Source organism: Rattus norvegicus, chromosome 9 (assembly GCF_021556685.1).
Source record: "Rattus norvegicus strain SHRSP/BbbUtx chromosome 9, alternate assembly SHRSP_T2T, whole genome shotgun sequence".
Classification (NCBI taxonomy): Eukaryota; Metazoa; Chordata; class Mammalia; order Rodentia; family Muridae; genus Rattus; species Rattus norvegicus.
Genome location: NC_141542.1, coordinates 99,536,098 through 99,601,400, shown reverse-complemented (window position 1 = coordinate 99,601,400; position 65,303 = coordinate 99,536,098). Strand labels below are relative to the sequence as shown.

At 42.1% G+C, this 65,303-nt stretch overlaps 1 protein-coding gene across 2 annotated transcripts; it reads right to left on the bottom strand.

Moving 5' to 3' along the window:
* Window positions 1–5,592: 5,592 nt before the first annotated feature.
* On the bottom strand, window positions 5,593–45,028 carry Daw1 (dynein assembly factor with WD repeats 1). Of its 2 annotated transcripts, none has more exons than XM_087566813.1 (13): window positions 44,926–45,028; window positions 31,430–31,502; window positions 30,340–30,484; window positions 28,745–28,803; window positions 27,708–27,830; window positions 23,239–23,338; window positions 20,496–20,603; window positions 18,017–18,123; window positions 15,601–15,703; window positions 14,732–14,846; window positions 10,423–10,499; window positions 6,813–6,975; window positions 5,593–6,015 (listed from the first exon to the last, which is right to left on the bottom strand). In XM_087566813.1, exons 1-13 carry the CDS (start codon window positions 44,936–44,938, stop codon window positions 5,981–5,983), a joined length of 1,221 nt encoding a protein of 406 aa, XP_087422939.1. In that variant the 5' UTR covers window positions 44,939–45,028; the 3' UTR covers window positions 5,593–5,980. The 2 variants fall into 2 exon arrangements, with proteins under 2 accessions (XP_087422939.1, NP_001020196.1); NM_001025025.1 differs by lacking the exon at window positions 44,926–45,028 and adding an exon at window positions 42,590–42,664.
* Between the last annotated feature and the right edge of the window lie 20,275 nt (window positions 45,029–65,303).

Sequence of the window (65,303 nt, the reverse complement as noted above, 5' to 3'; positions counted from 1 at the left end):
GGAAAAAGAGGAAGGAGAGCAATCCCAAGTTGGCAAGCTTCTGAGATGGTATCAAAGGTAAAGGACAGAGAGGACAAAACTACAGCCTCCCCCCCCCCCCATAACCATGGAGTGCTTTAACCATAGACTCAACCAAATTTGTATCAAAAGTGTGTTTATATGAGGAATATGGACCATACCCTAATAATTTAAACGGACAAGCTCCACACTTCTTAGTACTTCTGATTCAATACAGAACTTTAAAAGATAGTTGTTAGTTCCATAAACAAAGCATGCACAAGATCAAGAGAGTAATATTCCAGTCTGGATTGGGAAGGGGCGCACCAGCCCTCACTCTAGTTGATACTCAGCTCATTTAACTAGCTTAGCCATTGATGACTGCTAAAGAAAGGAGAATCTGGTGTGAGTCTGGCACTGTATTGCATTGGATGGCCCCATATCCCTAAGTACGTGGCTAACAAAAATTAGACAGTGTTTGGTTTATTGTCTTTATTTTTTTTTAAGAAAATAGATATGAAATTGGGAGGGGCAGAGCTGGGAGGAATTAATTAGAAAAGTAGATGTATATGATCAAAATATATTAATAAAAAGACAGTTTCCCTAAGAATGTTAGATTTTATCTGTTAAGAATAATGATCAAAGTATTTCTGCCTAAGATACTATAAAACAACAAAACAGTTCAAATCTTTGCTCTGAGTTCTGAAGAAATATTGTGTTCTTTTCTCAGAAAAATGTTTATATAATCACAAAAGTATTAATCCTACAAATTGTATCTAATATTTATCACATGCTTCTTTTCTACTTAAATTCAAATTTATTTATAAGTTCATAGAATGTTTTTATAATTAAGTAGGATTGAATACTATTTCAAAAACTACCTCATATATTACAATTTTCTAGAAAAATGTCTACTGTATTTTCTTGTCAATATATCATCATAAATATGAAAAGAATGCTTCCTCAGCATCTAATGAGATGATCACGTGATTTTTTTCTTTGAGTTTGTTTATATAGTGGATTACATTGATGGAATTCCATATATTAAACCATCCCTACATCTCTGGTCCTGGATTTTTTTTGGTTTGAAGACCTTTAATAACTGTTTCTATTGGTTTCAGGGTTATGGGACTATTTAAATGGCTTATCTGGTCCTGATTTAACGTTGGTACCTGGTATCTGTCTAGAAAATTGTCCATTTCATCTAGATTTTCTAGTTTTCTTGAGTATAGGCTTTTGTAGTACTACCTGATGGTATTTTTAATTTCCTCAGGTTCTGTTGTTATGTCTCACTTTTCATTTCTGGTTTTGTTTATTTGGATACTGGTTTTATACCCTCTGGTTAATCTAAGGGTTTAATCTATCTTATTGATTTTCTCAAAGAACCAGCTCCTGGTTTCTGTTGCTTAGATTCTTGTGCTTGCCTCTTGACATCTGGTTAATTCTGATGTTGGTCTTGCTGTTTCTGACTGGAGTGTGTCCCTCCTGTGCACCTGTGAGCCTATGATCTTAGGAGTGAGAGCACCCCTGGAAGTCCAGCTCTCTCCAGGCAGGCTCTGGGTCTGGAGGACTGTAGGGACAGCCTTAGCTCTGGGCTCAGGTGGAGAATGTAAGGATCCTGTTCCAGACTGCTCCATGGTTCCCGTGCCCTGTGTGCTCCTGATGGGTCCCTCTTTGGATAGTTGGAGGAGCAAAAGTGGAGTTTCACCTGTGGGCTTAGGAGTGAAAGCCCTCCTGGGAGATCAGCTCTCTCCAGGCAAGCTTTGAGTCCAGAGGGCTGTGGGACAACCTTAACTCTGGATGCAGATGAGACCTAGAAGAGCATCATCTGATCTCTTAAACTTATCAGGGCAGGGACTGGTTTGTGCCTGGATTGCAGATTGTGTATCTAGGTAACCTGAAAATATAATTCATAATATTTATGATAATACCATGTTTCCTTTTATTCAAATAAAATTAAATGATTTATGCCATCATTTTCCATATCATCTCGATTATTTAAGCACTTATTTTTAATCTGGTTGTGGTATCTAAAACTCTTAATATTCTTTTAAGAAAGACTTCCTTCCAGTCCTGGAATCACAGGTCTATAATTCCAACTTCTCAAGTGGCTGAGGTAGGAGGGCAACAAATTCAAGACCAGACTGAGCTACAGAGGAAATGCAAGTGCAGTCTGGAAAACTTGGCAACACATAGTCTCAGATAGATAGATAGATAGATAGATAGATAGATAGATAGATAGATAGATAGATAGATAGATAGATAGATAGTCAAGCAGACAGACAGACAGACAGATAGAAAAATAAATATGGATGAGAGTAGAGCTCACTGTTAGAATGATTGCCTAGCATGCAAACCCAAGGTTTGATCCCAAATACTGGGGGCAAGAAAAAGTAAGATGTCATTGGGTACATCTAGGCAAGAGGAATAAATCATTACCTGGCCAAAGCATCCTACACCTTAGTTGGTTTATATAAATATAAATGTCACTTTAATTTCCTCAGATGAAGGAACGAGACAAAAACATACACAAGGTTTGTGAATACATGACTTGGACTGAGTGCAAAGCATTTCTTTCTAACTATTCCTAGGCCTACGCCAGGAAGCTTCTAGCCCCCATACAATCCAATCTGCAAGCTCAGATCCTGGATGCTTTAAGTTTCCAGCCTGTCTACTAATCTAAGCATAGAATGTTTCAGCCTCCAAGACGAACTGCTGAATTAAGTTCACTCTTTCTAGTTCTTTCTCATCTCTGGCTGGCTGATTCAACTCAGTTGTTCTGACTCAAAATCCTCTCCAAGCTGACTGGTTCAAATCGGCTTCTCTTGGCTTCTGACTACATTGCTCTATTTGGAAAGACTGCCTCTGAACTCCACGAACTGAACTGAATTGCACTGAACTGAATTGCTCCAAAGTGAACTGAGCACTACTGAATTCCACTTTCTCCCTCACTGACATTTCAGTAGCCTCTTCTTCCTGTACTTTTAGAGTTGGGTGTATCCTATCTCTGACTAGTCTGTCAAGTCTTTCTCTGATCACTTTGTCTACCCCTCAATTAGATGTCATTGTTTTGGATTAGAGATGTGTAATGAGAATGTGTCTGTATTCCAGCCAGAGGGATTAAAGGTGTGTATTAAGGGTGTGTCTGTACTCTAGCCAGATCACATCTTTGGATAAAATCCTTTGCCAGAGCAGCCATGTTGCCACATTAAATTCCTCTACAGGTTTATAAGACATTGAACATCTACTAACTGTACATTGGCTGACTCTTTTGAATGGTGTAACAAAATAATATGGTCACATGACTGCCCTAGTTTGCTTTTTTCTGTTATTGTAATAAAACAATGACCCAGTCAATGTCAGGGAGATAAGGGTCTATTTGGTTTATATTTCCACATCATAGTCTGTCATTGAAGAATGGTCAGGGCAGAAACTCAAGGCAGGACTTGGAACAGAAATCAACAGAGGAACACTTGCTCCCTCCAGCTTGCTCAGCTACCTTCCTTATAAAACTGAGGACCAGATGCCCTGTGATGACAAGGCCCACAGTAGACTGGAGCCTTCTAGACCAATTAGCAACTCAGATGCACCACAGACATGCCCATAGACCAATCCACCAGAGGCAATTCCTCCCCTGGGGTTCTTCTGTCCAAGGTGTGTCAAATTGACAGTTTAAACTAACTATAACCCATGATCTAAAACCAAGATAGAAGCACAAGTATGTGTCTACTCCTTCAGAGTCTTAAAAGTAGCTGCTATAGTGGAGAAAAAAATTCTCTTTATTAAAGTGTTGGAGAAACAGTATCTGCATGCAATAAATGAAATTATTTTTATTGCTGTGATTTGGATCTAGAATATATTCTGAAGTCCCATGTGTCAAAGGCTTGATTTCCAGACTGATATTAAAGGGAGTGGTGGAAACCTTAAGAAATGGGGCTATAAGGAAGGTTCCAGGTCAGTGTGAACGTGGCCTCAAGAGGGATTGTGGGACCCCTCAATATCTCTCTCTCTCCCTCCCTCCCTCCCTCCCTCTCTCTCTCTCTCTCTCTCTCTCTCTCTCTCTCTCTCTCTCTCTCTCTCTCTCTCTCTCTCTCACCATCCCTTCCTCTTTTTCTCTCCCTTCCCACTCTAGTCTCTTCTTCTTCCTCCCCTTTCTTCTCCCTCCCTGACCTCTACCTCTCACCTCCATGCCCTGGTCATGCGGTGATGATTTTGCTGCCCCAGTGATGACTCTCTCATCTCCTTTATTACAAGCCCAAGAGTGACTGAACCAGCCAGTCCTATACTGAAACGTCTGAAAAGCATGGACAAAATTGAACATGTTCATAAGTTAATTTTTATTATCTTAGACATTAGATCATACTGGTGGAAAGCTAACTAAACCAAATACTGTACATTACCCACAAAAGTCAGTTCAAAATCCATTGGAAGTTTTTACACAAGGACCTGGAACCAGAAAACTCAAAGAGCCATTAGCAAAATGTACTGTGGCACTAGTCTTGAGGATGAATTTTTGGGAATGACCTCAAAGCCCAGGAAGCAAAGGAATGAGACTATGCTATCAAAAGCACAGCAAAGGAAACCATAAGCAGAGAGGGAGGCAGGGCTGGTGAGATGACCCAGTATGTAAAGGCAAAGATACTTGCTGCCAAGCCTGAAAACCTGACTTTAATCATCAACCCTGGGACCCACAGGGGAGAAGAAAAGAACTGACTCCATCAACTTGTCCTATGACTTACACATGTGCACTATGACATGCGCATAATAAACAATCAAATAAATCGAAATAAACAAATAAATGAAAAAAGTGCATATACATATATTAAGAAAGAGGGAAAATCTGGCATCCGTGGAAATAGACGCTATGGGGGACAGTGTGCTAATCCAGGCAGTGAAATGCAGACAGTGTATGACCTCACACATATACTGAACCTAACAGAAGCCAAAGCCAATAGAAACAGAGTAGATAAATGGTAACCAGGAGCTAGAGAGTGACTGAAGTGGGAAGATATTGGCCAAAGGGTAAAACCTTATAAATGATGAATAAATATAAAACTATGGTATACTGTGGCGAGGCTGTGCTGGTGGATATCTTTTAGTTGATTTAAACATTGTCACTGTGAGAAATAGACAATGGACCTTGAAAGGCATGTGAATGTATATATGTATTAAGGATGTATATGTACATCTGCTTATGTCACATGTACACCACATATGTGTAATTGACCACAGAAGACAGAAGAAGGGATCAAGTTCCCTGGAACTAGAGTCGCAGTCCATTCTGAGATGCCTGATATTTGTGCTGGGAAATAAACCTGGGTCTTCCAACTGCTCTTAACTGCTGAGCCATCTTGCCAGCACCCCAAGATACTTTTAATCTTTTAGCAACTATTTGGTCATTTTCTCTTACACTTCAGGATTTTCTTTTAGTTTACCAATCTGATTATCTGCTCTGCTTAACACGTCCTTAGAGATAAAGCTACCTACATGTATCCTACTCCACTTTCAATGCAGAATATATTTGCTGGTGAGAATGATTTTAATTTTTGTTCTCTTACCCTCCAAACATGATGAGACAGGCATAGGCATGAGAAATTTTGTCTAAAAATTTTATTGAAGAGAAGCTGTAACATCAGCCATCGGGTATAATCTAGAAGATTCTAGAGTCTAAAAGAAGTGAAGTTAAGGCACTCTGACTTCATTTGTCAGTGTCCTGGTGCTATTGAAATACAAAACATGACGGAAACTATTAGTGACATTTACCATGTATTATGCCTGCTCCTGCCATCACCTTTAGATAATGTCAGGAAATGATGAAGGCCCATTGGCTTTCATGGTCATGTCTGTGAAGTGAAGAGCAGGCTGCTCCATGGATAAGTTGCATGAAATGAGGAGGCAGAGGAAATGGGCTCGCTTGTTCTCTGGAGGTTCAAGGTCTTGATCACTGACACCATCAGCCCTGCTCCATAGCAGAGCCCTTTGGTCAACGCCATATCCTGCAGGAATTGTCCTTGCTGCCTGAGGAAACAAATCATACGATCATTTCCCCTTATCTTATTCTTCTAACAGGCAGACTTCTCTCCTGGGTCACTGCCACTCAGCCAAGTGTGAAATGTGAGACTCTCGTGATGACCAGGAAGCTACACAGTCACTGAGAGCTGGGAAACCATCAATCCATATTCGTTTCCCTACATGTTACCACTTAGGCAGAAAAGATCCGAGAAAAATAAATACATTTAACAATACATCTCTTCGGGGCTGTAAAACTATCTGTGGAAAATGCTGGCCCTGACATGTTTGGGTCATTGCCATCCACTGCCATCAGCTGGGCAGTAACCAGTAGAGCCATGGATGGCTGGGAAAGTAGGATAACCTGCCAGGCATGTTTCTGACACACCTTCCCTAGGGCCACAGAATTAAAGTCAAAAAAGCTTACCGCCGGTGGCAGAACACACGCTTGTGAATCCTGGTGCAACTAAATCAGATCTCATATGGTAGCTAATTCCTCCAACCCTACACTGGGGAAGCTATGGCAGAAGGATTGCTGCAAGTCTGAGGCCAGTCTTCACTGCATAGCAAGGTAAGGTCACCCAGGCATACATATTAAGACCCTGTCTCAAAACACATTTTTTAAAATAATGCCAAACAAAAAAATAAATTCAATAATGGTAGGAAAATGAAATTCCAAGATAAGCCAAGCACCATGGAAAACTGAGGCAAGGTCAACTGTGAACTTCTTTTTCAGCATCCTTTTAAAACTCTAGTAAACTTTAAAGGAAAACCAGATAGGTGTTTGGTGTGTATTTCTTCCTTACCTGTAATGACTATATTCCCTTTATAGTTGAAAGCACATGAAAATATTTCATCAGTGTGCCCCTCGAGGACCTGGAGGCACTGGCCAGTCTGAACATCCCAGATTCTGGCTGTCTTATCAGAGCTGCCTGTCAGGAGCCGGTTTCCTTGGGGATTGAAAGAGATCTGCAAAGTAGCAAAAGAGATGATAACAGGTTGAGCCTGAGTTAACAATAGACTTTCATCACCCAAAGGAGGGCTGAGCACACATCTTCAATCTGAGTTAGAATTTATTTTAAAACAATTTCTTCCTGGGAGAAAATATAGGGACTAGTATTGAAACTTAGATGCTACTCTCTCTCTCTCTCTCTCTCTCTCTCTCTCTCTCTGTCTCTCTGTCTCTCTCTCTCCGTCTGTCTCTCTGTCTCTCTCTCTCTGTCTCTGTCTCTCTCTCTGTCTGTCTCTCTGCCTCTCTGTCTCTCTCTCTCCGTCTCTCTCTCTGTCTCTCTGTCTCTCTCTCTGTCTCTGTCTCTCTCTCTGTCTGTCTCTCTGCCTCTCTGTCTCTCTCTCTGTCTCTGTCTCTGTCTGTCTCTCTGCCTCTCTGTTTCTCTCTCTCTGTCTCTGTCTCTGTCTCTGTCTCTCTGCCTCTCTGTCTCTGTCTCTGTCTCTCTCTCTCTCTCTCTCTCTTACACACACACACACACACACACACACACACACACACACACACACACAGTTCTAACCATAAAAGACCAAAGCACCTGCATACTTTGAATGTTCCTCGACAGATTCTTCCCAAACTGTTCCCTCCTTGCCCACAACAGGGGCAGAACCAGGTTGTAGATGAAGACAAAGCAGCCTAGATCTGTAATGTTCAATGTCACCTCTGCAACACAACGTTCTGTCACTCTGTCCTTTATCTGTGCCACAGAAAGTTAGCAGATGCCCAAGGCAGGGAAGCAAGAGGATGTTTGTCCTTTAACACTCCAAATGCATCACTTTAAGATAATACATTTGGATACTCCTGAGGGTCAGACACACTTCTTCAGTATCCAAGTGGCAGAGGGACCTGCCACTGGCCCTTGTATTCCTCTAGTAAGTCCCAGTTAGAGCCCTTCTATATTTATCATAAGACAATGATTGGAACCACTTCCATTGGAAATGAAGGTGTGAGGAGAACAAAGTTGTGTCTACAAAATGCCTAGCACAGTAAAATCTCTCAGGTGATTAATGATACCATACTCCTCAAAGATATCCTATTGAAATTCATTGGGTCATACACAAAACTGGAATAGGACTGATTGGAAATAGGAAGAGAATCCACAAGAGAGGAAGCAGGACAGGAGAGGAGAGTGGGGATAGATATGATCACTATATATACATGTATGAAAATGTCATACTAAATCTACTATTGCACATACTGAATATAACCTGATGTTTTAAGTGTTTCATAAATTAATAAATGAAATGCTAAATGTTCTAACTTTGTACTCCTTATAAATATTGCCAGACAGTAGTTTAATGAGAAGTAGATTCAAATTTTCCTTATAGTCACATGATCACAAAAGCAAACATGCACTCACTGGGGGAAATTGCCAATCATGATAGTAGCTCCTTAGCCGGACACTCAGGAACATGGCCCAGGCTCCCCTGATGTGTCCTACTTTCTCATACCCTCCTGCCACCCCCTTATTTCTCAGTCCATCAAGTTGTCATTAGCACCCATTGCCATGGATACCAATACTTACCACAGGGCAATGACCAGCAGCAATGAGGACAAAGGATGAAGGGATGGGAAGACACATGGGCAATGTTAGAATCTAGCTATAACCTTCAGAGTCCAGAAGTAATCAAGTTATTATTTCATAAAGAAGGAGAAGATAAGATCTCACATATAAAACCAAATATTTGGGCTGCTCTGGGAAGCAAGAGCCCCCAGCCCCAGGATACTCTACCATGTTCTGGGGACCTATACAAACCTCTCAGTCTCTCACTGAGTAGCTCTATTCTGTGAAGATTCTAAAAATCTGTTCAAAAGACCCTAAGATATAGTCCTGGAGTTTCAAAATGGGTTACGTTATGCTTTGTTAAATGTTTCCAAACATCACTCCCTCCATTATATCTAATTCACAGATCCCTTGAGGCACCACATGGTTTTCTGCATGATACAAACTTGAGTGTTTACTAGAGCCACAAAAAAAGCACTTCACAAACTCCTTAAGTTGCTGAGTTGGGTATTTCAGCTAATTAAATATTTGCTGATGTTTGAAAAGAACACTGTTTTATGCTTTTTTAAGTGTTTAGGCAATCATTTTTTTTTTGCTGAATCAGACAGGACATGCTTAAAAATAAAGGTTTAGATGGTTGAGTTTTAGAGCAGGATGACATAATTAAAGAAATTTTAGATCTCGGATCCAGTACATCAGCTCTGGGGAGGGGGGTAAGGGGTTTGTTTTGGTTTTTGATTGCTTGAGACAAGGTACCATGTTTTGCCCAGGATGGTCTAACTCCTAATCCTTCTGTCTCTGCCTCCAAAGAGCTGGAATTATAAGCATATGTCACCAGGCCCAGCTAACACCTCTCAGATGTAAAGATTCTAGGTGTTGTGTCACCACCACTACGTGTAGCTCCACTCTCCAGGAAATAAATGAGCTGGTACTGTGAAAGGAAAATTAACTGAAATTCTTGGATTCCTAGTAAGTCAACTGTGTGTAGGTGAAGTCTAGCCTGATTCAGTCACAGCTCTGCTGTTCAACAGGAAGCCAACGGTTAGTAATAGGTGGACGGACGATTGGGAGCAGTCAGGAATTTATTTAATGGTAGACATTTAATGGTACTTTTGAGACCAGTTCTTTTGGGTTCAGCCTCCTTCTTAGAGAACCTGACCTAAGGTTGAACTTGAGTTAACTAACAGGCCAGGCCCTAGCTTCAGTTTCCAGGTTACTCCAGAACAAGACTTGTGTCTAACACAAGTTTCCAGGTTACCTACCCAGACCTGTGTCTAGCACCAGTTTCCCCATTACTCCCCAACAAATCTGCACCTCCAGGTTACAAGCCTGCTCCTGATACTTCACTACCTAACAACCACCAATCCAGAGAAAAAAAAGAAGTTTATGATTTGGCTCCCAGCACCAGCCAATCATGTTAAAGGCCATAATGGTCCCCCAATCAGATGTGAAATTAGACTTGGGGCTACACCCTCCTGTCCTGCTGTGTCAGTGATGATGGTGTGGCCCAGGCTAGAGCTTGAAAATAAAGAGACCCTAATGCAACTGCATCGGAATTAGCTCCATGGTGGTCTTTTGGGGTCCACAAGCACTTGGCACAACACTTTACGTGGAAATTCATCTTAAAATGATGATAAAGTACAGACATGACATTAAAACAATCCAATTGACTCAACAGGGGCTCAGCAGCGTTTCATTCTCCCCACCTCATTTGGCTTTATTTGTGCTCTACCTAAATCCATTTACTGTCAGAAACATTGCTTCACTACCTGAGCCATATAATATGTTGGATGTTTTGAAAGTATGTTATGATATGTTCGCTCAAAGGGTTAATTTGCAACCTCTACTATCATAACCTTTTTTTTTTTACAGTAAACACAGTGCTTCAAATGAGATGGTAACTCACCTTTGAGATTTCTCCTTCATGGCCTTCCAGTTTGGTTATGCACTTTCTTGTGGTTGCATTGTAAACTCTTGCTGTTCCTTTTGGAGAGAGATGGGAATACACGTTAGTCCATCTGAAATGCAAGGACTTCATGTTACCTAAAAGTCTATCCTCACACAGATGAGCTCATGGCTGTTTGTCCTTCCTATGTCAAGAGCCGTCCTCAACCCTCTAAATGCAGAGGAGGCCGGACATGATTTGCTCTCTGTCTCTCACATTGTTGGAAGAATCTTGGACTCCCAAGGATAAGAAGGAATGATGTAATAAGTAAGAAAAGAAAATGAAGTAGATAAAATGATTTTAAATGTTATCTCATAATTGGCCTGATTACAAACATAAAGCACACAGCTTGGATGCTTCTCAACCCAGTAATACCAGTTGCCCCAGAAATTTGGGACAACTTAAAAAGGAAGGCTAGGACTCGTTACTAAGTATGTGATGCCCAGACTCCCCATGACATCATAGCCATGTACAAGACAGGATGAGAATGAACTCAGAAATCAGACTGCTAAGTCCACATCCCACCTCTATAACTTCCTAACTCTGTATCCTGACACAGGCTACTGTAGCTACTCCATGTGCTCCTTAGGTCTCTCATCTCTAAAGTGGGGACAGCATTAGACCAGCCTGTGTTAGTTACCTTTTTCTGGACAACAAACTAATTATTTGGAGATAAAAAAATAAATAAATATCATCTCAATACTTCTTAGAGGTTTATAGAATACTCCAAAAAGAAGAAAAGACTATTCTGAAATAATGTTTTGTAGGACCATGAAAGGACAGAATCGATGCTGGAATAAACAATGCAGGTAAAAACTAGAATTGAACTTTAGTAAACTCTTCGCACTGCCCCTCCCCCGCCCTAGCTTGCTGATCCTCCAGACCTGTCTGTCCCCAGCTGCTGCATGACTTCCAATATTCTATGCAATCTAACATTTTATATAATAAGTATGTATGAATGATTATGTCCTGTCTTGCTTCCCATAACATAACTTCATAGGAACTATGCTGAAATCCAAGTAAAATAAACTACAACTGTGAGGTAGCAGGCAAGATATCGAACATATTACACATAGAAAGCGTAGCCTCACTGAGGTCTTCAATGGCATGGCACAGTTAGTACAGAGTTACACATCATCCCTGGGAAGTAAAAAACAGTCTTTTTGTCAAATAATATATGGTACCAGAAGCTGTCGTTGAAATAACATGTCCACATGTGGCTGTACACTGTATTGTACGACAGAACACATGAAGGAAAGTATCACTCATGTGCATGGCATCAGATATGCTTGAAAGAAATGTCATGACTTATTGTAGAACCAAAGTTGGATTTGGTACCTAAACATCATCTTCATGAGATGACAGAGACATACACAGTGTCAGCATACAGAGGAGACTTGGAATAAACTTGGTTAGAAAGCTGTGGGGTGTTTTACCCCACTACTTCCACAGCTCACACTACAGAAACTGGTATAGTCAGTGAGACTGTCTAAATATTGTGCAATGCCAGAAAGGGGTTTTCGGAGAGAAGAAGAAACAGTATGACACAATATGGGATCACTGAGGATATGGAATTTATCCTCACGTGTGTGTGCAAGGCGCCACACAAACACATACATGCTCAAATGTTAGTCATTAATCAAAAGATGGTATATGATATATTTTAATACAGTCATAAAAGATAAATGTATAATACTCATGAATCATAAGTGGACATCAAACATATGTGACATATGACATTTCACCAAATGTGTTTTTCAAGATGATGATGATAGTATCTTAAGTTATTTTCAAGACATTAGATCTGACATAAGATAACATAATACCTGGGACATAGGAAGGTCAGACAGACACAAAGAATCACCAGACAGTAATTTAGAATATGAAAACACAATCTAGTACCACATGTGGCCATCAAAAAGATAACAGAGACAGCGCATCCCACCATTTGTGGTCTTTCTAGACATTAGGCACATACAGTGAAGAGTTCTGTGTGCTGACCAAGAATATAACACAGTATAATATGAGGCCTGACTCTAAAAGAAAGTCAAAAACATTTGAAGAAGCATAAGAAATGATTCATCTTAGTATAGCAAGCATCAGAAAGATGGCATTGACCCTATAAATGCCAATACGGTTGGTTGGTTGGTCGGCTGGCTGGCTTTTTGAGATAGGGTCTCACTATGTAGTCCTGGCTATCCTGAAAGTCAGTAAACCAGGCAGGCCTGGAACTCACAGTGATCTGCCTGCCCCTGGGCCCTTTCTCTAGCCCCTGCTTATAACAACCTTTGTTCAGAGATACAGAACTATGTTATAAGATGTGATATTTTGATGATTGATTTTATGATATTGATTTCATTTATACAAATTTCTAAACTTACACTAAATGGCGGTGTTTAGTGAAGACTAATCCTGTGAGACATATTTTATGAACCAAGGAAGGAATATGATCACAACACAGGAGGACGGAGAAGCAGGTAAAGAACTAACAAGAACTAAAATCATTTCAAAGGATGGCATTTGGATAACTTTTCTTTCCTGATACCAATATTTTCTTTATACCATAGAGATATAGGTATAGGTCTTAGCCAAAAAAAATAGATCACAAATAGAGAGTTCAGGAGAGGCTCACACATGTGGCTCCCACCCCATTGCCCACTCAAGTCCAGTTGGAGAAATAAAATGGCATACTGATGGGATGAGAAGCAATGTTCTCACACTTGTACTTACTCCACATACGGAAGCTGCTGAAATAAAATGTAAAAGCAAAAGCTAAAAATAAATTATATATCACAAAATATATTGCTTTATATTGTATCTTGCTGCACGCAACAAGTTCCCCAAGACTTGTGGGGTTAACGATGTTTTTGTTACTTAATAGTTACAGTAAGAAGACTTCAAGAGGGGCTTTGCTTGGTAAGGGTTCCTTTGCTGGGATTAAAGTAGCATGCCACCATGCCCAGCTTAAATATCATTCTTTATGGTTATCCACAATAAGAAGCAAGTACATAGTGACATCACATATGATGTTTAAGTTCATGATTAATACATAGGGTAGAATATATGGATATTGCAAATCATATAGTATCATAAATCACTATCAAAAAGGGTAGAAGTAGTTAGAACTACAAAGCTATCATAAATATGAATAATGGCAAGGTATCACATATTTGTCACAATAGGTCATACTAAGACCATACCATAACATATAATTTAAATATGAGGCACACTGTGTCTTTGTCATGTGTTTTTTCATGTATATGGAGTAGACATCATTCTGTGACACCAGGAAGTTTTAACCACACACAGCAAAATTACACATGGCTATAGAAGAGAAAAGATAGACTACAGTGCCACATGTACTATTTTACAGTGTATAACTACAATGTAACATGCTGCATAGCTGTCATACATATGACCAACAGAATAGAATCATGCATACTTATGAGATTATGAGGCTATACAGTGTCATGTAATTGGCAAGAGGATGGCAAAGCAGCATTGTGTATAATCTTCAAGGAGATTACACAAGCATTGTGAATAGCTGACACATTCAGTGTGATAATAAACCCAGGAACAAAAAGAGATGAGACATATAGTACATTACCATTATTCAATTCAATGGATGTGACGTTAAGATTATCTATACCAAGCACAGAGTAAGACATTGTAACTAAAGATTTTATATATACATACATATACATATATATATATATATATATATATATACATATATATATATAGAGAGAGAGAGAGAGAGAGAGAGAGAGAGAGTGAACATGGCACCATAGGTAAGGAAGACATCAGGATCTGTAAAGACACGTGTGGTTTCTATTAAGGAGATGACACAGACATGAAAAACATTACATGTGACTCTCAAGAATGCATATGGATCCAGGATTTGTGACGTAGTCAACAATGCCCACTGTTCAGACTGGGGCAGGAAGATCACAAGGTCAGGCCATTGGGGCTACCAAGAAAATTCAAGTCCAATTTGGATGAGTTACAGAGATCCTATCTCAAAATAAACTCAGGGGGTATAACTCAGTGGATAAGTGTTGCTGAGTTCACACTAAACTCTAGGTTCAATCTCCCAATAACACACATAGGAAACCAATGTGGCGTGGACACACTGTAGTGACATTCATGGAGTTAAGGCACATGTTTCAACCACCCAGGCTCTCAGAGATGGAGCATGGTATAGAGTTGAGCACATTTCCAAGTCAACATAAATTCCTCCATAGCTTAAACGTGTCAGACGATGACTTACCATCGGCAGACGCTGTTGCAATAAGTTTCCCAGTGTAGTCAAAGCAGCTGTCTAGGATCTCATCGTCATGGCCTGTTAATGTTGCTACACATTTCCCACTTGTAGCATCCCACAGCTGAAATTGGGAGAAATGGAAATCACCAACTAGCCAATGAATTCCTCCCAGAGTGGGAGAGACACACAGTGCTCTTCAATATGACTGAGTCTTGCCAAACAACTGTGCTGAAAAGGACATAGAAAATTCTCTCCCATCAGTTCCACTTTGATCTATGACCTACGACCACACCCAACCATCTGGGCACAGGAAAATCAAAGCAGACATTTAGCCTTTTCTACAATATTAAGGAAGGAAAAAGCATCCCAAGTGGTATTGCTTCAGGGACCAGCACAAAGGGATCTTTTCTGTAACAAAGATGATGAGGGGCTTGACCCCAAACTATGATGACAATAAATGGAAAGCACACCAGGAGATTGAAGGCTTTTTGCATAAAATCAAGTGGCAAGTGGTTTCAGCCTCTCAGTCACTATTTTTGAAGTGAAGCAGGTCAAGGACAGGAAGAAACTTATCTCTGAGGTTCCTTGAGGGTCATGCCAATGTGAAATGTGCATATTAAATAAACAGTGGGACACTGGGTAAATTAATGTGACTTTTCAAACACGCCCTTTCCTGCTTTTGAAAATCATTTTATCACCTCATGGTTCCTTCAAGCTATGGAAACTGGAAACTTAATACAAGTTAGCAATTATTACTTATAAATCAACGTTTAACTTGTATGCCCTCTTTGAAATCTGTTAGTTATCATGATGAATGCCTGACACTGTACAGAGGATAGGGACACCTTACAAAGCAAGGCTGCCTCTGAGCTCACCATGCAGGTCTTGTCCATAGAGCCGGTTAGTATTAGAGAGCAGTCCCAGCTGAACAGGGCGCTGCTGATCTCTGCACAGTGGCCAATTAAAGTGTGCACCTTCCTGCAAGACAGAAATAGTCACCACCGGTAAAAGATGTCCTGGTTTCATCTCTGTTGGGACAAACCACCCTGAAGAAAGCACTATAGGAGAAGAAGGGCTTGTTCACTCACTCCAGGTGACAGCCTGACAGGGAAACCAAGGCAAATACTCAAGCAGCTGGCCACATCTCTGAGGGAAGCCCACACCCCAGGTCGCCCACTTGACTCTGCTTTTGCTCAGATGCTTTCTTCACTCTTTCACTGGATAAGGACACCCCCAGGAAAGGGTGCTCCCCATATGCAGGGTGAATCCTCCCACCTTAATTCACAGTCAACACCATCTGCCACAGAAGTGCCCACTGGCCACCCTTATCTGAATAATTCCTCACTCAGGGTCTCTCTAGTGATTCTAGGTTCAGGTTCTCAACTTGTGGATATCAACCCTTTTGGCAACCCTCTACCTCCGAAAATATTTATGTTACAATTCATAACAGTAGCAAATTGTAGTTGTAAGGCAGCAACAAAAATAATTTTATGGTTGGGGGTCACCACAAATCAAGGAACTGTATTAAAGGGTCACAGCATTGGGAAGGCTGAGAACCACTGCTGTAGGTCAGGTTTATAATAAAAACTCCCACGGGTGCTTTTACTACAACACATGCACATAGGTCAAGCCCAGTTGTGTGAACTAAATTTTTAGTATTTACAACATTACATTTTTTGTAATAAAAATAAAACAGCTCTGCTGTTACTCCAAAAAACACTAATTTCCATAAAAATATACAAAAGTTTTAAGCAATCAAAGATATTGTGATGGAGGCTGGAGAGATGGTTCAATACTTAAGAGTACTCAGTATCCCCAGAAGATCCAGGCTGGGTTTCCAGCACCCATGGCAACTGACAAATACCTGCAACCAGTTCTAAGGGGTCCAGTGTCCTCTCTGGATTTCCTGGGCCCAAACAGGCACAAGCTACACCTGTATACATGCATGGGAAAGACACCCAGATACACAAGATAAATCTTTGCTTCAAAAGGTAATACGACTGTGTCTGACTTAATTCAGTCCCAGACAGTTTCTGGTTTGATCGGAAACATTTCAGATCATGTGTTCATATGTGGTACCCATGTCATAGGGTACCCCATAAAATTGTACAATTATTACATATTAGTATAACTTTGAAAAACAGTGTTTCAGGAGATGGAGATGTGAACTAGTCTGTCTTCATCATTTAACATTTTATACATGTTTTGAGTTGTCACACTGTACATATAAATATGTACAGTTAAAACAAAAGTTTGAAACTGTAACTTAAAGCAACGTTTTATAAAAGAATGGGTAATGGTTCATGAAGGCATTCTAAAACTCTTGTAATCAATGATTACAGCTAGGAAGGCAGCTCCAATGGCAGAGTGCTGGCCTCCATAGAACGAACAACATCCTAGGATTAATCCCAAGTCTGGAAATTAATGCATCAGCACAAGACTACATTCAGGAGATAGAGAAAGAAAAATCAGATGTTCAAGGTCACCCCCAGCTATAGAGAGAGTTGGAGGCCAGCCTGAGCTACATGAGACTGACTCCAAAAGGAATTAATTGGCTACGAAAACACATGAGTGGGTCCCACAGACCCATGGGCACTCAGGAGCTGTGCATCAAATGGTTGAAAACTCCATCCTTCCCTCATGCCTTCTTCAGTACCTCTTGAATGATAGCACTGTAATGAATCCCTCTGTCAAAATTCGGAGTCCAAGAGTGGAGTTTTTCCAACCAAATATGCTAATTTAGCTAATGTGTTCATGAATAAGACCAACAACCATTAGAAAGGAAATTAAAGTTCTTGAACTAAATTAAGTTTGGGAAATTCACTGAGTTTTAATTCATGATATTCAGCCGTACCATAATAAGATGTCATTGAATCTTGATTATAGAGTGCATGGGACTAATAGCAACTGCGTAACCAGGCTCTGTGTAGAAGGCCTTCTCTATGAAGCTGCCTTGTATTATTTCCCCAGAATTATGCAAAATCACTTATTTTGTGGATCAGAAATACACTAGAGAATCAACTATGGGAACTGGAGAGGTATCTCATGGTTAAAAGCATGTGCCACTCTTGCCAAGAACCCAAGTTTGGTTCCTCAGACCTACATGCTGGCTTTCAACCATGACCATACCAGACGCATTGTGGTGCTCATACATACATGCAGGCAAATTACGAAAGACATAGAAGAAATAGTCAACTGTGAGTTATACTCCTTCTTAGGCAAGGCTAAGCTAATATATAACACAGAATCTTCTTAACCCCTGACACAGGTCAACAATATCTAGAAAGTTACCTTCCAGTACTAGCGTCCCATACTACAACTGTGTGGTCAAAGGACCCTGTGATGATTCTGTCTCCTGAGGTGTCAAATGACAAGGAAATGATTTCTGCCAAATGACCCTGGAAAAGAGAACAGATACAGATGTCTACATGTGTAGATAAAAGCACGTAGATCAAGAGTATATGTGAATAAGAGTATAATAGGTGGTAGAGGAGAGAAAGCTGTGGAGAGCAACAGGAAATCCTGCTGGGCTGCGCTGGGCTGGACTGGGCTGGGCTGGACTGGACTGGACTGGGCTGGGCTGGACTGGACTGGGCTGGACTGGACTGGGCTAGACTGAACTGGGCTGGGCTGGGCTGGGCTGGGCTGAGCTGGGCTGGGCTGGGCTGAGCTGGGCTAGGCTGGGAGGAACTTTATATGTGCACAGCTTTCTCTGCAAGGTGACAAAGTTGAGAGAACAGAATTTGGTGACATTTGCAGAGTAAATCAGCAAGGTTCATTCCCTTGCACACGTCAATCAGGTTCACTGCAGAACAAGATGTCGTAGGGCAGGAGTGGGTTGTTTTAGAAGCAAAAGAATGCATTTGGGGAAACTAGAAGGAGTCTTCTGCATTATCCCAGAAAGAGTTAAACTGGGCCATTTTCATGTAGATGTGACAATAAGTGGTGGCCAAGAGAAAACAGTAGATGGGATAATCTAGTAACTTTAAAAGGGAAGAGACTCCTGTGAGAGTGTGGTGTGGAACTGATCAGTGTAGGCAGTGCCGACTGTCTGTGATCTGACTCTCCCTCCTCACACACTAGTCCTGGGGATCCCACTGTATGATGTCATATGAAGAAGCTCCTCCTACAGCAAAATCTGAGAGCCTGAAAGAAGATCTCGTTTAGGGTGTGAGCTTCACTTTCCTAGTTATTTCAGTAAATACAATTATATATTTTATTTTTATTAGTTTCCTTTTGTTTTGCTTTTGCACCATATCCTTGAACACATAATCCTCCTGTCCCAACCTTTGACCTGCTAGGATCTTTCTTTCCCTCTCTCCCCCTTTCCTCTCCTTCTTCTCCCCCTCCCTCTTACCCCTTGCCCTTTCTCTTCTCTGTCTGTCTGTCTGTCCTCTGTGTGTGTATGTACATGTATGTATATATGTGTGTATGCCAAGTGTGTATGCAACTATATCTGTCATGTGTGTGGTGTGCATATATGTGCACATGTATGCTATGCAGATGCACTTACCTTTGGAGGCCTCTGTGGAGACCAGAGATCAACTTCACATGTATTTCCTCGTCACTATCCAACTTAGTGTTCTTGAGACTGTCTCTCACTAGACGTAGAACTGACTGTTACACTAGGCTGGCTGGCCAGCAAGTGCGCAGGACCCAACTGCCTCTACTGTGGAGTGCTGGGGTCACACATCTGTAACCTGTTATACACTGACGTGCAAGGAATCTGACTCCACTGTCTCATGCTCACTCAGAGGGATGTTACCTGCCGAAACATCCCCTCAGCCTTTGATTGTCTTTATAAATAATAAAATAGCTTAAAAGCTCTTTTACAATTGATTTGCTGCCAAGGTGAAGTGTAGCTGAGCCCCCCCCATGCACATGGGGGCTTTCCATCAGCAGACAGGTGCGCATGTGCAGAGCGGGACTCAGGTTGCCAAGCAGAGGAAGCAAGGTCAGTAGGAGAAAAGAATAAGTAGAAGCCACAGGCACAATGAAACTCCATGTTCAAGAAACTCTGCTCCATATTGATATTAATGATGCTGGGGCCTTGGGTTTTAAATAGAAAAGCTGTTGAAATAACTTTTAGAATATTTTTTTCTCCTCTTGCTTTAGTGTAGTTTTAATTTTGTTGGGGAAAGTATCCTGTTTGTATTTGTTTGATTTGAGTTTTAAAAATTCACTTATACTTTTAAAAGGACGAGGAAGCCAGGAGCCCCATCCAATAGTTCCCACTCCTTACAATGGTGTTGTAGCTGCTTGGGTTGGGTGGGATGAAGAGGAGGGTGACAGGTCCTGAGAAGGTGTCAAACATAAGGTGTTGACAAGCAAGACCAAAACCCACAGGCATCCTTTCTGTGGGCCATGCCCTTTGGCCTTTGTGCTTCCCGTCCCTTACCCTGCTTATTCCGTGTAACCCAGAACTGAGCGTGAAAGGGAAGGAAGAGAATGAACCATAATCACAGAAAGTATCTTCTGGAATGGCCTTGAAATGCTGCGTGTTCCAAACACAGCTCCTGCCCGTTTTCTTTCAGCCAGATGGAGGAGAGGTGCTGAGATTATGTGGTGTACGTAATGAAAAAGAAAACCTCTCTGGTTTCTCCAGCACCATCACCGGGGTCTGTCCCAATACTCAGCAAGCCAGCTTTAACATCTCCCACAGTCTAAAAGCCAGTGGCTCGAAAACCTCCTCTAACATAGCCTTCATTTTATAGCGAAGCGGAACTAATAATCCACACAAATGGTGGTCTTATCAACAACACGGACATACGGTTAGAGTGACCACTTCCTCTCCACTCTGAATGTCCCAAAGTTTGGCCGTCGTATCCATACTTCCCGTGGCAACCACTGTGCTCTGAGGGTTGAATGATAAACACACCTACAACACAAAGAACACGGAATCATGACTGTCTGGACGCTTATTATGCATGGAAACTCTTGATTTAGGTTTAGTGTGTTGTGTGTGATCACACGAAGCCATCAACAGTAGGAAACCTGTGATCTACAGGTAGAATCCTGGGCGATCTCCTCCTTATCCTTCCCATGCTACCTACTCTGTCACAGGCTCCCTTTGCAGTTTGCAGAACACAGAATGAAAACTAAAGCATGGCCCATCTCCTGCAGGTCTCAGGCGAGGGGCTCTCTGGTGTCCTTGTAGCTATGATGGCGGTCCTTCTGAGCATGCTTTGTAGTAGTTACCTGTGACATCGCTCACACTGTCAATTCCACATCCTGGATGGTCTTCCTACAGGCAGTCCTTCCAGTCCCCAGACTCATGCCCTTGGTCTTCCCGTTAGCAACTGCGCCTATGGCTTTATCTTCATTACCAATAGCCCATCTCTGGTTACAGTGCCTGAGTACGCTCATCCGGCTTCTCAATTGCCATCCCTTCCTGGTCCCAGGATACCTCTGCCTCGTCTCCTGGCCTATCACTACCATTCAATTGATAACCCTGGAAGCATCGACACCTTCAGCATGCTCAACACTGTTACTCTCGACCTATCAAGTTCACTCTGTGCAAACTCCTAATGCTAACTCTATCCAGCAAGGGCTTGCAGTCGTCCACCCTCCCTGCCTCATCACCCAACCACGGGAGCTATAACAGCCTAGTAGAGACCGGTGATGTTACTCCAAGAGCCTTTCTTTCTTCAATCTGGAGACCCACATTATTAATGTGGTAGCCAAGTACCTCTGACTCCACTTCATTAGCAGTTCTTCCTGCCCCATCTGCCTTAGGACAGCCTTCACCATTGGATCACATGGATAGCAGTAAGATCCCCAGCTACCTCAGGTCTTTCCTGCCTTCCAATTCTCCTTTATAATTCAATAATAATGATAATAATGATAACAACAAGAACAACAATAACATCAAACAACCAAGTCTGGCATAACTCTCCCAGCTAGAAGGTTTCAAAGACATAGCATTCATTACTCACAAGATAAAGCCCAGAGCCCCTAGTATGTCATGTTAGTCCCCTTAGATCCACCACATGACTTTTGCCTGCCTCTTGTGCTCATTCACTTCCACTTAATGTCCTGGCTTTGGTTGGATAGAGACGGACAGAGACATAGCGTCATTAACTCGGGAAGCTGTGCATCGCAAGGGACCTTTGCCCTTCACCCTGGACCAGGTGTAGCAGCCAATTGAGCCAGGGTGTGGCACAACCATATTGTATATTCCATACAGGTCATCTCAGGGGAAGGGTCAGTTCTCTGGACATAGATTGCTACCTGAATACTAAGAAATGAACCCTGGGTGCGAGCTCCGAGCACAGAGGAGTATTGATCGACCCCTGTGTCGCGAAAGCACATGCCCCTTCTCTATCATTCTTTCTGGACACCTTCCCTGGCCAAGGTCACTTGATTGTCCCCACTCCTATAACCCAAGGTCGCACACACGCTTCAAACACAATAGATGCCGGATCTTTGAATGTATTTGGTGATGTGTCTCCTCCTTCTGCTGAACTGAAACTGCTGACTGACAAAACCCTGCATCCAATCCCGTCAGGCATCCCACAACTGCCTTCCAGATGTTGTATACAGACAGCTCTGGGGCTTTTGTTTTGTTTTGCTTTTCCTTCTTTTGAGCCCAAGTTAGCCTAGAACTCCCTATGTGGCCAAGAATGACTTTGATCTGGTTTTCCTGCCTCTACCTCCTAGGTGCTGGGATTACAGGGACTCCTTACCACTTAGCTTATGCGGTGCTCAGAATCAACCCATTGTGATGCTGCTAAACAAGGACCTTACCAACTATGGACAACAGTACTGTCAGTGCCTCAGTTTCCCTAACTGTACCTCAAGATGGCTCACTGAAGGACCAAACCTAAGCTAGTATACATCAAGGGCTTGAGAACAACAGGGAGTGGCACTGTGGAGTAACCGCATCGTCCCGTGTCTACACAAAACCCTAAACCCAAGGCAGGCTCTTGTTGAATGAGTGATGTGACGTGAACCTGAAGGTGGGTGACAACCAAGTTTGCTCCTAATCCAAGCAGCCTGTTTGTTCTCCAGGATGCTCACAAGCTCCACAGGTGCCATTATCTCACTAATTATCATAGAGCGTATACAGGTGAGGGGGGACAAGGATGCCCTAGTATTGAGAGCTGTTTATTTAGTCTTAGACAATGTGTACAAGCCTGAATCCTCTCAAAATACACAAAATGATCAGCATCCATGTTCCCCGTGTTATCTTGATGACCTCATCAAACCTCATTGAGACAATTCTCTAATAATAAGCAAATAAAAGTCAGAGAGCATGGCTGCCCCATCACGCTTACATCCCAATCACGTGTTTCGTGGTTACTTAGTCAATGCATGGCATTGGAACTGTATCTGTGAGCGGTTAAATCTTCAGTAGTGAGAATTACATCTATTCTGCTTTGGACGATGCATGCAGACTCAAAATACTGGATCAAAGCTTGAATATTCAATATAAAAGTGATCTCCGCTCTTGAGATGGAATCCTAAAAGAAAAGGCGTCACGAAGGAGGCTTCAGGATGTCAAATGTACTCACGATCTCTGCTGTGTGGCCCCTGAAGGTGTGGTAACACTTTCCCGTCTCAGCACTCCAGAGTTTACAGGTCTTGTCGAAAGACCCTGTGGCGATTTTGTCACTGAAAATTTTCAAACAAATTAGAAAACAAATTCAGCCACCTTGCACAATACACTGAACTAAGACCAGACGTACCCAGCTACCAACCATCCTACTTAGGCACACACTGCACTGTTAAAGCAGTAAGTAATTTTGTATTTGTTCTGGTAACAAAATCAAGGTCTAATAATTAATGCTATCAATTCATAAGTATAGATGTTAAATATGCTTCATTATAGATATAAATATATTTTGTAATTATTTCAATTGTTGAACTAATGTAATAACAATGTAACTTCAGAAAATTAGCTACATGAATACCAATCATCTCTAGCCTTAGCTGTATGGACCTAAACTCTGTTATAGGTGTACAAAAGGGTGACACTAAATTAAATGGGAAAATGTCAAAGAGGTAAACCTAGGTAAGCATGTGACTGATAAAATGTTGAGAAGTTGACCTCAGTGATTCCTTGAGAAAACAATACCAAATTATTCCTGTTATAGAGGGAATCTAGACTGGAAGACTAGAATCCTATGGGCAAAAGAGATGGTCCAGTTGGTCCAAGTATTTGCTGTACAAGCTTGAAGACCTGAGTTCAAGGCCCAGGACCCATATGAGAAAACCACATATTTGGGCTGGAGAGATGGCTCGGGAATTAAGTGCATGCTCTGTTGTTGAAAGGGACCTGAGTTCAATTCCCAGCACCATCATCAGGTGTGTTACAACTCCAGTTCTAGGAGATGCAATCCCCTCTTTTGGTCCCCAAAGGTACTGCATCCGCACACACACATGAGCACACACAAGCATATACACATAATTTTAAAATTAAAATTAAGAAAATCGGAAATATCCAGGCATTGTGAAAGAGGTATTTTTGAGGAGGTAAGAACAACAGGTCCTTGGGGCTTTGGGTCCAGTCTGCACAGCCTACTGAGCAAACTCCAGTTTGGATATAATGAGACACCTTATATCCAAAAACATACTTGAAATACACATCTTGAATACACGCGCATGCACACACACACACCACTTTATTCTTTGATGGCTGTCTCAGATTCATTTTCTAAACCCCAAATGAGATGATGTGCTAAGGAAAACCGTACTTTAGCTCATAAATAAATCATCAGGCAGGGACAACAACTCTTTTCATAATTTGACATGTGGATTTTCATCAGAGGCACAGGTAGAATTTAATAGAACAACCAGAATCTCTGCCTGTCTCTAGAAAACATTGTTCACTCACAAGAATAGCATGCCGGTTAAATAGACAACTGAAGAACATTTAGTAAAATTAAACATTTCTCCAGCATTAAAACAGTATCATTTGTGATTTCAACACTTTTTCATTTCTACGAGTTAGTTTAATTAAGTACCATAAAATTTTCATTATAATACAAAAATGTATGCATCAAAGTCAATTTTCTGCAATTTAATTATACTAGTTAATTCACCCATTGTACCCATTTAAGCTTATTGTGCCATCATACTTAAGGTGTTTGGGGAGTGATCTAAAAGACATGATGACAGGAGAATCCGCATGCCGATTGTTTTTTTTTTTTTTTTTTTTTTTTTTTTACAGTCTAGATTTTTTATTTATTTTTGTACAGTAAGCCACGGATTCACAGGGAATGGGCTCTAGCAGCACAGGCTCCTCCCCGTCGGTCCTCACAGCGCATGCTTCTCTGGGTGGAGCCGGCTGTTGAAGCTAGGTGCCTTTCTCTTTGGCTTCCTTCTTTTTTTCTTTTTTTTTTAATTTATTTAATACTTAATAATAATTCTTTGGTTTCCGGGCAAACATCCCCCTCCCCCCTCCCCTTCCTTATGGGTGTTCCCCTCCCAACCCTCCCCCCATTGCCGCCCTCCCCCACAACAGTCTAGTTCACTGGGGGTTCAGTCTTAGCAGGACCCAGGGCTTCCCCTTCCACTGGTGCTCTTACTAGGATATTCATTGCTACCTATGAGGTCAGAGTCCAGGGTCAGTCCATGTATAGTCTTTGGGTAGTGGCTTAGTCCCTGGAAGCTCTGGTTGCTTGACATTGTTGTACATATGGGGTCTCGAGCCCCTTCAAGCTCTTCCAGTTCTTTCTCTGATTCCTTCAACGGGGGTCCTATTCTCAGTTCAGTGGTTTGCTGCTGGCATTCGCCTCTGTATTTGCTGTATTCTGGCTGTGTCTCTCAGGAGCAATCTACATCCGGCTCCTGTCGGTCTGCACTTCTTTGCTTCATCCATCTTGTCTAATTGGGTGGCTGTATATGTATGGGCCACATGTGGGGCAGGCTCTGAATGGGTGTTCCTTCAGTCTCTGTTTTAATCTTTGCCTCTCTCTTCCCTGCCAAGGGTATTCTTGTTCCCCTTTTAGAGAAGGAGTGAAGCATTCACATTTTGATCATCCGTCTTGAGTTTCATTTGTTCTAGGCATCTAGGGTAATTCAAGCATTTGGGCTAATAGCCACTTATCAGTGAGTGCATGCCGATTGTTTTAACTGCGATGTAAAACTCTAAGTGCAAACAATGTCACAAACTCTGTTGCCACCCTCTGCCACTCTGTCAAAGAAGGCTCCATGCCTTGTGAGGGCTGAGGGTCCTCTGCCTCTGAGGGTGGCCTTCTGACCCTTTGCAGTTTGCCAAAACAAGCCTCGTGGAAAGCACGATCACTGTCCCACTCCCGTGTTCACAAGTCTCTGTGAGCAGTCCAGTCCTGCAGGAGAGAGTGTGCCTTCCACAGCATGTGCTGACCACAGCCCTGTACCTCTGCGGGAAACAGTCACTTTAGAGACACATTGGCTATGGGGCAGCTGGTGAACCATTGGCATAAAAGCCAAAGCTGGCCCAGCTCCCTCACCCTGGTATGGCCATCAGGCTTGCACAGTCAGGGCTAGGATTCATGTGTGTCACCTTTAAAGACACCTGAGCCAGGAGAAATCTCCCTGGTTCCCTCCCCTTAGTCCTTCAGTTTCTTACCGATGTGTTCTAGTCGCCCCGAAGATAGCAAATCCCTCACATTTATTTTTTTTTTTTTAGTTTCAATTTTTAAAGCGCACACAACACACACATGAGAGAATTGAGATAGATTCCTCAAACTATCTTCATTAGCGGAAAAAATCATTCGGAGGGATCAATCGTGAAAACAAAGCAACACAAAAACAACAACAACAAAAGCCACAATCTTCAAATTTATACACTAGTGTGGCACTCTTGTAACAGAAAGCCAAGGACTCTGAACTCATTAAACTGACCCCGAGTTAGCAAATTAATCACCTGTGCTGAAAATTCTGACTGAATCCCCACCATTTTTAGCTTTGTTTTCTTTGAAATGAAATAAGAAAATCCATCTCATTGAAGAGATGGCTCTTAGGTGAGTAAAGGTGCCTGCTGCCCGGCAGGACGACCTGAGGTTGATCTCTGGGCCCCCACGTGGTAAAAGAAGAGAAGTGAGTCCTGGGAAATGGAACATGTCCTCTGACCTCCACATACTCACCTTGGCTCCATCCATCCACCCATCTATCTATCTATCTATCTATCTATCTATCTATCTATCTATCTATTCTGTCTCTATCCATATCTATCTATCTACCTATATCTATCTATCTACATCTCTATGTTATGTGTGAGTGTGTGAGTGTGCTTTAAAAACTGAAATTTAAAAAATTAATTGAACATGTATTTTAAATGTTTAAATAGCACAAGAAACCTAAAGGATTTAGATCCACAGGAGGGACCCACAGAATCCACTGGGTCTTACCCACAGCCTCACTCGGGAGGAATTTCTCAAACACTTTCCTTATTTGCTTTCCTAGAAGATGGCCACTCTCTTCTCACCTTTGTACCTCAGTAGCGTAGGCAATGGTTTTCTTTTAATTATTAAAGATACTTAGCATAATTGAATTCACTGGTAATTTCCACAAGTATGGTTGTTGAAAGCACAGGCTTATGGACATACAAGTACCCGTCAATACGCTCAGAACCTCACCACAGAAGAGTCAGGCACAGCGATGGGGTGCCTTGTGGCTACAGACACCCATGATGCCATGGGCGTCTGAAACATGTGGTGGGTAAGACCAAGGGACACTGTCAGTGTGCCAAGTCAGGTAACCCGAGATTGGCCTGAAAGGGGCCTCTACTGTCCTTGGCACCATTGTTTAGAATGTTACTATTTGCATAATTTCCTCTGGCCTGCAAGACTGAATGTTCATCTACAAAGGAAAGAAGCCATGCTGTGCAGTAGGTGAGTACCACTCTCCCCAGAGCCACCAACAGGATGCTCTACAAGAACCACTTCCTATCGCAGATACACAGTAGATTACAATGCGCTTTCCTTCCCTTCACCAACCAGGAGGCAGCGGGAGGGCCGCTGAAGGGGTGAGCGAGTGACGGAATGGACGAGCATACCCGTACGGATTGTTGAAGGCTATGGCATAGACCACATTCCTGTGACCTTCCAGGGTGTGCAGCTCCTCTCCAGACGCTGTGTCCCAAACCTTGCATGTCCGATCGTAGCTTCCTGTGATAAAACTAACAGAGGGGATAAGAATACAGTGCATGGTGAGCGTGGCGGGCAGTGTGCTCATAGATACCTTGGTTTTGGTGTTTTGTTTGTTTGTTTGTTGTTTTCCTAAGGATAACCCCTTTGTTAACCCCTGGTATGCCTTTTAATATTGGAAATCAGACATTCAGAACAAAAAATCAGTTTCAAGTTTTTTGACTTAAAGTGTGCATTGTAGTGACTTTTATGAAACTGCAAATGCTGTGATGTGATTAGGATGAAGCTCCCAGTTGTTGGATCATAGCTTTGGATGGTGTCGTTCACCCTCTCTTCCTCTGCACTCTACACAGTCTCTGTAACTGTGTTCTGCAATATAAAAACACACATCTGTGTCACAGCCATTTGGCTTGTGCTACTTTATTACAGCAATCCGGGGAACTGATAACGCATATTTACATGTCCATATATGAAAACAATCGTTTTATCTCCACTTTCCTAACCAGACTGCCCGATCCGAAGCTGAGCAAAGCATTCTCTGAATGTGGCATTGGTGGTTCTAAGCATTGTACACCAAAACACAAAGCTAGATAGAAAGGCCCTCTTTGAACCGACCCAGCTAGCCATAGTGCTGCCCCTGATTGGCAGCTCCCACAGCCAGGCAACGAACCAGGCGCCCAAGTGGCCTGCCCCGAGACTGCTTATTCTTGGCTGTAGCACTCGATTGATAACTTAGGTGCTTCTCACACAAAAATGATAACTTTTTATTAGAAAAACTTGGGTCAGAGCAGTGGGAGCAAGTGCTTGTATCCGTCCTCCACAGTTAGCAGAGTCAGGATATCCACGAGATGGACACATTAGGTCTGTAGGTAACTGAACTATTTGAGAAACCCTCAGAAATGTTCATCCTAATTGATAAAAGTTAAAAAGAACAAGGGGACCTTACCAGGAGCCTGCTTTGTTGAGTGCCACGTTGGTCAGGGGCAATATGTGTGCTCTGAGAACCTTCAACAGAAGAAAACACCATTTATTTTAGACTCGGACCAAATTAAATGTATCTATTTTAACTTTAAACAAAGGGTGACTTTTGATGTATTCTTAGCCATAGGTCATGGACAAGATCCTCAATAAACAGACAAAAGAGGAATAAAAGACAAACTGTCCTCTCAGTAGCCACAGATGATTCCAAGGAGTAACGGACTCATTTTCTGTCAATACCAATTTACTATTAAGATGAATTGTGGTTACTGAAGAGGATTCCAAAAGGCACTCTGTTGTAACATTGTTTATACATGCTACATACGGTTTTCTATGGAAGTTTGAACAGTGTACATAAGAAAAACATTAAGTATGTTTCAAATATATTTTACAATGCATTATTCATTTTAATCCTAAAATGCTTCATTTATCTTTGAACTCCTATGTTATCTATCAGTTAGTGGACACTTAATGGATGGTCATTGAATACATATAGTAATTGAATAGCCGATTGGACGAGTGGTTAGCTGGGGTGAGTCAGCATCAGACAGATCTGCTTCTAAACTTCAAGTACGGTTAGCTGCCTTTTGGCTATCAAGTACATTCCCTTACATGAGAAATTACAGGGTCACTGCAGTTACACGGCTCGTGTTTGTGATAAAACAGTGCCACCTGCTGGATAAAGTAAAAATGAAACACCTTATTTTCTGGGAACTTGGAATTGATGGGGACTGAGGAGAACCTGGATATTTATATCAAGTAGAGTTAATGAATGCTAAATTGCTAAATAAGAAGTATAGTTTTTATGATAATGATTGTGGTGATGATGATGCCTAAAACAAAATGATAATCCAGTGTAACATGAGAAAATCTTAAAACCATTTTAAATTTAATTTTTAAAGCTGTTCTTAAGTAATTACATAGATGCATTTGTTATATTTTTAGTTTTGTCAGAAACATATAGAAATAAAAGCATACTTCTACCATATTTGGTCAATAATTCACCGACTTGTAGTTTAGTTCATAATAAAGCAGGAAATGGAAAACGTTGATAAATCATGAAATACAGTACTTTAACTAGAAAATCATTTTGATAATCTAATAAAGTGGAGAAGTAAATTGACTTTAAGTCCTTCTTGAACTTCTCAAGAGTTAGTACTTTGAGAGTCACTCATTCTTTCAACAAATTCCTACCGAAGGGTTCGTCTTGGCAAAACACACGTGAAATACTAAAACCACAAACAAGTCTTTTTCTAGGAAAAGAATAAAACATAAACATGTCTGGAGCGGTGGCGATGCACGCAATTAATCCCAGGAGTTGGGAGGCAGAGGCAGATGGATCTCAGTGTCTGAGACCAGCCTGGTCTACAGTGAGTTCCAGGACAGCCAGGGCTACACAATGAAACCCTACCTCAAAAGAGAAACAAAAAGAAACCCCTATCTTTTAAGAAAAAAGATTACTTTTAAGAGAAATTAGTAAAGTTGTCTTTCCTGGAGTCCCTATGCGTGCCTTTAACAGGTAAGGTAGCAGCCATGGCCCTGGTGTCCCGAAGCACTCCTTACCTTAAACAGGTAGAAGTTGTGGTCGCAATGCTGCCGGAGTTTCTCCTGAAGCCTCTGCACTAGGAGTCTGACTTGCTTTGTCCGAGATGCTGTGATCAGAGGCTCCACTTTCTGGATCTCTCCTACTAGGGTGTTGACATCAGTACTGAAATTCACCCCAAACACTTGCATGTCAAATTTACATCTATGTTTACAACATGAAGAGTTACTTTATTTCAAGCCAGGGAGGCAGCTCGCTGGGTAAAGGTGCGCGCTGTACAGACAGGAGGACCTAAGGTTGAATCCTCAGTGCATTACAAGTGCCAGTAATGGATGGGCTCCTCTCGGGAGGGGGAATACAGAACAAGGAGACCTATTTCCGGGAGAAAGAAATCCAGGACCAAAGTTTGTAGCTTTTTTCAATTAAGGGTGCTACTGGTCCATGTGGCATGCTGGCTCTGCTTGTGCAGCATGGCGTTTCCTACATCATGAATCCTGGGTACTTCAACCTATGAAGGTGAATTCCTCTAGGCTCACATGGAGCTTCAGTGGAGGGGAGTTCTGGTCTCAAACCTGACAGTCTGCCAGCCTTGTAAAATACTTTTTTACTGAGGAAACAGCAGGCTAGATTGCATCTTTGAAACTAAGTAATCAGTACTGCTCAGGAGTATTAAGGCTTCCAACACCAGGAGAGCCTGAGGAACCCATACTGCTGAGAAGAATGATGGAGACATGAAGGTGATCTATGGGATCCTGGCTATGGCCCTGGAACACAGAAGGGAAGGGCAAGCCTCCGAGAGCCTAAGTACAGTATGGATCTGCGTTGATGGTAGCCTGTCAATACTGGTGTACTGGCTGGGGCTATTCTACCCGGATGGGGAAAGCTGGCCACTCTGTCTTCAATAGCTTCTGAAAGCTATTCTAGACTAACCAGATCGTCTTTTAAAATAGTCCTGCTCAGAAAAATGAAAAGGGGGGAAAGAAAGGGCAGAATAGTGAGCTTTATGTTTTTAATAATAAAGTCACATCAGCCCAGTCATACATCTTCATCAGGGTGTTTGTCTGAACGCTTCTGGCGTGAAGCCCGCCCTGCAGTACACAGCTCACTTACCTAGGACTGAGCTCAAGTAAATCTATGGATTTGGTCTTTAATTCTCCGCCTTTTTCATATTCCAGCATAATTCCTGTAAAATAAACAAGCGACAAGTGATAGGAAGAAAACCTAGGAAAGGTTAATGCACTTAAGAGGCTTTTTTCTTTTCCTCACTTCTACTTTTCAGATTTTTAATTGTTTTGCCTCTGTATTTGTGTGCGGTATATGCACGAGTTCATGTGGCTGTGTACACATGCAGAAGAGGGTGTGCACACACTTGCAAGAGCACATATGTCACCGGGCAGGAGTCAAGGTCAAGTCTATCATTCTCTACCTTATTTTTTCCAGGCAGGGTCTCTCAAAGTTCATCCATTCAACTAGAATGCCTTGCCAAAGAGCATCAGAGGTTTGCCAGTACCTGCTTCCCCGAGGGCTAGGATGTTGCCAATCTGAAATCCAGTCTTCAATTTTGTGTGGCACTGTGTTCTGAATGTGAGCTATCCCCTGTCAGTTCACAAGTATGAACACTTGGACCCTAGTGCATGCTGCTGTTTAGGACAGTCAGATGGACCCCTGCCCTCTGGGTCTTCCAGCAAGCCCAGCAGCCAAGAGGTCCCTTTTTCACTCCATCCACAACTCTACTTGCAATCCCAGATCCACACTCCATTTCCTAGGCCACAGCTCTGCCTGCATCCCTAGAGGCCTGCTGCCACTAGGACAACCAGCTCTAGCTGCAATTCCAGAGGCCTTCTACCATCAGGGACTACCAGGTCAACCAACACCAGAGACAACCAGATGGCTAAAGGCCAGCATAAGAACACAATCAACAAAAGATACCATCGATAGGACAAATGGCAGCCTATGAAATGGGAAAAGATCTTTACTAACACAGAGGGCTAATATGAAAATATATAAAGACCTCAAGAAGTTAGACACCAGCAAATCAAATAACCAATTAAAAAATAGCAAACAGAGCTTAAGGGGGAATTCTCAACACAGGAACAGATGCAGAGACCCACAGACAGACTTTAGAAAGAACAGGGTAGTCTTCTGGAAGACTTAGAGAAAGGATCGAGGGACCCAAAAGGGCTAGGGACTCCACAAGACCAACAGAGTCAACTAACCTGGATCCTTGGGGGCTCCCAGAGACTGAGAGGGACATAGGCTCCTCCACATATGTCGCAAATGTGCAGCTTGGTTTTCATACAGGCCCCCCAACAACTAGAGCAGAGGCCACCCCTGACTCTGTTGCCTGCCTGTGGATCCTGTTCCCCTAACTGTGCTGCTTTGTCTGGCCTCAGTGGGAGAGGATGTACCTAGTTCTACAGTGACTTAATGTGCCAGTGTGGGTTGGTACCCAAGGGGAACCTCCCTGTTCTCAGAGGCAAAGAGTAGAGTGGTGGGGGAGGAACTGTATGAGAGGGGACTGGGGCAGTGGAGCGGGGGGCACTGCAATCAGGATGTAAAGTAAATAAATTAATTAACTAATGGGAAAAAAAACATGTGGCAAGAACTTACTATGAAGAAACACTTATCAGACTAAAAATATGGGGGCAAAGTCTCCGGCTTATAAAAAATAACTTATTAAAATGAATCAAATGAGAAGTTTATAAAAAGGGGGGCTAACTTGAAATTATATTTGTGGTTTGTCTCAGTCATACTCAGATGACTAGATACATTACCTGTGTTTGTGAACACTTAGAAATCAACCCACACAGCAGAAAGGAAAGAGACTAGAGCAAAGGCCTGGTCACATCCTGGTCTCATGCATTGCCTGCTTGGTTGTACCTGCTCTGGGAGCAGCTGCATTGCCTCCAAACTCAAGTGTGGGTCACAAGAGCAACTTACACTTTTCAAACACCTTGGGTCTACAAATATGCTTTTAGTGTGTAATAGTCTCCATGTTAGAGTTGAGGATTTTAAAGCATTTCCATGGTTTTTACAGCAGATTCATCACATACCAGCATGACAGTATACTTTAAAAAAAAATAGCCACATGTTCCCCCAAAGAAACTCATCGGAACAGCGGCACAGCAGTCTTACACAGCTTCCACATGCAGCCTAATTAAAGCCAGCTGTAATATTACTCCCACTTCTGCATTCAAGTTCCTACCACACATCTGCTGTTTTGGATGAAATACAAGAAAAAGATGGCCGTGTGCAGACAGTTAAAAGCCTTTTGAAGTGAGGGTGGTTCTTCATTCTTCGTCAATATGATATTGGAACTTAACAGTTAAAGCTGCAATATGGCACTACAACCACTTGGGTGAGTTCTCTGATACACAGGTACATTAAAATCCAGATTTGCTGTGGGTTCTTACATGGGTGAACCTGGAAAAACACTCTTCAAACTACGCAGAGCTTTGAAGTGTTCACAGACTCCATCATGGAGCTTCCAGGGGCCACCTCTGTTAGCAGCACCGCCAATCTGTCATCAGAAAGCCCTCTGCTGGCAAACTGTCAAGGTCCTGGTGGTGGGTCCAAACTTTCTGAACCTTTTTTCTTTTCTTTGAAAGCTCAAATTCATCATTGGCAAGAAATACGTGGGCTTTCGGGAGAAACTTGAAGGTTCATGTTTGTTATTTTTCAAGCAAATGTCCGTCAAATGCCTCAAATCTAAAAAGTGTCAGTTACTGTCAGTCTTTCAAGTAAAAGTGGCCTTCGAGGGGTATCTCATTCTACAGTTCACACAACCATGTATATTTTCCTAAGGACCACCGAGGTGCTCACTAAACACATGAACATGGTATGTGTTTGTGTATGTACCATCGGACCCCTTATTTTGATTGACGCCCCATGCCTTTCTACTCATGACCCTTCAGAGGTACCCAGTCACAAAGCTCACACCATTTACTTCAAATGCATCTTCCTTGGGCTTTTGCAAATGTTCTCCCTCTTTCTCTTCCAATGACTTTGTTCCTTTACTCTCCTTTATTGGTAAACACTAATGCTCATTAGTGTCTCTGTCCAAGGATTCTTCTTTCTCACTCTATTATCTATCTATCTATCTATCTATCTATCTATCTATCTATCTATCTATCTATCTTCTATCTATCTATCCTTTATCCATCATCTATCTGTCTATCTTTCATTGGTACTTGGCTTTGTTATCAATACGTTAACCATTACTTGTAATTTTTAACTCAATTGCAGCTCCCCACAATAGAGCTCTTAAGTTACAGACGTGTAGGTGACTTGCCATCATGTTAAACAAATGAGGCTCTGCCCCACATGTGGCCCATACATATACAGCCACCCAATTAGACAAGATGGATGAAGCAAAGAAGTGCAGGCTGACAGGAACCGGATGTAGAGCTCTCCTGAGAGACACAGCCAGAATACAGCAAATACATAGGCAAATGCCAGCAGCAAACCACTAAACTGAGAACGGGACCCCCGTTGAAGGAATCAGAGAAAGGACTAGAAGAGCTTAAAGGGGCTCAAGACCCCATATGAACAACAATGCCAAGCCACCCGAGCTTCCAGGACTAAGCCACTACCCAAAGACTATACATGGACTGACCCTGGACCCTGACCTCATAGGTAGCAATGAATATCCTAGTAAGAGCACCAGTGGAAGGGGAAGCCCTTGGTCCTGCCAAGACTGAACCCCCAGTGAACGTGATTGTTAGGAGGAGGGTGGTAATGGGGGGGGGATGGGGAAGGGAACACCCATATAGAAGGGGAGGGGGATGGGTTAGGGGGATGTTGGCCTGGAAACTGGGAAAGGGAATGACATTCGAAATGTAAATAAGAAATACTCAAGTTAATAAAGAAAAAAAAACAAACGAGGCTCTTCTCCCACCCCTGCTCCTTCTTTGGGGTCCCTTCTTGATGTCACAACCTTGGAGGGAATTCCTTGCAACACAGTCTTGCGATACTTAAAACCTACACAGGTCACCCAAGTATCTGTCGAGTAGTGAAGCTTACTGCCTTAGAATAGGAAAAAAAACATTCAGAATGCTTTCAGTGACTGATGGAACGTCCCAGAACCTTCTAGCACAGGCAAACACTGGAGTTAGGGTGTTATTTGTCATAGTTTTCTTTGGCATTCCCCCACTACAACTGGAGATAGTCTTAGTAAAGATTTGGAGCTAGACTCGAGGTCTGTAGTTGCAAAATAAACCTAAAAACAGAAAGGGTTTTAAGGAGTCAAAATTCTTGTTTAGAGTGATGATGGTTTAGCATGATGAGCTTTTCAGCAAAATGTGGATATTGACATTTTTCTCCTTTTATTAGTCCTTTGACAGTTTCATACGATGTGTTTTGACCATACTCCTGCCATTCTCCATCTCCTCCCAGATGCACCCTTTGCTTCCCTACCCGCTCTAGTTTGCATCCCTAGTTTTTCGTTAAATCCATCACATTTTAAAGTCTTTTAAGAACACAGTTAAATGCCCTATGATATAGAAATAAACTGAATGTGGTTTAAAAGAACAATTCAAAGATCTAAGGTTAAAATTACACAAGAATTATGTACATATTAACAAATGACTATGCAATGAATAGAAATAGAAAGATCCCATTTACTATTGCAAAGGGAATTACTGGGTGCCTGACTGTAAAATCAATGAGAAACACACCATATATCTGAACCATTTAGCAACAACCAGAAGAAGTAAGGGAGCATACAGAATTAACGAGTAAACAATGTATCATTTAACAAGTAATGGTGCAAAAATCCATCGGATATTTGAAAATAAACATGTATATCAGGCTGGAGAGATGGCTCAGCGGTTAAGAGCACTGACTGTTCTTCCAGAGGTCCTGAGTTCAATTCTTAGCAACCACATGGTGGCTCACAACCATCTGTAATGGGATCCAATTGCTCTTCTGGTGTGTCTGATGACAGACACAGTATTCGCATAGACATAAAATAAATAAATCTAAAAAATAAAAGACCTTGTTTTAAAAAAATTTTAAGATCATTTATCTGCTACACACATGCAAAAACATGCTGCAAGTTGATTAGAGAAGTTAAATTTTTAATAAAATGTAGTAGTTTGAATAATGGAACATATTTATATTTTATATTTCAAAATCTGTAACCAGTTTTTTTAAGTACATGAAACTCAACAGATAAAAGTGAAAATTTTGAGAGAGACTTTTGCAATTAATTTTAAGCTCCCACATGGTAATGTTGATGGCATTTAAAAAAAAAAAACAAATAATGATCCATGGAAACATTTCAACTCAGGGAGATCCGTACAAAGAACTTTAAGCCTGATGTTAAAGAAGAAAAGCAAGCAAAAAGCAAAAAAGCATGAGTGGTTAATTTAGAAAAATAAAAATACAACAGACAGTGATGAACAAATATACAAACTGAGAATCTCTCCCTCGTTAATGAGAGAAAATATACAAAATAAGAGTCTCTACCCAGGGCTGGAGAGATGGCTCAGTGGTTAAGAGCACTGACTGCTCTCCCAGAGGTCCTGAGTTCAATTCCCAGCAACCGCATGGTGGCTCACAACTATCTGTAATGGGATCTGATGCCCTCTTCTGTAATGCGTGAAGACAGCAACAGTGTATAACATAAAATAAATAAATCTTTTTTAAAAAGTCTACCTCATTAATAAGAATATACAAAAAATCGCTGCTTCATTAATGAGAGAAAATAAAAATATAATTATCATAAATTAATACAGATCATGGATGTTAGTGACAGGGGTAATGAGCCTAAAAACTGGAGCTGACTTTATCAGGGGATCACACATACTCCAGAGGATGAGAGCACTCTTAGTTCTTCTTTAATGTGTTCTTAAAGATTTAGTCCTAATTAAATATGCCCATAAATTTATAAAAGTATAAGAAAACTAAAAGCAAAATAGAGAAGAGAGAAAAGGTGTTAGGGTTTAACATTGTTAGGGTATAAACTCTTAAGGAATGGGGGCTCTACCTGATTATCTGACCCAAAGAAGACACAATATTTTGAACTAGGTAAAGCCTACTTGAATGAAGGCACTGTTATCATTAGAACAGTTTTCCTTTACTGGGAATATAGGATTTTACACTATGTTTAAATTGAAGTGTTGTGTACTGTTATTGAGGATAGTAGGCATTTGAAAAAAACATTTTCAGGTAAAATCTATTAGGCACAATCTGTGGGTCTTTGCCTAAGACCATCCGAAAACACAGATATTTACATTACTGTGCATAACAGTAGCAAAAGTACAGTTATGAAGTAGCATTAGCAAAGTTGAGAACCATTGCTATGAGGGATAGAGGAGTAATACAATAATCTATGCCTTAAAGATTGGGGAAAAAATAGAAGTTGGCAACCCCACATTATACAATCTAGTGTCTTAAGAAAATGTATTTTAAAATTAGCAACCGAGTTTTCCAAAAGGTCTGCTTGGTTTCTATCTCTGTCCACTTCTTATCTTGTTTCTATCAACATGAGGACATGTGGCTGCATCACTGTGACAAGGTGCCAACGCACATGTGCTTGTCCTCCTCACAATGACTGGGCTCCAAGCAGAGCTACAGAGAATATCTAAACAAAACAAAGACAGAGGTGCTGGTAATACACGTCTTCCCTCTGGGAGTCGTGTCCGCACCTCAGTATTCTTCACCGTCTGCTGGTCGTCAGTCACTATGTGAAACGCATAATTCTGAGAACACTTCAGAAAGAAGCCTCTGCCCTCATACATCAGCAGCGCATCAAGAAATAGTAGTACTCTTTACTCAGAACGACTGAAGCTTTGGAAGTGATGGGAACCTTGGCCAGTTTGACTGTATTTGTGTATTTAGTTCCTAACCAAAGAGCAAGGACACCAAACAACAAAGGTGACCAAGGTTGCCCTGGCTAGCTGGTGGGAAGGCTCAGTGAGCACCTAAATTTCAAAAATCCAAAATCTTACCAGTTAGTAACCAATGCTCGTGACCAACACAGGCGGGGAAATGGTCTACATTGGCTCAGACACATCCTGCAATGTGCACTTGGTCATCAGGCATTTAGGTAGGGATGGGTTTGATTTAGTGAATGCTAACAGAAGGATGTCCCAGACTTGTAAGTAGGAGAATTGAAATGAGAGCCTCGGAAGGCTGAACAAAATGATTCTCTTTACAGACCTGATGGAGTACAGGAAGCATTCCGTGTCGAGCATTTTTATCCCGTATGATAATGTTATTAAAACACCCACTTGCTACTCAGTAGTCTGGAAAACTTGCATATAAAATACCACCCCGGGGATTGGAAGTTAAGTCATAAATACCTAATTGTGTGAAGTCATATGGCCTCACTAGAAATATAATCATTAAGTCAAACGTTATAGGCCAGATTCTTCAGCCTGCGATAAGTCTGAGACTCCTGCTAGAACACTGCCTCTCAGAGCTGGATCGAGCAGAGATCAGATTTCTCTGTTCTTGTCACATTTCAGCTAAAGTTCCAACATGTTCCCTGCATATCATCTCATCAAGCTTGCTTATTCAACACACATGTGACTGGATATTTTATGTCCCAAGGTCTGTGTAGCTGCTGAAAATAGGTAGGCCAAGTCCCTAATGGAATTCTTATCTTGTGGGGAAAGTAAAAAGTAAGTAGGTACGGATTGATATAGCCCTGGGATGGAGTGGGGTTGGGTGGGGTGGGGTGGGGTGGGGTGGGGTAAGTGATACAATCAGAAAAAGGCTGGAAACTACCTTGGGAAGGTAGAAAGTTTTAGAAAGCGAAGCAATCTAGGTTTCATTTGATATACCTTTGAGGAAAGGAAAGGGCTAAACATTTGAGAACACTTGCTACACAAATGAGGATGCCCAGCAAAGAAGTGCCAATAGGTAAGAGAAGTTTGAAGTCAGAGGTCTGGTGCATTCCAAACTAAGAGAGAAGAGGAGCCAACAGGACAAAGCTAGGAGTAATAGTGAGGTGAAAGAATGGCAGAGCGCTCATCTTGGAAACCAAAGAGAAGTCATGTTTGTACCGTGCTGCTGTCTGCTCAGAACTGTAATTTAGGAGCTCCCTCCAGGTGCCGGAGAGGAAAGAACATAAGAATGAAAACCTGTGCACGCTGACTTCATCGACCTGGATCATACTTTGGGGAGTCTAATACCTGGCGGTTCGTTGTCAGCATACTTAAAACACAGTACAATTTGGGGGGAGGTTTCCGGGCAACAGTCAGTCCAATTACAGATGTACAAAAAAAGCTTAAGGCATGACTAGATAGAAACTCTTTTACAAAATGTAAGTGACTATGAGGGTGATGTCTATAGCCAAAATGCCTAGAATCTAGCATGGTCTCTAACCGACATCACAGAAGTCAGCAGGCCATAAAGTGCATGTGGCTCCTAAGGATGAGTAATGGTCTGGGGAGGGGAGAGTCTGAAATAACCATTTGGGGGAATCTGGGCAAGGTCTGCTTCCACTGATAGCAAAGAGGTTACCAGGTTGTTAACAAAATCCACTCTCAGCTTTCTGGACAGAGTGCAGGTATTTGATTTTATCTCCTTCACTGAGGAGGCACTCCTGTGTGATTAACATTCCTAGATCTCTCTGCACTCTCTTTGAGAGTACAAGGACCTCTGTGCCCCCAACCTGAGACATAACAAATGGATTCAGAAACATGGAGGTCAGTGGGGGATCCTAAAAAGTACAGACTCAAGAGCATGTAACAGTGAAAACAGGAAAAGAGCTAAAGACAGAAAGGAGAAGGTTGGAGGACATGGAGCTCAAAGCAGGCTTGCACTGAGGGGAGGGACAACCAAGGTGGCAACTGCAAAATCAGCAGAAGTATGAGGTAAATGCTGTTGACTGATAACTTGATGTGTCTGATCAACTCACCTGAGGGAAATTTCTGATGTGTGAGAATTGGCTGCTCAGGCTTCATAGCCCACATTCCTGAGCTCCACAGCTAAGGGATAGAAGTGGGGTGATCATTTATCAGACTCTGTTCTGATAAATGTAAATGATAAAGAAATATCATCACTAGAAGCAACTTTGGAGGGAGAGAGGATTGGATTTATCTGGCTTCTACATACCTAGAACAGATTGTCAATGAAGGAAGTCCAGGCAGGAGCTCAAGCAGGAGCAGCAACCAGAACCATCGCAAACACTGCTCACTGTTTGCTTCCCATGGCTTGCTCAGCCTGCTTCCCTATACAATCCAGGCACCTGCCCAGGCTTAGCACCAGACATAATGGTCTAGGTGCTCCCATATTTATCATTAATTAAGAAAAAGACCATGGATTTGCTTATAGGCCAATCTGGTGGGGGCAGGAGGCAATTACTAATTGAAGTGCCCTCTTGCCAGATGATTGTGTCCAGTTAAGAAAAAAAAAAAAAAACCTAACCACCACAGTGTCATATGATGATAAAAATAACAACAGCAGAGCAATGCTGTACAGGAAGTCAGTAAGCCGTACTTAACTAGCTGTGGAAAAGGAAGGTTTCTGGGTCAGTTACATTGGCTCAAACAAAGTAAAGAGAGACTAGCCATCGTAAGGTCTAGGGGAAGCTTTGTCCAGAAAGGGGATCATGCATGGCAGGCCTTTTTGTAAGTTGTAGAAGAATAGGTCAGAGACCTAAACTATAGAGAGGGTAGTGACTAAAGTTCTAGAAGTCAACAGAGCAGGCCGAGCCAATTCCTTCAGACTGTAGATCTACTCTAAGCCCTAGAGGGGCATAATAGGCAGTTGTTAGAGGTGTCGGGTTCAGATTCTACTGGCAAACAGTAGATGAGACTAAAAGCCAAGAAACTGAAATTTCCCAACAAGAGATGGCAGGTACCTGGATGAAAGGCTGGAGTGTATTAGCGGATGAAAAGGGTGCTGAGTCAAACCCTGAGGGGAAAGAGGACCAAGAGATCCACCAAACGTTTTGGAAGTAGAGCTGATAGGATTTATTAATAGACGGAAAAGGCTGAGCAGAGAGAAACCATGAGAAATATCAATGAGGGGAAGGATGGCCATGTGACTTCTGAAGAAAAAAATTTTTAAATGGGTTTAAAAAAAAAAAGACAGGTGATCTTCTTACCTACTGATAGGGGACAAAGTATAAAAACAATGAAATCAGTGTGGTCTCAAAGAAAGGAATCATGACAACCTCGGATATTAGACATTTGGGGTTAAATGATGGGCTAAAATGTTGGCTTCTTTGCTGAGAAAAAAATGAGGCACACGTCCTGAGATTCTTCAAGTCCCCACCCTTGAAACGGTCTTGGTTAAACTGGGGACAAAGTGAATTAATTTTCTCTACTCTGAAATCTCTGCAGTTTCTTTACCCAAATGTGCCGTTGAGCCACATTTAGCCGCTATCCTGAGCCAAGTTTCAAGAGTATTGTTTTACATATTTCACTGTATTTTCTCTCTCAATTACAATGTTATGTTATGTGCATGTGCACATGCAGACATGAGAACACGCACACATGTGTGCAGAGGTCAGAGAATAACTTCAGGGACAAAGGTCTCACTTCTACCCCTTGAGATGGACCTCAGATGATCAGGCTAGGCCAGGAGTACCTTTAGTCACTGAGCCTCACCCCACCCCTGACCCTTTTATTTATGAGTTCTTAGTTAGAAGCTGGGAATTTTCCTCAACACGTTGTATTTTATTTTTCTCTCTAATGGTGACCAACCGACCACCAGAAAGCACACCCTAGTCTAAAACAGCAGCATCCTGTCGGCTTATTTCACAATCACCACATTGCAATCAAGGATTCTGGCCTTCTTTAAAGTCATATGGAAAGGCGCCCAAAGCAGGTTACGTTGTAGATTCATAATCAACTGATTTCTTACTGCAACAGACTGGAGAGTGTGACAAAGTGTACATTCAGTTGAGTGTGCATTTTTTTCTTTTATGTTTCCTTTGCTTTGACTTGATCATTAAGACGTTAAAATAACAGGAGGTTCGTCTCTGTGGTTCCAGATAACACTGTACCAGGGCGTCACTACTCATTACACATCAGCCCCTCCCTCCTCAGACTCATGACTTACTAGAAAGCATTTAAAAGTTTGAAGAGTTTCTCAAACTTAAAGGAGTTTAAAGAGTCACTTGAAGGATTTTGAGGAACAGCGGTAGGTGTGTGAAAAGGGTGGGAGACCCAGACTGGAGAGCTCTGGCTTCCTTCTGTCCCAGTTGGTCACCAAGAACAGGCTACTCAGAGCCCTTCCCCGGTCTCCGCCCCCTTCTGCTTCCCGGACCATCCCAGAAAGAGAATCCAGGGCCCACTCGTGGGAACCCCGTACCTGGTGGGTAATAGCGAAGCAAGAGGCTCTTAAGCTTCATTTTCTTACTCTCGTACCCTGATGGGCTTCGTAGCCATGGAAACGGACAAACAGCAGCAGGACGCCGTGGCGCATGCGCAAGTGTTTTCGGGCTGGTATTGGAGAGCCCAGCCGCAACCCAGGAAAACTCAGCTCGCGGCTGAGCTAGCAGTCAGAGGAGTAGCCAGTGTTCTCAGGGATGACAAGGGTCCATCACGTGGAAAAGAGTTAATCCTTTAACTGTTTAAACTTCCCTAAATCGGCTCATCATTTTAGCTTCTTTTAGAGTGTAATAAAAATAATTGGGGAAAATAAAATGCTCATAGGGTTTTCAATAAAGAGCAAATACAGTTATGCAATTTTAAGGAGCTATTTTAATCATGCCCGATTAGTACTCTATTTCCTGCCCAAGCCTCTAAACTAACATTTTCTCTTTCCTTTCGTTGTTAAAGAAGAATATGGAATTCTTGTAAGATTTTTAAAAGACAAGCAAACCAAGACTACCTGTTTGGAAGATTGGAAAGAAAGTTGAAGGGAACGTGCCTTTGCAGATAAATACAAGTACACATAGTAGAAGCGAGCAATACACCTCCGGCTGGAAGTGTCCCGCACTTGGCAAACAGACGCGTATGTGGCCTACTGTGTCTTCCTGCTCGGCCCTTCTACTGGCCATTACACGGCTCAGGGATAAGAAGAAAGGGATGAGAAGAAAAAGATGAAACTTTTGCTTTCTAGAAGTGAAGCCTGGTGGATTGCATTCACCGGTGTTACTCAGTGTAATTGCTCCCACAGCTGCTATCTGAGAGCATAGCCATTGGGGAAACAACCTCACTGTGGAGAAATCTGATGGACAGATCCAAATCACATGGTCGAAATTACCATCACCAATACTGAGATGCACTAACATTCCGTACCTGCTGTTATAGCCCACGAAAGGGGACACGATTCTGAAAGTCCTGCCCAGGTTGCAGTATTTGACCTAATCCAAAAGGAAGCATCCCTCTTTCTCCATGGGTCAGCTGTCTGTATAATAAAATCCCTGAAAGAAATCAACTTGAAGGATGAAGAGCTTGTTTTGGATGATAGATTTTGAGGTTTGAGTCTATGGTCGGCTCTGTCACTTTGGGGTCTACCCTTGAAACATCATGGCATGTTCTAGAAAAGGCTACCCACCTTGTCATGGCCAGGAAATAAACAAGGGGAGGGGAAGGAACAACTTAAGGGAACCCCTAAATGTTCTCCTTCCTCTAAGTAGGCCCCAGTTCCTTTAGCTGCTACTAATCCCCAATAGACAGTCAAGCCATGACTCCCTCAGGAGTCAGTCTAGTGAGGAAGTTGGAGTCACCAGTCATCTCCAGAAAACCCTGCCCCTGAGCACCACTGCCTTTGGGGTCCAAGCCCTCAACACACAGATAGCTCTTTAAACCCAAACTATAACAGACCCTTCAAATAGAACCCCAATCTCTTAAGGGCCAAGACCTCCCAGGAAGGCAGCAGGCCTCGCCTTGGTCTTTGTCTGAGGACAGTTATTCAGAAGTGGCACACTGAGTCCATTCAGTTTCTGAAGCCATAGTCGTTCCTCCAAGGACCTCTTTCTTCTATTAGGGATATTATGGTCCTCATTTAACAAACCAAAACCCTTGTCAAATACCCAATTTAAGTTCTCCTGAGCCATTTTCCTAGAAGACTACTGTCTTCTGTTTGTGTACAAACAGGTGATCCACAAAAAAAAAAAAAAAAAAAAAAGGTAGAATGCCAAATGGACTCAGATCTCCCTTGGCAGTGGCTCAAATTGGGGTTAAAGCAGACTTATCACTTAGTCATTACAAGAAGCCACAGGACCAGTAGCTCAATCAGCGTGCAGAGTTAATTTCACCTCCAGTGCATTGAACTATGAGTCACAAAAAAAAAGGAAGGTGCACGCACTGCCCAGATGACGGTCCCCATCACAGTGTATGGTTTAGTGTGGCTTCCTCACAGGGTGACATTACTGCCCTTCAGGAACCGAACCCTCAATGGCTTTGCAAAAATCCCTCACTAGATGAGCAATTGGCATTGGCAATGACTTCTACGGGGTGTAATGCTTGACTCTGGGTCTGTCCCCTGCAGTGGGCTGACTGTCCGTTCCTCTCCCCCCAAATTTCATACGTTCAAATTCTTACCCAAAAGAGACAGTATAGGAAATGAGGGTTGGGGAACCACTTAGTTCCTGAGGGTAAGGCTGGTATAAAGGGTGCCCCCAGAGGGCTCTGCAATCCTCTTTCTATGTGAGGAGACAGTAGGCTGTTAACAGACTAAAACCCGTAAGAGAGACTCACCAGAACTGACCATAGGGTCACCATGCCTGGGCTTCCTGCCTCCTGAATCGTGACACTTTATTGCAGTCTCTGTGGTCCATGACACTTTATCGCAGCAGTTTGAACTGAGATGTTCTTGTGGGAACAAGCCTTGAGCAGACAGAAGCTACACATGTAGTAGCCTTAATTTCACTCCACTAAACCAATTAAACTAGTCAAGAGAAAGTACTGTGGCCTTCAGTTCTCACAATGTGGTCCAAAAATGGAAGCAACAAAACCCTGGGAATCCTTCAGAAAATTTTGTTCTGTGCTCATTTCCTATCTCCCTAGACTTAAGCAGGAAAAAAAAAAAAAAAAAAGCCAGCAAGGAGGCCCTACAATTCCACCTGAAACAAATCTGCTGGCGGTAATCACGAAGGATAAAGTTTGAGATTCACAGCATTGGTTTAATAAGTTTACCTGAAGTAGCCAAAACTGAGTGATTCAGGTTGGGCCCTGTCTCCCACTGCCAGGTCTTTTCTGTTTTATATTCATAATCGGTCAGGGTATAGTTAATTTTCTGTTACTGTGACCAAGGCAACTTACAAAAGGAAGGGTTCACTTGGCTTAAGATTCCAAAGGGAGTGCTTCACCACCATGGTGAGGAAGAGCGACAGCAGGCAGGTATGGTGGCTGAAGCAGCAAGTGTGTTAGGAACTCACATCTTAAATCATAAGCATGAGAGATGAGATAGAGAGAGATAGAGAGAGAGAGAGAGAGAGAGAGAGAGAGAGAGAGAGAGAGAAAGAGAGAGAGAGAGAGAGAAAGAGAGAGAGAGAGAGAGAGAACACTGGAATTTTTTTTTTATCTTTATTAACTTGAGTATTTCTTATTTACATTTCGATTGTTATTCCCCTTCCCGGTTTCCGGGCCAACATCCTCCTAACCCTTCTCCTCCCCTTCTATACAGGTGTTCCCCTCCCCATCCTCCCCCCATTACCACCCTCCCCCCAACAATCACGTTCATTAGGTATTCAGTCTTGGCAGGACCAAGGGCTTCCCCTTCCACTGGTGCTCTTACTAGGATATTCATTGCTATCTATGAGGTTGGAGCCCAGGGTCAGTCCATGTATAGTCTTTGAGTAGTGGCTTAGTCCCTGGAAGCTCTGGTTGCTTGGCATTGGTTGCTTGGCATTCATATGGTGTCTCGAGCCCCTTCAAGCTCTTCCAGTCTTTTCTCTGATTCCTTCAACAGGGGTCCCGTTCTCAGTGCAGTGGTTTGCTGCTGGCATTCGCCTATGTATTTGCTGTATTCTGGGTGTGTCTCTCAGGAGAGATCTACATCCGGTTCCTGTCGAACAGCAGAATTCTTTAAACTCTCTAATCCCACCCCCCAGTGGCAGCAAGACCACACCTGGTAGGCCTCTCAAAACAGCACCACCACCTGGGAACCAGGTATGTAAATGCTGTAGATGATGGAGTATCTCTTCTTCAAACTACCACAGAGACCTTATCTTCATATCTGAATGAGACCCAAAAATTATATCGGACAAAATTGGAATCCTTTGTGTAACTGTACCCTAGATATCCCAGTAACTGGCAAGTGCCAGTGGGCACAAGCTGGGAGAGTGATAAGGTCTCCAGGATGGTAAAATTAAGCGAGAGGGTCATCCCTAAAAGTTACAGAGGCAGAGAAAGACAAAGAGGCAAAGGCGAGAAGTCAGGCTAGGCAGCAAGGGGCTAGCTCAGCATTGATGGGGACAGACAGCTTCCATTGACAGTTGGGCTTTGTGGAATCCATTTGGACCATTCTTGAGAGAGACCCGCATCAGCAACCAGTCTGCACCACTGGATCTTCACTGACAGCAGTAGATAAAAGACAACCTCCATCTTCTATTGCAGAGGAAGAAAATATTGGACATGAGAAGCCAGGCAGTGAAGGGGGCCTATGCATAAAAACTAGAGGTGACTTTGCTCAATACGTCTCAGAGTAGAGGGATTGCTTTGTGCCAGAGTACATGATATCTTATTGCATTCTACCATTTCCCCAAGTGTCCTTGCGCTCCTACAGCAGGACTCAGAAACATCTGATCTTACCTGGAACTTGAAAATTGGCAGTAAGGCACCACTGAGTCAGCCAGTAAATATGCATGAAGGATCTGGTAAAGCTGGATATATTACTGTACTGGTACCTATTTCTGAACAACATTGCAAAGGAATCAGTGTTCAGATGGATTTGAAATGAGTCACACTTAGGTCGGGGTATGTTCTGAACACTGATAGAAGGGTCCAATCGTTTCTTTTCTCCCTTTTGAGTCTCAGCCATGAGGTGAACAGCTTAGCTCTACCACACACTCCCCACTGAGATGTGCTGTCACAACAGCAGAGACAATCTCTCCCGGACTTACGTTTCCAAAACCATGATCCAAACTAGCTTCGTCTATTAAAATTTGCATTGTCTGTACCTATACACATAGGCGAAGAGTTAAAATGGAGTTGCCCAATAACAGGGAAATGATGCCCCTACTAGACACTACAAGCTAAAAAATGAATGAATGAATGAATGAATGAATGAATGAATAAATAAAATGTCTAGCACCAGGCATGGATTGCCTCTATCAGAGTTGTTGGCCACTGGGGTCCCGTAGACCCTTGAACATTACAGGCTATTGCATATGTTCTGGTTATCATCCAGAATTTGATGGCTGCCATCCCCTGTTGCTGAAGACACCATGCACTTGAGACTCATACCACGGATACAACAAGCTGTTTCCGGCTGAGAGGCCTCCTTCCTACTGGCTAGCTTTCATGGTGCAGAAGGATGTGATGCACTCCACGCTGCAAGAAAAGGATCATCAGTCTTACCCAGCTTTGAACTCCATGAGCTTCAGCAAAACATCTGTCCTAGCCAGACATCCCACTGGTGCAATAGTGGTATGAACATCATATGAGTAACCAACCACTTTCTCATCTGATTTACAGTCTACTCCTTGAGGTGAAACCCAAGCCGGGCGCCATCACTGGGCCGAGAACCTGTAGCTTCACAAGCTGTAGGTCCTGTGGAAGAACCTAATCCTATTATTCTGATAAGTAGATGTAGATTTAAATGGACTCCCAATGACTTATAATGATACCCATACATTAATGCATCGCTTCACCTTCATCAGAAGAAGCCTCCATTTGCAAGGCATGGTTATTAACACAAAACCCCACAACTTTCTAAGGTGAAGAGTTTAAGAAGCTACAGAATGCGTTTCCCTAAATGGGATGTCTATTTCACACTCCCATGGTTCATGGAATCATAGCAGAGGAAGGGGCAGAGACATTTCTTTTTTTTTTTTTCTTTTTTTTCGGAGCTGGGGACCGAACCCAGGGCCTTGCGCTTGCTAGGCAAGCGCTCTACCACTGAGCTAAATCCCCAACCCCTGGGCAGAGACATTTCAAGAGCCAGAAGCCGTGGATTTGAATACAAGAAAACAGTGTCCTCTGAACACAATGTAGAAATGAACTCAGAGACCATGACAGCATGCATGAGCCCCATACAAGCTCAAGCCAGACCAAATCCCACAGAGAAGGAAGGGAAAGATGAAGTCCTATTCTAGTCAAGGAACTATTTGCAGTAGATGACTGCTGGGAAAGAGAGCTGTCAGTTTTCTTTAAGAGTGTTATCCTTTTGCAGACTGGTACAACCACTCTGGAAATCAATCTGGAGGTTCCTCAGAAAATTGGACATTGAACTGCCTGAGGATCCAGCTATACCTCTCTTGGGTATATACCCAAAAGATGCCCCAACATATAAAAAAGACACGTGCTCCACTATATTCATCGCAGCCTTATTTATAATAGCCAGAAGCTGGAAAGAACCCAGATGCCCTTCAACAGAGGAATGGATACAGAAAATGTGGTACATCTACACAATGGAATATTACTCAGCTATCAAAAACAATGACTTTATGAAATTCGTAGGCAAATGGTTGGAACTGGAAAATATCATCTTGAGTGAGGTAACCCAATCACAGAAAAACACACATGGTATGCACTCATTGATAAGTGGCTATTAGCCCAAATGCTTGAATTACTCTAGATGCCTACAACAAATGAAACTCAAGACGGATGATCAAAATGTGAATGCTTCACTCCTTCTTTAAAAGGGGAACAAGAATACCCTTGGCAGGGAATAGAGAGGCAAAGATTAAAACAGACACAGAAGGGACACCCATTCAGAGCCTGCCCCACATGTGGCCCATACATATACAGCCATCCAATTAGACAAGATGGATGAAGCAAAGAAGTGCAGGCCGACAGGAGCCGGATGTAGATCGCTCCTGAGAGACACAGCCAGAATACAGCAAACACAGAGGCGAATGCCAGCAGCAAACCACTGAACTGAGAATAGGACCCCCGTTGAAGGAATCAGAGAAAGAACTGGAAGAGCTTGAAGGGGCTCGAGACCCCATATGTACAACAGTGTCAAGCAACCAGAGCTTCCAGGGACTAAGCCACTACCTAAAGACTATACATGGACTGACCCTGGACTCTGACCTCATAGGTAGCAGTGAATATCCTAGTAAGAGCACCAGTGGAAGGGGAAGCCCTTGGTCCTGCTAAGACTGAACCCCCAGTGAACTAGATTGTTGGGGGGAGGGCGGCAATGGGGGGAGGGTGGGGAGGGGAACACCGATAAGGAAGGGGAGGGGGGAGGGGGGTGTTTGCCCGGAAACCGGGAAAGGGAATAACACTCGAAATGTATATAAGAAATACTCAAGTTAATAAAAAAAAAAGAAAAAGAAAAAAAAAAGAGTGTTATCCTTGGTAAGTCAAACATGTTCCAATGGAAGTTTGCTTTGTCCAAGAATCCACCTCAGCACAAACTAGAAATGATGGATGAAGGGAAGAAGGGGGAGGATGGAGGAAGGGAGAGGGGAAGGGAGGCAGGGAGAGAGAGTACAAAGTTAGGTGAATATGGGAGGGGTGTGTCTGGGAAGACTTGGGAGAGGGGAGTGACTATGATCACATTTCTCAAGGAACTAATAAAATGTTAATTGCCTTACCTCGGATATTGTTACAGTAATGAAAAGCTGACTAACACGGGCTGTCTCTAAAGCTCAGAGCATTTCCCAGCACCAGAAATGTTCTAGCTGTTGTGGTGTGACCAGCAGCCAAGTTACGGAACTTGCTGCCAAGTTGGCTCATCGACAGAACCAGATGAAATTTCCCTCGCAGTTCTGAGATCCTAATTTCATGCTCTTAATGTATCTGTGCATTTCATAAGAGATTAGGGAAGGGTTTAAAAAAAAAAGAAAGAAAAGAAAAGAAAAAAATGCAGGTCGCTAGCTAGAAAACTACAATTCCAGAGCCTGGCCCTCTCTCCCTGGCCTTGATGAAGTAGATCCTTTATCCTGCTCACCTTTGCTTACTCAACTCTAAATGACTTTCTTCCATTCCACTCAGCGCTCACATCCCACAGCCTACTCGTGTCTACACTGGATTTTATCCCTCTCATTCCTGAATCCTGATAAGCCTCCTACTCCAGCTGCTTAAAGCATTACCAGGGCAGACTCATCTTTCCAACACATTCAATTCAACTTCATTCCACAGAGTGTGGTGCATGTGGACTGCATATCACATATTCCCCAACATCCCTGCTCTGCCACTCCCTCCTCAAACCTTCAAATAGAAAACCAAGTTGGTCAGGTAAAGTCACGTGACCCAGGATTCCTCAGTCACTTCGTATTGAAAGCTCCATTACTTTTAACTTTCATTTTTTTCCTTCTTCCAACCAATTTTATTCTTTTCTTTTGTTTGCCCCCACCTTCATTCCCACCCTGTGAGCATATATGTGTGCATGTGTTTGTGCATATGTGTGTTTGTGTGTGTGTGTTTGTGTGTGTTTGTATGTATATGTGTTTGTGTGCATGTGTGTTTGTGCATATGTGTGTTTGTGTATGTGTTTGTGCATGTGTGTTTGTGTGTTGTGTGTATGTGTGTTTGTGTGTGTGTTTGTATGTATACGTATGTTTGTATGTGTGTTTGTGTGTGCATGTGTTTGTTTTTATGTGTGTACACCATGCTTTCCACCATCTTCTACCGATGGGACTGGGTTCTGTCATCTAGCTCAGTAATGAAAAGTTACTGCATATTTGACCACAGTGACATCTTTCTTTTCTCACTTTTAATTGTTCCACTACCTTGGATTCAAGTTTTCTGGACACTAGAAGATCCAAAAGGTCTATTAAAACATACTTCAAATTCCAACTTCAGCATGGAAATCCAAACCCAAAAGATAGCTATGGGTTTTCTTACCAGGATGCAACAAAGCACTAAATAGGAGCTGAATTACTGGTACTAAATCTCTGTTGGCAAGTCCTATTTGGATGGGCTTGGCCTGAAGCTGCTGCACTGGGGGAAGGGGGCACTCATGGTCCTTTCTGGCATCCCTACACTTTCTTATTTTCTACCCTGGGAAGTGACAATGACCTGCAGTCAGTCTTAGCACATCCACACACATCACTGCCAAATGATTACAGGAACTCCTGGTTTCAAGGGACTCACTTCCCATCTGGCAGGATGAAACTGCTTGCCTCGTCCTTCAGACATTTCTCATGGCTATACCATCACCCAAATATTAACAGGGCAGACTGTAACCTCACCATGTGACCATTTAAGGAGCTCTCCAACTATTAGTAAGTCTCACAGTCCATTCCATGACCCCAGTGGTCTTTCAAATGCCTCATTTCTGGCTTAACAGGAAAAAAAATTAAGAATCCACTGGAGCCTGAAGCAGGGCACCACTTCTGCTCAGTTTCCACCCATTTGGCAAGACATGAAAGTTTCTTTGTGGGGGCTTTTGAATGTTCATCATCAGCTCAGGGAAGTTACATGTTATTCTTTTGGTTTTGTTCTGTTTTTTTTTTTGTTTTGTTTTGTTTTGTTTTTTTTCCCTCCAGCTTGGTTCCCAAAATTTCATTGAAGTTCTGCAACATTGCCCTTCTACAGGCGACTGTGACAAAGTGTCTTCCTCCCTTCTTCTATCACACCTAGATAATCAGTCTTCAGTCATCGTCTAGACAAGTCACTGGTGGTGGCACTGTTAGAAGGGCATGGGCTGGACCCAGTTCTTGGGAGGCCCTTTGTCTTGCTGGGAGAAAGAGCCTTGGCTATGGTTGTAAATGATGCACCTCCTGTGGGAAAGAGTGAGACATCACACTTCCAGGACCTCCAGAGTGAAGCCAACAGGAACATTCACAAAGCTGGGAGAAAGAAGGTCATCAAAGCCAGCCTTTATCCTGTCCCTCCTCTATGGAAAGGGGCTCTGAGCTGACGAGACTTCCCAGCCACAGGAACTCCAGTCTTTTGAAGCTCTCCCTAAGCTAACCCTACGCAATAAGAGCCCTACACATTGCCTTATGTGAGCCACATACCACTCCAACCTAGTGTGTGACCAGTCTCACTTAGGATAATTTGACTTACAGACTTTTCAATTTTTTGACTTGGCGATGATGCGGAAGCAATACATACTCAACAGAAATCACAGACTTTCATCCTTGAATTTTAATATTTATTCAGGCTTTCTATGCTGGATAGAATCAATGAACCACATAGAGTAACCGCCCACACTCAACAGGATGTTATATTGCTAAGCTGTGATGTTCAGTGGGTTGCATTCTCAGTGTGGATGGGTTCGTTAGGATATACGCTCATTGCAAGTCAAGAGAGCCTCTGTGTTTCCTTTCAGGTTGCTCTTAAACAAATGGCAAATGTGGGGAACGGTGTGTCCTGTGACTAGGTTAGAATCGCTGAGAGTCAGACCTCTGTCATCCTCCTCGGGGAGGCAGCATGCACATCAGAGGACACAACTATCAGAGGGATCCGATATTTGAGTTTCAGCTCTGCCATGTATCACCACAGTCACTTTTAAAAGGTCAGTTGCTTCCAACTAAAGGGAGGACATTAATACTTCCTGCCTCACGGGAGTGTTCGAGTCAATGACATACATGCAGTACACTGGACCCAAGTTCTAGATATTTCAGACGATTTTCTAGAAAGTCATAATGCAGCGATCCCACTTTATAACAGAATCCTTTCCCTCTCAAATATGTCTTGGCATGCCGAGTATTGTCAAAACATCTATTCAAAGTAAGTTATCACTGAGGGAATTTTGCCACTGGGAAAGGTTCTCATGTGATAAATAGCTCCCCAACAGTAGGGGGCAGCAGCTCACATGGTTCTATCTGAACAATGTTGCTTTCCTTTGGGAAACCTTGGCTATGTCAGACCAAAGGGTGTTAGGTACTCAGTGGAATAAACCAATTCCTTTTAATTTCATGACACATATCTTTAAAGGTAATACCATGGATATAACCAAACAGTATAAAGACATAAGCTACTTTTTTCCTATTCTGCATATGTTATGGTTGTTAGCCTGCTGTTTATGGAACTCCTAACAGTGGGAACACTGGGGTGTCTCTGACTCTTTCGCCTGCTCATGGGACCCTTTTCCTCCTACTAGGTTGCCTGGTCCAGCCTTGATATGAGGTTTTATGCCTAGTCTTATTATATCTTGTTGTGCCATATTCTGTTGATATTCCTTGGAATTCTGCTCTTTCCTGAAGAGAGGAGTAGATCTGAGAGAGAGGGGAAGTGGGAAGGAGACTGGAAGGAGTGGAGGGAGGGGAAATTGAGTTCAGTATTTTAGGACAGAAGAATGGGTTTTTTAAAATATGTGTTTGTCGACCAGAAGACAGGGGCACTGGAGCGGCAGGTCCCCCATGGTCCAGACACTGCCCAGACCTGAAGGGACCGATCAACAGCTCTCTGCACCCAAATCCCGAGGGAGGGAGAGCTAAACCTTCAGAAGGGCAGACACGCCTGGGAGGCCAGAAGAGACTACACTCTGCCCACGTTTCTGACTCCAGAGGAAAACACATAATGCCATCTGAGACCCCGGTGCACCAGGCTCCAGGGAAAAGGTGGCGCAGACCCTCCTGGTTGCTGCCCTCATGGAGAGCTCAAAAGCAGCCCCCCACCCCCCATGAGCAACTTGAGCTCCGGGACCACAGGTAAGACCAACTTTTCTGCTCCAAGCAACCCACAGGAACAGCTGAAGACCAGTTGGCAGGAAAGACTACACACCTGAAGGCAGAACACTCTGTTCCCACAACTGGCTGAAAGAAAACAGGAAAACAGGTCTACAGCACTTCTGACACACAGGCCTATAGGAAGGTCTAGCCACTGTCAGAAATAGCAGAATAAGGTAACACCAGAGACATCCTGATGGCGACAGGCAACAGAAACCAAGACTACATGGCATCATCAGAGCCCAATTCTCCCAACAAAGCAAACATGGAATATCCAAACACACCAGAAAAGCAATATCTAGATTTAAAATCACATTTGATCATTATGCTGGAGGACTTCAAGAAAGACATGAAAAACTCCCTTAGAAAAACACAGGAAAAAATAAATAAACAAGTAGAAGCCTATAGAGAAGAATCACAAAAATCCCTGAAAGAATTCCAGGAAAACACAATCAAACAGATGAAGGAATTAAAAATGGAAATAGAAGCAATAAAGAAAGCACAAAGGGAAACAACCCTGGATATAGAAAACCACAGCAAGAGACAAGGAGCCTCAGATACAAGCATTACCAACAGAGTACAAGAGATAGAAGAGAGAATCTCAGGAGCAGAAGATTCCAAAGAAATAATTGACACAACAGTCAAAGATAACATAAAATGGAAAAGGCTACTGGTCCAAAACATACAGGAAATCCAGGACTCAATGAGAAGATCAAACCTAAGGATAATAGGTATAGAAGAGAGTGAAGACTCCCAGCTCAAAGGACCAGTAAATATCTTCAACAAAATCATAGAAGAAAACTTCCCTAACCTAAAGAAAGAGATGCCCATGAACATACAAGAAGCCTACAGAACTCCAAATTGATTGGACGAGAAAAGAAACTCCTCCTGTCACATAATAGTCAGAACACCAAATATACAAAATAAAGAAAGAATATTAAAAGCAGTAACGAAAAAAGGTCAAGCAACATATAAAGGCAGACCTATCAGAATCACACCAGACTTTTCGCCAGAGACTATGAAAGCCAGAAGATCCTGGACAGATGTCATACAGACCCTAAGAGAACACAAATGCCAGCCCAGGTTACTGTATCCTGCAAAACTCTCAATTAACATAGATGGAGAAGCCAAGATATTCCATGACAAAACCAAATTAACACAAAATCTTTCTACAAATCCAGTCCTACAAAGGATAATAAATGGTAAAGCCCAACATAAGGGGGCAAGCTACACCCTAGAAAAAGCAAGAAAATAATCGTCTTGGCAACAAAACAAAGAGAAGAAAAGCACACAAACATAAACTCATATCCAAATATAAATATAACAGGAAGCAATAATCACTGTTCCTTAATATCTCTCAATATCAATGGTTTCAACTCCCTAAATAAAAAGACATAGATTAACAAACTAGATACGCAATGAGGATCCTGCATTCTGCTGCCTACAGAAAACACACCTCAGAGACAAAGACAGACATTACCTAAGAGTGAAAGGCTAGAAAACAACTTTCCAAGCAAATGGTCTGAAGAAGCAAGCTGGAGTAGCCATTCTAATATCGAATAAAATCAATTTTCAACTAAAAGTCATCAAACAAAGATAAGAAAGGACACTTCAAATTCATCAAAGAAAAAAATCCACCAAGATGAACTCTCAATCTTAAATATCTACACTCCAAATACAAGGGCAACTACGTACATAAAAGAAACCTTACTAAAGCTCAAAGCACACATTGCACCTCACACAATAATAGTAGGAGACTTCAACACCCCACTCTCATCAATGGACAGGTCATGGAAACAGAAATTAAACAGAGACATAGACAGACTAAGAGAAGTCATGAACCAAATGGACTTAACAGATATTTATAGAACATTTTATCCTAAAACAAAAGGATATACCTTCTTCTCACCACCTCATGGTACTTTCTCTAAAATTGACCATATACTAGACCATAAAACAGGCCTCAACAGATACAAAAATAACCCCATGTATCCTATCAGACCACCACGGGCTCAAGCTAATCTTCAATAACAATAAGGGAAGAATGCCCACATATACATGGAAGTTGAACAATGCTCTACTCAATGAAAACCTGGTCAAAGAAGAAATAAAGAAAGAAATTAAAGACTTCTTAGAATTTAATGAAAATGAAGGTACAACATACCCAAACTTACGGGACACAATGAAAGCTGTGCTAAGACGAAAACTCATAGCTCTGAGTGCCTGCAGAAAGAAACAGGAGAGAGCATATGTCACCAGCTTGACAACACACCTAAAAGCTCCAGAACACAAAGAAGCAAATACACCCAGGAGGAGGAGAAGGCAGGAAATAATCAAACTCAGAGTTGAAATCAACCAAGTAGAAACAAAAAGGAACATACAAAGAATCAACAAAACCAAAAGTTGGTTCTTTGAGAAAATCAACAAGATAGATAAACCCTTAGCCAGACTAAAGAGAGGACACAGAGAGTGTGTCCAAATTAAGAAAATCAGAAATGAAAAGGGAGACATAACTACAGAATCAGAGGAAATTCAAAAAATCATCAGATCCTACTACAAAAGCCTATATTCAACAAAACTTGAAAATCTGCAGGAAATGGACAATTTCCTAGACAGATACCAGGCACTGATGTTAAATCAGGAACAGATAAACCATTTAAACAACCCCATAACTCCTAAGGAAATAGAAGCAGTCATTAAAGGTCTCCCAACCAAAAAGAGCCCAGGTCCAGACGGGTTTAGTGCAGAATTCTATCAGACCTTCATAGAAGACCTCATACCAATATTATCCAAACTATTCCACAAAATTGAAACAGATGGAGCACTCCCGAATTCCTTCTATGAAGCCACAATTACTCTTATACCTAAACCACACAAAGACCCAACAAAGAAAGAGAACTTCAGACCAATTTCCCTTATGAATATCGACGCAAAAACACCCAATAAAATTCTGGCAAACCGAATCCAAGAGCACATCAAAACAATCATCCACCATGATCAAGTAGGCTTCATCCCAGGCATGCAGGGATGGTTTAATATACGGAAAACCATCAACGTGATCCATTATATAAACAAACTGAAAGAACAAAACCACATGATCATTTCATTAGATGCTGAGAAAGCATTTGACAAAATTCAACACCCCTTCATGATAAAAGTCCTGGAAAGAATAGGAATCCAAGGCCCATACCTAAACATAGTAAAAGCCATATACAGCAAACCAGTTGCTAACATTAAACTAAATGGAAAGAAACTTGAAGCAATCCCACTAAAATCAGGGACTAGACAAGGCTGCCCACTCTCTCCCTACTTATTCAATATAGTTCTTGAAGTTCTAGCCAGAGCAATCAGACAACAAAAGGAGGTCAAGGGGATACAGATCGGAAAAGAAGAAGTCAAAATATCACTATTTGCAGATGATATGATAGTTTATTTAAGTGATCCCAAAAGTTCCACCAGAGAACTACTAAAGCTGATAAACAACTTCAGCAAAGTGGCTGGGTATAAAATTAACTCAAATAAATCAGTAGCCTTCCTCTACACAAAAGAGAAACAAGCCGAGAAAGAAATTAGGGAAACGACACCCTTCATAATAGACCCAAATAATATAAAGTACCTCGGTGTGACTTTAACCAAGCAAGTAAAAGATCTGTACAATAAGAACTTCAAGACACTGAAGAAAGAAATTGAAGAAGACCTCAGAAGATGGAAAGATCCCCCATGCTCATGGATTGGCAGGATTAATGTAGTAAAAATAGCCATTTTACCAAAAGCGATCTATAGATTCAATGCAATCCCCATCAAAATACCAATCGAATTCTTCAGAGAGTTAGACAGAACAATTTCCAAATTTATCTGGAATAACAAAAAACCCAAATATTATTGTTGTGGATAGTTTTAACTATCCACAACAATAATAGGACTTCTGGGAGAATCACTATCCCTGAACTCGAGCAGTATTAAGAGCAATAATGATAAAAAAACTGCATGGTATTGGTACAGAGACAGACAGATAGACCAGTGGAATAGAATTGAAGACCCAGAAATGAACCCACACACCTATGGTCACTTGATTTTTGACAAAGGAGCCAAAACCATCCAATGGAAAAAAGATAGCATTTTCAGCAAATGGTGCTGGTTCAACTGGAGGTCAGCAAGTAGAATGCAGATCGATCCATGCTTATCACCCTGTACAAAGCTTAAGTCCAAGTGGATCAAGGACCTCCACATCAAACCAGATACACTCAAACTAATAGAAGAAAAAGTGGGGAAGCATCTTGAACATATGAGCACTGGAGAAAATTTCCTGAACAAAACAACAATGGCTTATGCTCTAAGATCAAGAATCGACAAGTGGGATCTCATAAAACTGCAAAGCTTCTGTAAGGCAAAGGACACTGTGGTTAGGACAAAACAACAACCAACAGATTGGGAAAAGATCTTTACCAATCCTACAACAGATAGAGGCCTTATATCCAAAATATACAAAGAACTCAAGAAGTTAGACTGCAGGGAGACAAATAACCCTATTAAAAAATGGGGTTCAGAGCTAAACAAAGAATTCACAGCTGAGGAATGCCGAATGGCTGAGAAACACCTAAAGAAGTGTTCAACATCTTTAGTCATAAGGGAAATGCAAATCAAAACAACCCTGAGATTTCACCTCACACCAGTGCGATTGGCTAAGATCAAAAACTCAGGTGACAGCAGATGCTGGCGAGGATGTGGAGAAAGAGGAACATTCCTCCATTGTTGGTGGATTGCAGACTGGTACAACCATTCTGGAAATCAATCTGGAGGTTCCTTAGAAAATTGGACATTGAACTACCTGAGGACCCAGCTATACCTCTCTTGGGCATATACCCAAAAGATGCCCCAACATATAACAAAGACACATGCTCCACTATGCTCATAGCAGCCTTATTTATAATATCCAGAAACTGGTAAGAACCCAGATGCCCTTCAACAGAGGAATGGATACAGAAAATGTAGTACATCTACACAGTGGAATATTACTCAGCAATGAAAAACAATGACTTTATGAAATTCATAGGCAAATGGAGGGAACTGGTAAATATCATCCTGAGTGAGATAACCCAATCACAGAAAAACACACATGTTATTCACTCATTGATAAGTGGCTATTAGCCCAAATGCTTGAATTACCCTAGATGCACAGAACACATGAAACTCAAGAAGGATGACCAAAATGGAATGCTTCACTCCTTCTTTAAAAGGGAAACAAGAATACCCTTGGGAGGGAATAGGAAGGCAAAGTTTAGAACAGAGGCAGAAGGAACACCCATTCAGAGCCTGCCCCACATGTGGCCCATACATATACAGCCACCAAACTAGATAAGATGGATGAAGCAAAGAAGTGCAGGCCAACAGGAACCGGATGTAGATGTCTCCTGAGAGACACACCCAGAATACCGTAAATACATAGGCAAATGCCAGCAGCAAACCACTGAACTGAGAACGGGACCCCCGTTGCAGGAATCAGTGAAAGGACTGGAAGAGCTTGAAGGGGCTCAAGACCCCATATGAACAACAATGTCAAGCAACCAGAGCTTCCAGGGACTAAGCCACTACCCAAAGACTATACATGGACTGACCCTGAGCTCCAACCTCATAGGTAGCAATGAGTAGCCTAGTAAGAGCACCAGTGGAAAGGGAAGCCCTTGGTCCTGCCAAGACTGAACCCCGAGTGAACGTAATTGTTGGGGGGAGGGCGGTAATGGGGGGAGGATGGGGAGGGGAACACTCATATAGAAGGGGAGAGGGAGGGGTTTGGGGATGTTGGCCTGGAAACTGGGAAAGGGAATAACAATTGAAATGTAAATAAGAAATACCCAAGTTAATAAAGGTGGAGGAAATACATTTTCAAAAAAAAATGTGTTTGTTTACTAAAATTAATACAGTCTGAAAATATCTTCGTCTTTATTTTAGGGAGAAAAAAATTTAGACTTAGTAAGCCACGCTGCACATGAGATTGAAATGTCACTGTACTCCCCAAAAATCTACAATAATTGACTGTTAATAAAGATGAAGTATATTTAAAACTTTTAAAATTGGGGAATTAGACTTAGCTGTCATTTTATACTACATTTAGCTTTCCTTAACTATTACTACTGTGCTCTTAGTATTTTAGTATATTTGAACAAGATAAAAATTTACAGCCAATCTTGAAAAGAGTGATAGTTGCATCTACACAAAACTTTCTTGCTTGCCTTTTAGTCTATATTTTTCAATTTAAAAAAAAAAACAGAAATTTTTTTCACTTACATTTTTGCTTTTTCCCCAAGAATGTAGCCTTTTCCCCATGCATGTAGACCTCCATGTATTCCTTTTCTGCATCAGTGTGGGACTCAGTACCTCATGGTCTCTACAGCCCTCACTCTAATTCATGACAAAATCGAAGATAATCGCTCAGCCAGATCTCAGACAGAATCTTGATGATGTACGGTAACTGATCCAGATGCAGAGTTGCTAAACAGTAATATTTTAAATGAAAAATGAAAAATCAGCTTCCCTTGTTTCCTGTGGGAGTATTTACAAAAAACTTAGAGCATTTTGGGGCCTGGATCTGTGTTCACTGCTGCTGAAGCTATTGTGTTTTGGGCCAAGTCTTAAGTCCAGGGGACTATACAGCCGTGTTGAATATTATCATTCCTGCACAGCTGTGGGAGACGTGCTGCGCACACTGTGGACCTCTGTAAATAGCATGATTCCAAATGTTTTCTGTCTCGCCTCTCTTCCTCTGGTTCTCAGTATATTTCTGTCTCTAACTCCACATCCATAAAAACCTCTGTGATCCACCATTTCTTCTTCAACCTCTTCCTGGACTCCTTTGCTCTGTTCTCTCATATTCAATGGCCCTGCAGGACCTTTCGTTTCTACACTTACGTGGCCTCACTTGCTGCTTAGTGGGTTGGCTCACTGGGCTTTTTTCTCTCCTCTCTGTTGATGGCCTAGTGCCTGCTGCAAAGCACGTGCATCCTCACAGCCCAGGTGTGACCTCTGGCTTGACTTCCACCAACAAATGACACCTATGCCCTCTGAAAATGGAGCACCAGGAAGAGGTGCATCCCAAAAGCACTAGAACTCTGTCACTGAAGCCATGTGGCTTCACAGCACCTTCTGGACCTAGACTATACTTGCTTCACAGATATGAAAAACAGAGCAAGGCCATGAGAATAACGCCAACTCCAAGGTCCCATAGCCGGTAACTACGTGCTGATGTCCTGGCTCCCTGCTCCTGCTCACAGCAGAGCTAGAGACAAGCCTGAGTGTCACCATTTTTAGTAGACTCAACTGGAAGTTCTTTTCAAGTTCTACTCCTCTGGCTGTCTAGTGCTATGGAATTTTTTTTCCCTGTTTTAAGCATTTTGGGCTGAACTAGCATTAAGTCAAATCATTAATTGGTAAGAGAGGTGAGTAAAGTCAACAGACTTTCAAACAGCAAAGTCCAGGACTGCTTGTAGGGAGTTTGGGGCCTGCACACAGCACCGAAAGAGATGAAGAGAGCTACCTGCATGCAAGGTCTACGGCCATCTCAGTAGCCCATACTGCTCCTCTGTGATGTTGCCATGCTGATAAGACAATATGAACACAAAGTAATGGGATTCCTAATGATGAACCAAGAAGGTTTGACGATAATCTCTGCTAAGTACAAGGGCCTGGCACTGCTCTGATTTTCTAAGAGACCAGCGTTCTTGGGCTTCTGGACAACTGAAAATAGAAAAATTAAATGCACACAAATCCCATCTCGTTAGGAAGCAAAAACCTAGGCAAATATGTTGCATTTTGTCTCCTAATTAAACTTCTAAAGCAAGCAACACAAACAGGAGACTATACGAAGGGACCATATCTATTCCAGGAAGCAATGCCAACAGACGCGATTCTGAATCAAAGGTCTCCAGCTTCACAGAAGGTGGTGTAGAACCTCTGGCCAGCCTTCATAAGAGCCCTACAGCTTAGAACCAGGGTTGGAAGTGAACCATCGCCTGTTCTTTAATCAGCTCTTCTTTTGAAAATAGTTTTGGCTTATATGGACCTGGTAGAAATTAATCCTCTGCCCTTGGCAAACAACATCTAATGATCTGATTAAAGAGACCCCTGATATTGAAGTCACCAGATGAACAAAATGTAAGTGTCCGGTACACCCATCTGGAGATGATGCCTACCTAATATCTTTTCCTCCACCTACAACTTTCTTCCATTGCAGAGCTCAATTAGTTGCAGTGGGGAATATAGTCAGTTACATTTTAAATATGTCCCCATAAGTGTCGAGTAGATGTCTGTAAAGTTACAGTCTAGCTAGAAGGACTATGTCCTATGAGAATGTTCGCCAAAGGTCTTCACAAGAGCGAAGCTCATCACAATGCTTTTTCTCCTTTCTTCCTTTTTTGGGGGGAGTGATGGGGGGTTCTAAATCCTTACTAGGGATTGACCTCATGATCTCATGAATACTAAGTAAACAATATACTGCTGAGCTACATCCTAAGCTCTATGAGTATTACCAGAAGGCAACAGAAAAAAGGAGACCCATGGTGAAAGGATTTATCAGTCTTCTCTCCATTTTGAACTCTAGAAGCCCATGTGTAAGTTGGCTCTAGAGGCAGGGAGGGAGGAAGACATGGCTAAAGAGACATCCCTTGCAGAAAAGCTGTCACTGGACTGGAATACATATTGCTTGCTGAATGTTGAGGTCGTCTTTCACAGAAACCAATCTTAAATCCCAGTTGTATCAAGCATCCTGAAAGGCTAGGATGATCTCCATGATACAGAAATACCCTACTGGTGAGGAAACAAAAGGTTATGCTCTCACTGGAAAAGAGTAAAGTTGAACAAGAACTTTCTTCCTGTTCCTCTATGAAACACAAGAACACGATGTGCTTTATCCACGATCACTGTGTTTAAGCAGCATTGCTTCTCGACATGAACCTGATATCTAGGCCAAAGAATAAAGGCATTCAAAGGACTTCCTGCTCTTGTAAAGACACTGCATGAGTTGAAAGTGACAGACATGTACAGAGTACACACTCACAGGGTTGGACGGAATGCAATACGTTGTTGCCCTGATATGATTATTTGCTTTGAACTACAAACTAGATTGGGTGCAAAGTCTCTGTAGTAGACATAGCACACTCTTCTGGGATCCAAAGAGTAAAACTGATCTTAGCAGCTCTGAAAAATGCTATCTAACAATTCACTCAAATGTGTTTTATTTTATTTTTTCAAGCATCATTCTCATACCTTAAAATTGAGACTCCCAAGGACAAAATTATTCAAAGACGATAAATATGTTCGCATAGCTAAAGACTTCCTTTGGGTTGTTTCAGATTGTCTATGTCCCAGGATAAAGAGAACAAAACGAGAAGTTACCACAGTGACTGGAAAGATTAGATTATCAGGAGGAAATTGGGGTTCCTGTTAAAATGAGAGACTATTCCTCAAACCTAGATTTCCCATGAGATGGCATTTTTTTTTCACCAAGTGGCAAAATCCAATAGGGGTTGGTTTTTTTATTTTGTTTTTGTTTTGTTTTGTTTTTACACAGTGGGTACTAGTGGGATTGGTATCTCACTAATTAAGACTTGAATTATCTTGTAACTTAGACCGTAACCTGGCAGATGGATAGCTGAGACAGAACTGGCTATGGAATGGGGAACATACAAAGTATACATACTAATTAAACCTTATGGTCAGTAGCAAAGGAACATTGTTCATTGTTGTAGCTAATGTATTTCCCTGGGTGTCATCCTATTCTCTCCATCCCTTTCCCCTCTCTTACTTGGAGGACTGTCAGTAACATGGGAGTTCACAATTTTACCCACAAGTTCAAGTACAGCAACTGTGATAAAAGAGAGAGGAAGGTGCCCAGAGATGAATGTTACTGCTGGGGTCTATGGGGAAAATATTGTGTGTGTTTTCATTTGCATGAGTAGTGGGTTCATTGCATCCGGGTCACATTTTTTGAGGCTTTGCTACGGTTTAAAATCTTAAAGGGGGGAAGAGTGTGTATGATGGATATCTAGTAGCTGATGATGTAGTGGGAGGCAAGAAAGTAGCCATTGGGTAGCTACTCCATGAAGTCTACTTCAGCCACTTTATCTCTGGGCTTTACTGCAAGCTGGAACTGAAACACACACACACACACACACACACACACACACACACACACACACACACACACACACTTTCCTAGTTACCCTGGCTCAGGATTCCACTGTGACCAGACAACCCAAGCTTTCTGAGAGCTGTGCCAAAGAAAAAGGCAAAGATCGTTCAAGCCTAGATGTGGACTGTTTTTTTTAACTGAATTTTTAGAAAGTTGAGATGTGTTCGGGTCAGGAAAAAAATGGGAACTCGAACCCATCTTTTGTTTCTAAATCTATAAGAATGTGGGCAATTTGTGGACTTCGTGGAGCTCTGAGCCTTCCTATCACGTGAAAATAAATAAATAAATAAATAAATAAATAAATAAATAAATAAATAAATAAATGCCTATCCATGGAAGAAATAAAGAAAAAGACATGCAAACCACTGGTGTAGTACCTGTCACAAACCATGGGGTACCAGTTCACCTAACTGATAGATGGAGTTGGCAATGTGGCATCTAGTCATGTCTTTTCCAGGGACAACTAGAGTAAAAACCCATGTGGTGTCCCAGTGAAGATAAGAGAAGAATTTGTGATATTATCTACCTGGGCTTGAAGCCAGGGGAAATCTTGTCCCTGCTGGGGTCTGACTGCCTTTCTGGATGTGAGGTTACCTAAGCAAAGCCTCCCAAGATTATAATAAAACCTCTAGACCATCACACGCCTAACAGGGATACAGGCCAGAAGTATATCACGTGGATGTCTTTCCCTCTTGGTGCAGGATATGCTATTTAATACATAAAATTTGCCCACAGTGACCTCTTTGTCAGTTCTTCCTGCATGCTGAAGTTCCCGAAAGCTGTTGCTACACGCCCTCCAGCCTCTTCCTACAGCAGAACCATCTGATTGTCTGCTCTTACAATTCACCCAGGACTTTAACTTCTAGACAGGAAAAATATTCAGATGATTTCTTTACCAGTGGAAAGTACCTCCTGCTTAACAATGAGGTGAAGTGAACCATTCCGCCGAGAGTGTTGCTTCAGAAATACCTCACACCTGAACACCTGGTAGAACAAGAGAGCTGTTGATTATTCAGTAACAAAGTACAAACCATGTCATGTAGTTTCTGGTGTAAACCTCTCAGTACTTAGTCCGTCCAGGGTGGAGAGAGAACATTCCTCTTTTGTGAATTGATCTGGGAGAGATAAAGACCTTGGGTTTTTTTTTTTCTTTTACTGAA

Excerpts from the sequence above, each read along its gene's own strand:
- Daw1 (NM_001025025.1), bottom strand. The coding sequence starts at position 42,629 with ATGAAGCTTAAGAGCCTCTTGCTTCGCTATTACCCACCAG. Across the intron at positions 20,604-23,238 it reads GGGGCCACACAGCAGAGATC|GTGTGTTTATCATTCAACCC; the intron begins GTGAGTACATTT and ends TTTGTGTTGTAG. Across the intron at positions 18,124-20,495 it reads AGGAAGTGGTCACTCTAACC|GGTCATTTGGCAGAAATCAT; the intron begins GTATGTCCGTGT and ends TCTCTTTTCCAG.